The sequence below is a fragment of the Urocitellus parryii genome, chromosome 8, assembly GCF_045843805.1.
Source record: "Urocitellus parryii isolate mUroPar1 chromosome 8, mUroPar1.hap1, whole genome shotgun sequence".
NCBI classification, from domain to species: Eukaryota; Metazoa; Chordata; class Mammalia; order Rodentia; family Sciuridae; genus Urocitellus; species Urocitellus parryii.
The window spans coordinates 48,819,657-48,891,745 of record NC_135538.1 but is presented as its reverse complement, the minus strand read 5'-3'; the positions used below and the strand labels follow the sequence as shown (position 1 = coordinate 48,891,745).

General features: G+C 38.3%; 1 protein-coding gene across 1 annotated transcript; it reads left to right on the top strand.

Annotated features, from left to right (window-relative positions):
* The first annotated feature begins 29,483 nt into the window (after positions 1 to 29,483).
* Marcks (myristoylated alanine rich protein kinase C substrate) lies at positions 29,484 to 35,567 on the top strand. Its single transcript, XM_026395075.2, has 2 exons — positions 29,484 to 29,972; positions 31,810 to 35,567. The coding sequence occupies exons 1-2, from the start codon at positions 29,871 to 29,873 to the stop codon at positions 32,707 to 32,709; spliced, it is 1,002 nt and encodes a 333-aa protein (XP_026250860.2). The 5' UTR covers positions 29,484 to 29,870; the 3' UTR covers positions 32,710 to 35,567.
* The last annotated feature ends 36,522 nt before the right edge of the window (positions 35,568 to 72,089 follow it).

Genomic DNA, 72,089 nt, shown 5'->3' with positions numbered 1-72,089 from the left:
CACAACAGGGATCAGAGTAGAGTGTGGATCCAGATACAGTAATCACACTCCAAACCGATACCCCATGCAGTAGCAAGTTTGACAAAGAAGCAGGCACAGTATATTCCTGACCGGTGGAGAAGCTGTGCCAAGTGTGTTCGGAAGTCAGTCTGCAGGAGGAATGTGGCTGGCAATGGGCAAGGCTTTAAAGGAAAGGTCCAAGGAGGGGGAAAAAATGAAGAAACTTAAGTTTTGGAGGCTGGGAGATCTGTCCTCAAAATTATCTGTGGGTAAATTACAGGTAAAGCTAAAGTTGAGAAAAATCTAATGAAAGAATTTGAAGCAAAGTAGGTTAAAAACCAGAAAGCAAAGACATTCTTGCTCTGAAATATTTTTTTAGTGATCAAAGTTGAGATACTCAGGGAAATGAAGTAAAAATACACCAGCTCAAAATAATAAAGAATTGGAGGGTGAGCCTGCAGGGGTACAGAAATGTCAGGGGTTCTCTAACTAAGTTGATGGAAATAAAGGGCAGGGCTTCAAGGAAGAGGACTCATGTGGGAGCTCAGTGACAAGAAGATCTGTATGTACCGAATGACTCAGCTCTGTGTAGATTGACCTATGGACAGTTATTGTGCAGCAAGAAGAGCAGAAGTCTGTCAAAGAAAGGGCTTGGAGCAATGGATATACTTGGTTTGTGCAGAGATCATTAGCCCAATATGAAAACTGGACAGGGAAGCAACTATACAACAGAAGAGAGGTCCATGTTCTGAGTGGACCCCTGAGACAAGCGGGGAAATCTCCAAAAGAGGAGTCAGGAGATTTGAAGGGAGAAAGAAAGGAATACAGAAGCAGACAGCATCCATTAAAAGGAAGATTTTAAAGAATTAAATAAATCAATGCTTAATATTTGTTTTCACATATCTTCCATAAAAACCTGAAATGTGTCAAGTTTCAGAAGTTTATAAGTTTAAGAACTAGCCATGTTAAAAATGAGAAAAAATAGAATTCTAAAGTAAAATGAGATCAAACCCAGGCCTTTGCACATGCCAAGCAGTCTATCACTGAGGTACCTCCCTTGCAGGTAAATTGATCTTTCTGAGAAAATAACTACAGGTACAGTTATGTTAATCCCAAAACAAAAACATGACACAATTTTTCTTGGAGATTTCTGAAGTCAAAGCATGCAAATCACATGTCAATTGTGGCTGCTCTTTAGGATTTCCTACTGATCTGTTTAGGTAACTGAGCCCCACAGCTCAAAGATCTTTAACATGAAGGCCCACAATTTTTTCTCTGTGTAGTAAGATTATTCCTCCAGCTCTCACTGGACAGACCAGGCTCACTATGCAAATGGCTTCCTCAAGACTGAATGTGACTGGGGAGGAAACAGCTATTCAAAAGCAACCCTGTACTGCTTCAGAACACAAAAGGCTACCACATTCAGGAAAAAATAAAAGAGAATTCTTTTGCAGCAGAGATCCCAGAGTCTGGCGTCAGAAAATCAGTTACTTAAGAATTTTTAAAGACACGCATTGGTGTGAATATACTTTGTATACAACCAGAGATATGAAAAATTGTGCTTTTTATGTGTAATAAGAATTGTAATGCATTCTGCTGTCATATATATATATATATATATATATATATATATATATATATATATATGTTTAAAATAAGGACTTTAAAAAAAGAATCTTTTTATTCTTTTAATCCTTACCTAATAAGAATAGGGAGCAGGAAAGAAATCCTTTCAAATATACAAACTTCTCTGACAACCAATAGACGAAGACTCTTTAGGATTATCACAGACTTATATAAAAGGTATCAAATTTTCAGTTGTTCCAAAGAATGATCATGTCTTCCCTAATCATTTACTTCCTATCATCTAGAAATCGGTTAGTAAAAGCTTTTCTAGAAGAATATTATGGGGTGACCCCCTGGCTCAGAGTTTCATTTCATAAGATGTTACTGATGGAGTGGATATGATTAACCCCTCCTTCAACACCCCTGCCAGACAGACACCATGCCCATTCTCTCCTAACAGACCGTACTCTTTATAGACTCTGTTTTGTACCATTTTTGGTGTCTGCTAAATTGTTATTTGTTACAAAGAATGCTTTTGCTATGACAGATGCCCCCAACTCCTTCTCCTCGCTGAGCTCATGGAATCACAGCTGTGTTGTACCACAAGTACAGTGTTGTCAAATCTTTGCTTTGTTTAATTATTCAAGTTGGTTCCACCACAGAATTAAACTGCCTGGAGATATTATGGGATTTCAGTACCAACAACACACATGACCATATAGATGCCAACCCTCGCCTGGCATCTCCGTGGACTTCACTTCTCCTCACAGTAGCAACTGGCAGCACACCCCCAGCAGCCAGGAGCAGGGTGGGATGGCACTGATGAAATCAGCAGCCCAGTTTGCCTCCAGACTGTGCCTCAGTCCCTCAGGCTGGGAGCCCCTGCCTGTTCAAAAAGAAGCTCAGCCTAGAAGTCACCTTCTGAGAACTCGGGCTCTCGACAGTCTACAAACCCTCGTTCAAGGATGTAGTTACCTGAATTTCACAGAAATGTCAGGATCGGTTTTATTCTCTGAAGTTTACTTTTTCTTTATTTCCTCCAAAATACTCTAAAAGGCATGGAGAAGTGTTTGTTTATTTCTGAGCTCAGTAGTGCCCAGGACCCCTGCAGGACTATGACATCAATAACTGTATATAGAGACTTCAGAGTTCACCTGGTTAGAACCCCTCATTCTGCAAAGAGGAAATGGAGGCCCAGAGTGACAGAGAAACTCCTACTTTCTCCCAGTTCAGGGTTCTCTCACCGTGCCAAATCTCCTCCAGCCACTCAGGGGAAACAAAGGAGGCATGTTTTCTATTATTCCACCTTTCTTTCTCTGCACCTCAGCAGGAGTGAGGGTCTCCTCCTCCCAGAGAGAAAAGATTCAACTGTGCAGTCTACTGTGTTCCACACAGACCGTGGGCTAGGCTAGAGCAAGGAGGAGGAGCAGGCAACTAGGTCATATTTATAGGGCAGAGTGCCTCCAAATCCCTTACAACACTCCTGGTGCCTCAGTGTCTATGGGCTAAAAGACTAGCGCATAGAAAAGGACTTTTCTTGGCCACCGTGTAAGGAGGAGCGCAGCTGCGCTGGCGACTGCACAATTCCCAGGAGCAACCAGGCATGGGTCCAGCTCCTCTGAGAATGGCTGGGCTGGGGAGCTGACTTTTCCCTCCACACTTGGAAAGATACACTGCTCGAGCTCTCCCAGGCTGGGAGGGGAGAAGCAGATTAAGAAGCTACAGAAAGTACTCTTTCCTAAAGCTCAGCAATTATTTCTCAATGCTGGATTAATGCATAGAGCAATGTGGGGGGAAAAAAAGAGAGAGAGGTTTGGTGTGGTGTATACTTCTAATATGTCAAGGGTTAGTAGCTTTATCTAGTTCCCTTTTGCCTGAAAGAAACAGATCTCTTGGAATTTTAAGGAGCCTAAGAAATCAGCAAGTACAAAATACCAATTAACTATGGTATTCTATCTGTAACAGGCGTGAAGATGTTCATCAGAAAATGAACAGAAAATATAAATTCTAATTTGTACCAATAAAATATTACCTAGGAGAGAGAAGATTGAGACTGTTACCTAAAAATTTTACTGGTCTTTGAATTTCACATTAAGGAGCTCTCTTTGTACCACATTAGCACAGGTAGCATAGCTTTTGGTTCTAGGTAGCTTTCAGGAAAAATGATTCATAAAATGTCCATTGTGTGCCAGATACTTTACATGCAAGGCAGATAGCAACAACAGCAGCAGCAACAGAAAATAGAACTTGACCCTGCCTTCAAGGAGCTCATGAGAGGGAAATGATTCCGAGGCACATAACTGAGCAATGTTGTCTTATCAATTTTGACTTAGTAACCTCCAATCTCCCTCCTAAGCTACTGTCCTAAACTTATAACAAACTGGATAGCACCTTCCTTCTCTGTGTCAACACTCCATTGCATTCTCAACCTGAAAAATATCTAAAACTGTATGCATTCACTCCCCTCCAAAATTGAGTTTCCAATTGTCACTAATGCTATCACTACTTCCAACATCATCCAAACAGGAACTTGAATGCAGTTTTTATTCCATGCTATTTCTTATCCTCAAACTTAGTCACATTGTCTGGTTGGTCCTTCCTTCAAAATCTGAGGATTTCATTTTTCTGGTCTAGGCTCTTGGCCTCATACCTGTGTATCCATGAGGGAATGTTCACATGATCCTGCAAAATCTTCTAATTCCCCTGCCGCCAGGCTGTCTTGATACGTTGCACATATGAGAAATCTTCCTAAAAAAAATCTCTTCAACCTTGAAACTCAATTGTTCAAACCTTTTGAGTAGATAATCTTTGCTTGGAGAAGGGCCTGATTGTATTAGCTTTGCACATGCAATGTCCCATCCTTCGGTGGCAGTCACATCATCATCACCCCTGCCTCCCCAAAGGTGTATTCTCCTTTCCCATCTGAGCCAATGCCAATTCTTTCCTCCTGTAATGCCTCCATTCCATCTCCACCTATTAGCACCTTGCCTACTTCCAAGTGCCTCTCCCTGCTCAATTCATCTTCTCTCCATCCTTAGAGCACTTTTGAATGTATACCCTCCATGGGCCCAGATGACATTATGTGTTGTCTTATTGTGGCTTTTGTTACTTTATAATATATATTCATTGAATACCTGTTAAGTACCAGGGGATATGTTAGGCAGTTAGGGATTTAAAAATAAATAAGACTTACTTATAGCATAGGAAGTTAAATATATACGCAAATGCCATTATAATGTATTAGCCCGTAAGTTCTAAAAGAAAATTAGAAAGTAGGGAAGCCAAGGAAAGAAAGATTACCTGCACTGAGAGTATCAGAGAAAGAAAAAAAAAAAAAACTTGGAAAAGGCAGTTTTAGACCTAAAGCCCAAAGTTTGGAGAACATTCTAGGATGTCTGAAACATGATTGGCTAAATCACAATGAATGGATTAATATCCACAGGCATTCCAGCCTTTTCCTTTTCCTTTTCCTTTAATCTTCAAGTCTACCCAGATCTCACACCATGAGGTGTGCAACAGTGTTGTGTTTTCCAGGTGGGCAGTGTCTGAGAGCATGATGGGAACGATCCTGCCTTTTTAATGCCCATAACTCTGAGCAGCTCCTGGAAATCTCTTCCTTCCAGGGGGGGAATTAAATGCCTAGTTCTAACCACTCTGAGAGCAGAATGATGTCTTGAAGGCAGCTGTACAGATGTGTCATTTGTCCCAGTTGTTTATAACAAGCCAATGTAGACAACCGTCAGTCCATATTACAGTGGGGGAAATAAAAGTACCAATCTTCAGGGAGTGGCCCAAAGTCATAGGACAAACTTGCAGCAAAGGACCCTAAAATGAGACCTTCTGCCCCACATCCAGTGAGTCATGCTGCCTCCAATTAGGACTGGCTTGAGCCTGGAGAGCACCATCCCTCCTGATGTGCAGCCAGGATGAGTCCCAGGACTTCCTCTGACAATTGGACCTTTAGATGACCCTGGTCTCTGTGTTCTAACAGACTGAATCCTCTCTCCTGCCTGCCATGTACTGAGCCTCCCACAGGCACTGACATTACAGGTGCCTAAAGAGGAGTCTATAAATATTAATCAAGGCATGAAGTTCATGCCTGAGAATGTTATGACAGTCGAAGTAACACACAAGACAGAAATTGCTTCCACTGAATCAGGAGACATCTTTTCTCTGCATGATGCCTCTGCCTGCAATGGTAATTTCCTGTAGAGGTGGCAGAGAAGGAAAGGGTAGGAAAGCAAATGGATAAGGTTCTCTGTAATGAATACATTGATGAAGTCTTATGAAAGCAAATAAATTCCCTGTAAAACACTAGGAAATTTCTTTGAAAATAGCCCATAAATTGACCATAAAGGTTACCTCAGCCTGAAAGCCAAGGCCATGAATGCTATGACTCACTAAAAGAATCCAGAGCAAAGATGAGGTTAGGTCCACCTACTGTGCAGTGAGGGGAGCAACCAGAGAATGGACAATTGGGAATGTTAATTCCCCTTGAAAAGACCCATAAGGTCATTCTGCAGACCCTCTCTATTCATTTTCGGGTGGGGCTTCTCAATGGGGACCAAAAGTTAACCATAAAAAATTCAGTATTTTTTATGGCTTTGTGCAATCAGAAGCAGACTTGGAATACTTCTCGAGTATTGCTAAGCTTAAAGTTACAGAAAAAAGGCACAAAGAATGCTTCCAAAACCATTGACTATTAATGAGCCTAGTAATTAAGAATTTGAAATAATTACATTGGCCCCTTCTATTGGTACTTAATTAGGGTGTGTTTATATTAACAGCTCATGTTTCTATAACTTTTAATGACTTACAAATGGTTTTTACCTAGATTATCCCATTTAAACCTGCTACCATGTACCTCAGGTGAGTTAGCAGTGGAAATTAAGCAGCCAGCCCAGAGTCAGCTAATGCTCCAGACTACTCAGGGGAATCCTGTCAGATGATCCAGTCAGAGCTTCTTTGGATCATTCTGCCAAGGTGAGCTAGTATGCCAAGGAACACCTTAGAGGCTGGATGCACACTGCATCTGTGCACAGGACTGCATACCTCACTAGTCTGTGTATGAGACCATCTCAGTGAAACCAGATGAGAAAGGACCAGTATTATGCATTAAGGAATATTGATCTCTCATTAAAGATGTCCCTGGGAGTCTACTACTCTCTGGTGCTATTTATCAAATTAACCCTAGGGTACATAGAAAATGCAAGTGCTATTGAACAACCATGCCTGTGCAGTATAAAATAAAAGATGTAAAGTGATAAAACACACACACACACACACATATATAATTAATGAAAGATGTAAGATAAACTTATTTCTTGATGGATGCAAGCAATAATTGTTAATATTTAGGGTGTTATTATAATATTCAGTGTTTCTTGTAAAATTCAGTAAACATGTAAGTACAGTGTGAAAACAATTGAATATAGGTATTAGCAAATACCAGAAATGGAAGAGATAGGAAAAGAGAATTTGCTGAGTCTTTGATGAGGGTTTCATTTATATGGACATTTTTTCTTTAAAAACACTTTAGATAATCAGACTTTCCACTGAATGAGAACATGATGTACAATAAGTGGCATGGCTAAGGAATTATAGGCATTTTTAATAACTACCTGCCTTTGTTTATTACTGCATCAAATGGCTAGTGGGGCAACCCAGACACTCTTATGTGCAGCAGGAAAGCAAGTCTACAATTTTTACCATCAAAAGAACTGAATTCATATTCCACTTCTCTTACTGGGTCAGTCTTAACATGTGTGTGCATCAATTTATGCATCTGCAAAATGAGGATAGTGATCATAACACTTTCCTTATAAAGAGTCTTAAAAGATTTTTAAAGCTGTATACATGAAAATGTTTTGCAAAATATAAAGTACTAGAGAGATTTTAATGTATTTTCTTATTTATTTTCTTAAAAACAGCCTTTAAATTAATTATTTGTGCAAGTTTTATAGACATGGCTTATAACAAATATTGTATGTAGATATAAGCTACTATGGTAAGTGTGGTATTTTCTGAAGCTATAGACAGCTGGAATAGGTAAAAATTTCCACAGTGACTGGCTAGGATCAATTTCAAAATGACCACAAATTTCTCTGAGCCCTGTATGCAAACCCCTTTTTTGCTCTTCCCAGCAGGAGATTGCATCTATATTTAACCCTTGAAGTTGGACTTTTCTGTGTGATCTGCATCTACCAGAGTGATATTAGAAAATATGACATATGCAGAAACTTGAAAAAAGGCTTGCACATCAGGACTTGCTCTCTCTTGCTGCTGTGAACCCTTATGAACAAGCCCAAACATGGAGAGAGACCATAACCATCTCAATCATCCAAGTCTCACAGATGAGGCCCTACACATTTCAGTGTGTAAAGCTATCCTTGGCAATCCAGTAACAATAAAGACAATCTATAGAAACATTAAGACATAATAAATGTTTTTTTTAAGCCATTGAGGTTTGAGTTGCTTTTTTGCAGTGAAGGCTTACTTATACATTAACTTAAAGAGGTTGCCATAGCTACAGAAATTTCTAGAAAGATTTCTTCAATGTATTGTTTAGGGAATAGCTATGTCTATGTTCAAAAGATCTCTAACACATCAAAACACCCTATGGTTATTCCAGTGTATCTGTGGAGAATTGGTTCCAGAACACTGCGGGTACCAAAATTCACAGGTGCTCAAGTCTCTTACATGAAATATTGTAGTATGTGCATATAACCTATACACACAACCTCTTATACACTTTAAATCATCTCTCGATTACTTATAATACTTAATACAATGTAAATAGTTGTTAAAATGTATTTTTAAGAGAATAACAATTTTTAAAAACCATTTGTACATATGATCAGAAGAGATGACAATATCTTTTTTTTCTTTTTTTTTTCTTTTTTTTTTTTTTTTTTTGCAATTGGTTGAATCCATGGCAGCAGAACCCCACAGATGCAGAGGACTGACTGTATTTTTGTGCAATTATTTTATCTGAAAAGGTTACTCCACTGCTGGAGTCAAGAAACCATGCATATATATTATTAAGTTCAGTGTTTTTAAAGATGACCTAGGAAGTAAATGACATTTTTTAAGTTATTAAAAAGTAATTGCAGAGTCCCCCTTAGCTCCATTTCATTCAGTCAAACCCTCAAGTGGACACTCACTACTCCACCTCTCTCACCCACTACTCACCTTCTCCTGCCATGGCAGAGTCTAGTCTGGGGTCATTCCCTTCAGCCATCAAGACTTTCTTATTTCTGCATTGTGGGTGGTCTTGAATGACAACATTAGAGAAGGAACATAAAAATCATGTTTTTAACAAAATAAAGATATAACATTCCTTTATCAGATCATATTATTAATCAGAATTGTATCAAAGTTAAAAAAAATCTGAGAAAATTCAATGAAATAAAAAAGACGCCATGGTAACTCCCTGAAAAACTCAAAGAAAAATAATCACTAAATGAACAAAATATGAAGGAATGGGGGAATATGATTATGGTAGTATGTAAGGACTAAAGCAATGAATGGAAAACAGATATTTCTTATGATAAAATCTATCTAAATATTATAAATTATAATTTATATTCAATAAAAAGTCAAGGTGAAGTTTTCAAAATCACACATGCCCAAACATGTTTCTATAAATCCCAATGAAATAAGAAATGAGGAATATTTGTTCACATAAGGACATAAAGGAGGAAAGTATTAAAATATGGAGCATGAGATATACTTTCAATTAGCAATAGAAATATGACATAATTAAATAAGAATGTATAGTGATGATACAACCATAACCCTAGCCCAATTAATAACAATCAAAACCAAACTAACTGGATTAAGTCCCCCCAAAATGAAACAAATAACATTAATCAGATTGTAATGCTGAATTAATAACCAGAAACCTGTAATTGTAATACAGATCAATAAAATTTTATTGTACTTTATGGAATTACATAAATTATCATGTCATAAAGTTTCATATCAAAAGTTACTCAAGAATAACTGAATCACTGTATAAAATATTTAACTAGTAATTATTTAGTGTCAATCATTAGTTTCTTTTCTAATTTGGGTTCTGCTATGGCCTGAATATTTGTGTCCTCCTCACACACACCCAAAATTATACGTTGAAACCTAACTCTCAAGGTGGCAGCATTAAAAGATGAAGCCTTTGGGAGATGATTAGGATCATTATAAAAGATACCCAAACGAGCTTGTTCATCCCTTCAGGCAGGTGAGGACACATAAAGAAAGTCACCATTTATGAGCCACAGGCCATCACCACATATCAAATCTGTAAGCACCTTGGTCTTAGATGTTCCAGTCCCCTAAACTGTGAACAATAAATTTCTGATGCTTGTAAATTACCCAATCTAGCTATTTTGTTATAGCTGTCCTCATAGACTAAGACAGGTTGCAAATGGTTGTTTTGATCATGTTATTTTTAAGTAGGACCACATTTTACTCCTAAATAGGACTATAAATGGCAAGTAGTTTCCCAAATTGGTTTTATATACTTTCATTGCTTATTAGTATTCTAGTATGACAGTGTTTCAGTAGAAAAAGAGGTGCTGGATTCCAGAGCCATTGGCATGGCATCCTCGGTCCTCAGCTCTTCTCACTACCTAAACCACATCAAACTAGCCAAGCTGCTATGAATATGCTATGCTTTTCAGCATCTCCTTAACTTCCCTCAGGGCACTTACATGTAAAATACCACTTGCAAACCCCTGTTCACACATAGGCACGTGCACACATACACACATACATACTCTTAACTGCCTGAAAATCACCAATACATACTTTTAGACTTAAATCAAATATCATAATGCCACTATGAAGCCTTCCTAGTTTCTTAAAGCTGGGTGGATCACTATCTCGACTATTTTTCATAAGCATATATAAAATAATTTCATCCTACCACCTAAGAAACTGAACTATAATTAATATGTTTATGTATTTCCCCGAATGGACTGCAAGTTTGTATTTTATTCATCAAGGCTCAGTACAATACATGGAACTTTATGGATGCATAATTATTAGTGAATAAAGATGGGATGAATGATGCAAAAAAGAATGGAATAAGGTGTCAAAATTATCCTTCATGGTCTGCTGCCAACTACCTGAGTAGCCTAAGAAAAGCAAGCTTTCTGAACCCGATTTTGTTTTCTGCTAATAATAATACTTTCAAAATAGTTTTTAGGGAGTTGGGAATGTAGCTCTATGGCAGAGTGCTTGCCTAGCATATGTGAGGATATGGGTTTAAGCCCTAAGCACTGCAAAATAAAAGGATTTTTGTTTTGTTTTGGAGCCTTCTCTAAATGTGAGATACTGGTTTGGTGCTTTACACAGACATAAACACAAACCTTTACAACAATCCTGCAAAATGGGTACTATTTAGTCCCACTTTGCAGATGATGAAACAAAAACTCAGTTAAAGAAACTTTCCTAAGGCCCCACAGATAATAGAGCTAGGATTCATGCCCAGCTCTATGTTATTTCAAAATACTTATTATCTCCTAAGACCCTAGGAATGAAATATGTTGGCATATTGTAGGCATATCCTAAGTGTTAAGATTGTCTATTTACTTCTGTATACAAATGGAAGATTATCTATCCATTTTTGTATACAAAATTTCCATGTTGTGTAAGAATGGTATTCTGTTTTAGACTGCTAAGTGCATAAATCACACTAGTTATTACAAAATCCACTTGAGATCCTGGCGATATACTCCTCCTCAAATCAAACTGAGGCTGGTTCGCAGAATTTTTTCGATTTTCAGCCAGAAAACCTTCTACTAATAATATGTGTTGTGGATGGTAAACACTATTAAAATGCTGATGTCATTGAGGAAGGTGGATACCTGCTTCTCTGTAGTACAAGGGAAGGATTCAACACCAAGCCTAGGGCACAATGAGTTTCTAAATAATAAAACTGGACAATATACACGTGAAAGTTATTACTTATACTAGATCATTCGCTGCTTACTGGAAACAAAACAAAATGTTAAAAAAACAAAGATCCATTTGCACTGGGAAATATGACTAATCCATATCCTATTATCAGTGTACCATGTATTCCATGCATAATTAGGTATAATACTTAATCATACATTGTTCTTTTAGGTTTAGAAACTTTGTTCTAAAGTCTCTTAAAAACATGTAAAGTATCTTTTTGGTGCATATTTTTTCATTTGTTTTTACAATTACGTGCTGGGGAAGATATTTGGATAAATAAATACCAACATTTTCTCAGAAATTATCTCTGGGAATTGGGATTATAATAAACTTTCACTTTTCATATTATTCATTTTGGCATTATTTTAATCTTCTGCAATGAGCAGGTATTGGTTTTGTAATTAGAAAAGTCAACCATACAATCACAATCTTCAACAATAACTTTAAATTTTAGGTTATATAAATTTTTCTAGAAGCAATATGCATGATACATCAGACATCTTAGATTTTCTTGGCACTGGATGATTTAGCAAGTCAGCATTAGAAGATAAAGTCTCTTCGGATGCTTGACGTATTATCTAATATCTGGCCTTGAATGAGTGTCTGGGGATTGACAACATCTTACCAGAATGCCATGTAGTATTGAGTCACAAAATGCTTTTAATTTAAAATCACCTCCAAAGTATACTCAAATCTTTGGCACAGAGAATGCTATGAGTCCATGAGGGAAATGTTCTAATCCTTCAACACAGAGACTTTAGGTCATGTTCTTCATTTTAGCCCACATCACCTCTTAATCTTGACAGCAAAATCCTCACCAAAATTTTGGCAAGCACACCCAGGAACGATGCTGCCAAACAGGCATCATTCCTGATCTTTCTGGTTTCCTCTCTGCTGAAACATGAGGCTATCAAATGGAAGTTTCTTAATGTAAATCACAAACAGGTTTTCTCAGAATTTGGCTCCTCTGCTTATGAGCAGAAGGGGAAAGCAATTAACCTAGAGTTACCGCTCTGCCTCCTCACTACTAACTCTACATATCAGGCATTGACAAATTATGGCCTGTGGGTTAAATCTGCTTGTCTCCTTGCCTCTTTTGGTATGTCCCCAAAACTAAGATTGGGCTTTTAAATTGTTGGTTAAAAATTAGAAGAAAAATCATGCTTAAGAATATGCAAAATTATACACAATTCAAATTCCGGTGTCCATAAATAAAATTTTATTGGAACATAGCCTATTCACTTATTTATATATTGTCTGTGGATGTCCTAGTGCTACAAAAGATTTGAGTGGTCACAACAGAGACCACAAGGCCTGTTGTAGTGGGTTGAATGGTGTCTACCAAAAATCCATTTTCACCCAGAACTTCATAATGTGACATCATTTAGAAATAAGGTCTTTGCAGATGCAGTTAAAGGAAGGAAGATGGGGGAAGTACTAAGGAATAAGTTGATCAAATTGCATTTTTATTTGTGTATGAATATGCCACAATGAAACCCACAATTTTGTATAATTAATATGTACCAATTTAAAAAAAAAGATTTATGTTTTTTGATGAATCTCTATCATATTTTATTACAAGAATCTCCATCGTCGGAGATTAAGAGATACAGAGAGGGAAGAAAGCCATGTGGAAATCAATGAGATGATTTCTTTCTCAGAGTCCCAGAACTCTGAGAGAATAAATATTTGTTGTTTTAAGCACCTAATTTGTGGTATTTGGTTATAGCAGCATAGGAAACTAAAATATGCAGGAAATCTAAAGTATTTAGCACTTTACACAAAAAATGTTACCAATGCCTGGCATAAAGGACTGTAACCCAGAAGAAAATATGCAGTATCTTTACCCCAGACCAACTCTCTCCAGACAAAGCTGGAATTAATGACATTAAGAAATATATAAGAGTTATCAAAGAGGGCAGTTCTTACAACATATGCTCTTACTTAATTTACAGTTTTACTTAATCTCATGGAAATAAAGAATAATTCATTATCTAGCTAGATGTTGTAGTGCATGTCAATAATCCCAGCTACTAGGGAAACTGAGGCAGGAGGATTGCAAATTTGAGGGCAGCCTGGGCAACTTAGTGAGACCTTGTCTCAAAGTAAAAAATAAAAGGGGGTGAAGGTGTAGCTTGGTGGCAGAGCCCTAGCCTAGCTGCAGGAGGCCCTGGGTTCAATCCCCACTATTGGGGAAAAAAAAAGTTAATGATCTATCATAGTTGTTGATTGATGGCATATCATCATGTTGCACTACATGCATTTTAGTAATGGAACTTCCACTTACAAGATCAGGAACACCTGCCACCTCCCTCTTTTATTTTCCAAAAGACTAATAGAAAGTCAGTGTCACAGCACATCAGCTAAGGATCAAGGGGGGCTCCAGAGGTGAATAATTGATACTCAGTAAGGAATGATATACTTCAACTAAGCCTGAATCTGGAATCATAAGAATGCCACCCCATCCCAGGTTCCAGAAAACGCTCTTGCCAACACTACAGAATCTAATAGTAGTACTTTAAAAAATTTTAAATCTGAAGGCACTCAAGAAATACATAGAGATGGATTGCTTGAACATTCATTGATTATGATTGATTATTGATTATTGATTCATAAGATTTAAGGAAAATTCAAGTTTTCAAATTAAAGTCAGCATGCTTTAGAGAAATATGCAAACCCGAGTTCATCCACAGTATAATTCATCATATCCAAATTATGGAATCAGCTTAGGTGTCCTTCAACGGACAACTGGATAAAGAATATGTGGTATATATACACAATGGGTTTATTTGGCCATAAAGAAGAATGAAGTTATATCATTTAGAAGAAAATGGATGGAACTAGACATCATAATGTTAGACAAAATAAATCAGACTTGAAAAATTACCCTATGTTTTCTCTCATTTTTAAAACTAGAGGGAGAAAAAAAGAGGAAGGGAGATCATTAGGGTAAAGGAAGGAGATAAGGGAGAGAGAAAGGAAGGTGGGGGAAGTACTAAGGAATAAGTTGATCAAATTATGTTTTTATGCATGTATGAATATGCCACAATGAAACTCACCATTCTGTATAATTAATATGCACCAATTTTAAAAAATTCATATTTTTTGATGAATGTCTATCATATCTTATTAAAAGAATCTCCATTGTTGGTGTTCTACAGGACATAAGAGAAATAAAATGCCTCCTTCTTAATAGCTACTTAATTTTTATATAATTTGAATTTATTTGACTCAAAAATAAATTAATATGCTTTTGGCTTACTTATTCAAGTAAAAATGATGAAACATATCAGTAAAAGAAAAACTAAACTTCAAATAGAATTGTGATACAATTGGTATCCTGTGCCCAGGATACCAAACAACTGAAAAGGAAACTTACACTTCAGCTAAGAACCAAATTATAATTTGCTTTGCATGCCAGAAAACTTCAAAGACTTTGCTGATTCCTACATCAACCACTACGACTTTTCAAGTGGAGCTGAAGGTTCAAATTTGGTTTGATGAGCCCCTTGCTTCTTCTTGGCTAAGAAAGAAAGAAGACTGCCAAGCAGGCAAGTTACACTGCAAAGCTCCCTTCCAAATGTTCTTTAATAGAGTAGATATGGGTCAGCCAAAGAAGCGTCAAGTTCTCAGTGAAAAGCTGGGGCACCAGCATCCTGAGATGGCTACTTCCAGCCCCTGTGGCTGAGCACCAGATTCCAGTGGTTGTCATTCCAGATGTTGCTGCCTGGTGCAAGAAGGAAGCTGGGAGCTTGCCTGATTGAGTTCAAGAGCAGCCTAGGGGCAATGTACAAAGAGTAAAGATGCTGACACTTATGTGTAATGGTTTTTAAATGTTTTCATTTTTTAAAAAGAGAGCATTTTCTGGACGGAAACTAGCAAAACAAAGAACAGGAATGATGTTTAAGGCCGATCATCTTCTGCACCACATCTTTCCAAAATTCATTTCAACAGAGAGAGCTATAGATAACAAAACGAGGCAAAGACATTCTATGAGACCCCTGTGAATACTGACATTCAAACGTCACTGATGTAAGACTTACAGGAGTCTCACCTTTCATTTGTGGGAGACCCCTCTCAGATTATGCACACCAAGAAAGGTGAGAGAGGGTTCATACCACCCAGGTCATGAAGGTAAATGTTTACAAGCTTGTCAAAATTCTTGGTTTAAATACTGCTTCAACCAAGGCAGCTAGATGTTCTCAAACACTTGATGACTGACTATCTCTGTAAGTGCTGGAAGTTCAGAGACCTCCTGAGTTAAGAGAAATTGTGCCTTAGTTTTATTTTGTATTCTTGTCTAGTCCAATGGGCCTCCTTATCATGCACATGGACCCCCTCATCTTTGAACCTTTAAATCAGTGCCTTTACTAAATTATTCATATTTAGAACCCACTGTGTACTCATCACTTATTGTTGTGGTTTGGATGTGAGGTGTTCCCCAAAAGCTCAAGTGTGAGACAATGCAAGGTTTGGAGGAGAAATGATTGCATCATAGCCTTAACTGAGTGGTAACTGGAGGCAGGTGAGGTGTGGCTGGAGGAAGTGTTTCATTGGGAATATGGTTATAGGATATCTATTTTGTACCTGGATAGTGGAGTTTTTCTTTTTCTCTGCTTTCTGATCACCATGTGAGCTGCTTCCCTCTGCCACACTCTTGTGATGTTCTGCCTCACCTCGAGCCCAGAGGAATGGAGCTGGCTTTCTGTGGACTAAGCCCTCTGAAACCATGACCCCTCAAATAAAATTTTTCTCCTCTACAATTGTTCTGATTGGGTCCTTTTAGTTACAGCAGCAAAAAAAGCCAAGTAAAAACATTTACAAAATCTATTTTTGGCTGAATGAACATTTAAATGAATTTCATTTTTTTCATTATTACATTTTATGTGTCCTAATAGGCATTAACTAGCATTTCACTTGAGCTACTGTTTATAAGAATAGGGTTTAAAAAAAAAAAAAAAGATGCTGAGGCTGCTAAATCTTTCAGATTTCTTTTTGTGAAATGGAATTAGTAACATACCTACTAACCTTAATAGGAATGGCTGGGAGAGTAGCATTTAAGAAACAGAAGGCCTGGAGCTTCCTCTTGTTGAGTCACTGGGCAAATGGCAGTTGGGTGCATCAAAAACTTGAGTCTAAGCATTTACTGCCCTAAGTTTAAGTTTTGTTAAAATAACTCTGGTTTTACTTACTTCAAAATTTGTTTTCTAAAATTCACAGATTTTTGTCCTGGCATCAAAATACTCTACAACAGAGTCACACTGTACTGATCATTACAGAAACATCTATCATTTTGTCAAGTGTTGACAGCGATGAAACAACTCTGTTTTGCATCTACACTGAGTAAGGCAAATGTTAAGTTTAATTACAATGAAGTTATGTTTCTTGATCTTTAATGACATATAAACTTAAGGAGAACTTTGCTTTGTAGGTGAACGTTGAAATTAACGTTTTCAATTTTTTGCTAGGGTTTCTCTTATGTGAAGATTTTATAGAAAATATTAGAATAAAAATAAAATTCCAAATTTCCATCAACATAAATATTATTATTCATTTTGACCATAAATAGCATTTGAAAAGTTTTAACACCATAAGAATTTACTAAGTTAGGGGGGCTGGGGTTGTGGCTCGGTGGTAGAGCACTTGCCTAGCATGTGTGGAGACACTGGGTTCGATTCTCAGCCCTGCATATAAATAAATAAAATAAAAGTCCACTGACAACTGAAAGATATTTAACGAGAGAGAGAGAGAGAGAGAGAGAGAGAGAGAGAGTTAGTTTATTAAGTCAGGCATGATAGAGTACACACCTGTTAATTCCAAGAAGCTAAGGCAAGAGGATCACAAGTTTTGAGGTCAATCTGAGCAACTAAGGGAGACTGTGTCTCAAAATAAAATGAAAAGGGCTAGGGACCCAGCGGAACACTGATTGAGCTACATCCCCAGTCTTTTTGTGTTTTATTTTGAGACAGGGTCTCACTAAGTTGTCCACACTGACCTGGAATTTGTGATTTTCCTGCCTTTGCCTCCTTGTAGCTGGATTATAGGCATGCACAACTGCACTAGGCCATAACTATAGTTTTTACAAAAGTTCACCTAATACAGGAGCACTGAACAATTTTATGAGTGTTTTTATGAGTCCCATTTTAATATATACAAAATAAACTTTGAAATCTGTTATTAAATATTGGCATGATCTAAAAGTCTGCAACTTTTTCTGGAGGATGCAATGGCTCTAGAAGGCCTACCACTGTGGAAATGATGTGATGGTGCAGGGACACCCTGAGCCAAATCATGTGCAATTAGATATTTACATAGTGAGAATTTGATTTGAATTTGATGTCTGATCTTCTATGAAGTGCTAAGATTCCTGTTTCTTAAAGGAAAGGATGTTTTTAAAGTCAGCTACCAAGCATCACTTTCTGCTACTTATTAGCAGTGCAATCTAGGCCCCAGGTACTATCCCATCATTAAATGATACTTTTACCTTCTGTGTTATAAAGTGAAACAGTGAGTCCAAAAAATGGTTTAGAAGCTGTGAAGTTGCTGGAAGACATGGTTTTCACTAATATATGGACATTTGATCATCCATAAATTCCAAAGGAATTTGGTACTCCCACTCCTTCCCTTTCCATATGGGTGGAAGTCAGATTTGCTATCATTTAATGAGAACTTTCTTTATAGGGAAGTCCTGAGGATAATTCTTAAAATAGTTCTGAAAGGTCCCATCTGATTCAAATGTATGATATGTCAAAATCATTGTACTGTCATGTGTAACTAATTAAAACAAATTTAAAAAAAATAGTTCTAAAAGGAATACTCCTATTATACCCATTTCTGAGATGAGAAAAAAGATGAGGTACCTAGTCCCAAGTTACAAGAAAAAAAAATAGCAGAACCTAGACTCAAAACTAAGTTTATTTGACTCCAAAACCTTACCTTACCTTACCTTTCTTTTCCTTTTCTTTTTTCAGTACTGGGGATTGAACATGAGGGACATGTACTGTACCTCTGAGCTGTACCACAGTCCTTCTGTTCATTTTACTTTGAGCTTCCCTCAACTTGCAATCCTCCTGCCACAGCCTCCTGAGTCACAGGATTACAGGTGTTCACCACCACACCCACTTGATTCCAATACTCTTGTTAACTGTTATTACATTCAGAGCCCTGCCTCCTGATATATTCATGTTTTGAATCTTTTAATATTGATGAGAATAATAATTATAGGGATTACCATTGTTATGTTATCTTTTTTCAACAATTTGATTCAAAATTTGAGGAAAAACAAACCTGCAAAAAATAAAATTTGCGTATATACATCAAAATATTGGCTAAAGAAATTCAGGGTAAACAAATTATTGATAGATGGCTGCTAACAAGATTTTTAATTATCACTTAGGAAAAATGAGAGCAAATACCTTAAGAAAGCTCATTACCTCTTCTATAAGAATAGGTTATTTTTAAAATGTCATGCAAATTTTTCAAATTGTTGTTTATCCTTAATATTTCTCAGCTGGCTTTCCAAGCTAAGCCTCAAATAAGATGTTCAAGGGAGGAGATTAAATAGTTTGGGTTTATACAATATTTGAGGAAAAATATAGATTAAGAAAAGATAGTTATAAGGAAAGCAAAACGTAGGGATATAGCACTTGCTTAATCGTGTAAAAGTCTAAAAGTTAATTATAATTGATATTAATTAAGAAATATAATTCCACCAGAGAGAAACTGCCTCACCAGAAGAAAAAGACAACTATTCACATGAAATCAAGGATTCTACCACAGGTTTTCCAGGGCCTTTGATAATCCCTAGTCAATTTTTCTAAGAATTTCTCTCAGAATTCTACCCAAGGGAAAAGTCAAAAAATTCACTGCAAATCCTTACTTTACAAATAAATGAGTACTTTATAAGAGCCCTGTTGTTATTTACTTTTATATCACTGTGACTTTAAAATCTATTCAGAGGTTTACATCCACCCCCATCCCCTTATTCCAAGATGGTAAGCTGGAAAAGAAAAGCAGCATTTATTTGAGGACCTACTAAATTCTGCCTGGGCTACCCTGAGTCTTATCTCATTTCATCTTATCATCTTGTCTTCTGCCTATTTTCATTCAAATCTCAACCAGGAACTTCTTTCAAGCATGGCTAGCAAAACAAAAACAGCAGCTTACCTTTAGAAATCTTTCTTCTATGAAATCTTAACTCATTTAAGATAAGAACTTCTGGGCTTGGGTGGAGCTCAGTGGCTTGCCTACCATGCAGAGGCCCTGAGGTCAACCCATAGTGCCATAAACAAAAGAACACAAGAAATTTTACCCACACTTCACAAAGGGGGAAACTTTGGCTTAGAAAAACTAAGTCACAACATAGCTATCAAATGTTTCAAACTGAAACTGAACCAATGACTTCAAATGACTATTATACAGCAGCTGCTTTGCTCCAAAGTAGTAAATCTTCTGAAGAAGAATTAATTTTAGAAACAGCAGAAGCACAGTGAATAAAATTACACATATATTTTTTTTCTTTTTTTGCAGTGATGAAGATTGAACCCAGGGCCCAGAATGCTAGGCAAGAACTGTACCTCTGAACTACACCCCCCAGTCATTATATTTTGAGACAACGTCTTACTAAACAGCTCTGGCTGGCCTCAAACTTGTGATCTTCCTGCCTCAGCCTCCTGAGTAGCTAGGATTGAAGACATGTGCCACTGAAACCAACTAAAATTATATTTTGAAAGCAAATTGAACACTGAAATGTTTAATGTACCTGGAAGTTTTTAGTATTATTAAAGAAAGAGATCCAAGTAGGTAATACGATAATAAAAACCATCATAATAAAATATAATTATAGAGTATTGAGACAGATTTCTTTTTCTTTTTTCTTTTCTTTCTTTTTCTTTTTCTTTTTTTTTTTAACAAGAGAAAAACTATATTTAATTACATGAATAAGCTTGGGAGTCCCACAAAAATATGAGACTCAGAGACAGTTTCTTATGTGGCTTGTAAGGCCAGTCCCAAAGTGCTCTGAAAATTAGCATTAGTCTGATGGGTATTCTGATAAAGTGATAATTTCAAAAGATAGTTGTTTGCTTTCATGAATTCTGTTGCAATGACAATGGAAATCAATAATCCCAACTTTACATTCTTAGTCCATTCATAATAGATATTCCCTGTAAGGATTACACACACAAATATATTCATGAAATGATAAAAACTGCATATATTTTTTTCTTTTTTTTTTGGTACTGGGGATTGACCCAGAGGAGCTTAAGTACTGGGCCACATCACCAGCCTGTTTTTGTTTTGTCTTGTTTTGTTTTGTTTTTGAGACAAGCTATTGCTAAATTGCTGAGGCTGGCCTTGAATTTGCAGTCCTCCTGCCTTCACCTCCCCAGCGCCTGGGATTACAGGCATATGCCCTGATAAACGGCATCTTAATATGTTTCATTAAAGACTTATTAATGACATGTCCTTAAAAAAAATTAAATTAAAATGGCACAAACAATAGACATCTACATAAATGTTGTCAAATAATTTTTTACTGTCTCTTCTGCCAATTTGAATGAGGTTTTTTTTAAGCTATATTAATGAAAAAAAAAAAAAAGATAAAGTGAAAGTGCTATTACTTCCAAAAAGCAAGGACAATGTCTAAACTACAACAACTCTTTGTTGTGCTTATTATTAAATGTTCTCAAAACAATTGCAAAAATATGGACTTTGTAAATGAAAAGTTTCAGTTTTTGTTTTTGTTTTCACCATCTGGTGAAAAGAATACAAATTTAGATGCAGAGAAAAATAATACCTATTTTATTCAATTAATGGCCACTATATAGTTTGAGTTCATTCAAAGTACTCAGGGTATTTAAAACCACAGGGGAAAATAAAAACAAAAGCACAGGAGACCAGCTAAGGAAACTAAGTGTTGGGGTGGAAAATGCAATGCTAAGAACATGAAAAAATAGTGTGATGAAGTCAACATAATCAGGAGGGAAGCTCTGCTTACCAGTTGTCCCTGTGTCTTTTCTCCCCTCTTAGGGGACATTTTGATGCAAAATGATGCTGATGCAACTGTTGCTGTGATTGAGTCAGAGAAACATGCAGGACTATGAAAGGGCAGGGAGAAGTTCAAAGTCAGGGCTCTCTCTTCAGCCAAAAAGGAGATGGTCCACAACCCCCTTGAAATCTGCTTTTTTTTTTTTTTTTTTCAGAAAAGAAAAGAGAGATGCTGATGAGGAGCTGGCTTCCTAAATGGTTTTAAATGAGGAAATATCTTGAAAAGTTCTTAAGTCTTCTCCATTCACTCAGTGACCCACACTTGTTACCTGCCTAGAGATTACAGGGACACATCATAAAGAGCCTTGGAAGTTAGGCATGGCAGGTTTGATGCTAGGGAGCTGAAAGTCCATTTTTCACCTGGGGAATATTTGTGTTCTGGAGAGAGGAGGGAGGTTTTTTTTAATCCCTGGGAAGAAAGATAATATGAAAGATGTTTGAAGGAGGGAGGGGGGAACAACTGGACAGGATGATCCATGAGGTCCTCTGAATTGTAACAAATCATAAAATAAAAACTACAGTTCTCTTTTTGCTACTCAATTATTTTTATACCTGATCAAGTCTAATCTGTGGGCTTTTTGGTGGAGAGTAATGGGTATACATACCCATTAGGGTATATATTTTGACCTTGTTGAGCGGAGCTCTCTCTCTGATTCCTGGGGCCATGTTCCCAGCTACTGAGCAAATGAAATTCTGTGTCCTTCCCAGTCATCCCAGCACAAGGCCTAACACAGTGCTGAGGGCCGTGAAAAGTCCACCAAACAGGAGGGAGCCTTGCTGAGGGTCAGGCTTAGCAGTAGCTTATGAAAAACTCATTATTCACTTCACAAATAACTCCCAAAGGTTAATATATCCTTTTTAAAAATTGTGTTATCTTTTGGAATAAAAGAAAATGTTTTATATAATTCTTTTTTTTTTTTTTTAGAGAGAGTGAAAGAGGAGGGGGAGAGAGAGAATTTTTTAATATTTATTTTTTAATTCTCGGCGGACACAACATCTTTGTTGGTATGTGGTGCTGGGGATCGAACCTGGGCCGCACGCATGCCAGGTGAGCGCGCTACCGCTTGAGCCACATCCCCAGCCACTGTTTTATATAATTCTATACTTTAATTTCTAGAGCCACAGAATAGTTCAAATACCTCAATTTAGTCAGACATTTAATTTCCTTTTTAATATCAGAAAGTATTTTTATCTTAAAATAACAATGAAAAATTACCCTTTGCATGGTTCCTATGCCATCGTGCTGGGCTCAGCCTTTCTCCCTGTGAATTTTCTTCTCTCACCTATGGCTGGCCAGTCAAGAACATAATAATTAGACAATGGGAAAAGAGCTGAGGCAACTCTATAAGACCAGGAACCTAATCCCTTTAGTGAAAACTTTGATTGCTTTTCTTTATTCTCCCACCTGTTATCTCTGAGAACAAAGTTAGGAGGGGAATTACACCTGTCTCTCCTCTCCATCCAGTTATCCCAAAAGCTTATATGAGAAATCTGAAGCCTGTCCCTGAGGAAAGCATTACCAATTTTGAGAAATGCTACTGCAGAAAAGGTTTGATTCAGAATTTTTGCAAAAATTTTTTTTACATATTTTCCTGGGTTTTTTTTTGTTTGTTTGTTTACCTTTCTCTAATCCACAGTGTATCCTACTCCTTGATCATCTTTTCAAATATAAAATATGTTGCTAATTTCAATTGGTATGCCTGAAGAGTAGTGACTAATCTATACTTGAGTTTGCAGTGGTTTTGCAATGATTGCCTATATACCTGGAAGAGATCCAATGTTCCAGAAGCTTCACTTTTATTATAGATGTATTAGACTTTGATTATTCAGATCAGATAAGCAATGACTGTGATGTTTTCTAATTATAAAGGCGTCTGCCTAGGTGAGGGCTACTGGATAGCTAAAGTACACTAAAATGGAATCTAAAGTTAAAGTGAGTTAAGTTTTGATACTGTTATGATTTAGATATAAGGTGTCCCCCAAAATCTCTTGTATGAAACAATGCAAGGTTTAGAGGTGAAGTGATTTGATTATGAGAGCCTAAACCTAATCAGTGCATTCATCTACTGAGAGGGATTAACTGGATGGTAACTCTAGGCAGGTAGGATGTGGCTGGAGGAGATGGATCTCTGGGGGCTTGCCACTAGGATATATATTTTTTGTCCTCTGTTTCCTGGTGCCTTGTTCCCAGCTGCTTTCCTCCACCATACCCTTCCGTCATGATGTTTGGCCTCCCCTCCAGCCCAGAGCAGCGGAGTCAGCCATCTATATAGACTGAGAGAGTTCTGAAACCATGAGCCCCCAAATAAACTTTTCCTCCTCTAAAAGTGTTCTTGTCAGGTCTTTTGGTCACAATAGCAAAAAAAAAAAAGCTGACTAAAACCAATTATAAAAATTAATAAAACTCCTACATATATAAGGTTCTTTGCTTATTACAATCATTTGAGCTCTCATTTGGTTCCTAATAAGGAAGTATAAAAGCCAGATAGCCCTCAGTGGACAATGACTAACACCCTGTTGAATTTTACTTTTCTAATGTGTTTGAATATCAATTTCTGAATCTGTAAGATGGGAATGATGAGTAGGAAATCAGTAGCCATCCTCTTCTTCCCCCATTAACAAAAAGGAGTTGGAGCTCTTTCAAAAGCCAATTTCTCATAGCATGTTCTCTATGTCCCCACTTCCCCTGCCTTCTCAGGGACTTCAATCCATTCTCTATTCTTTTTCTCTCTTACATCTGTGTTTTTCTATCTCCTGTATTAATTTCCAAATCAGTCATGCTTGTTCTAACATCTTCCATCTGAGACAATAACACCACCAACAAAAACATGAGATAGCACTAGCCCTCTTTAGCTACTGCTCTCTCTAAACCCTTTACTCTATCAGTCTTCATAAAGAGGAGACTATCCTCATTTACTCCTCAGCAAATTAAATCATAAAGACACTTCCACTCTTGACATACTATTAAAACTTCTCTGTAGCCTGCAACCAGTAATTTCTGTACTGCAACATCTTGTAGAAACTTTTCAGTCTTTATTTGACCACTTGAGATAGCATTTGACAAAACTAACCAGTCCTCCTTGAAGTATTGTCTTCACTGATTTTCCTTTTGTTGCACTCTTCTGGTTTTCTGACTACTGCTTAAGAGTTGAGTGCTGCACGCCTGTAATCCCAACAGCTGGCTGAGACATGAGGATCATGAGTTCAAAGCCAGCCTCAGCAAAAACGAGGCACTAAGCAACTCAGTGAGACCCTGTCTCTAAATAAAATACAAAACAGGGCTGGGGATATGGCTCAATGGTTGAGAACCCCTGAGTTCAATACCTGGTACCACCCCCAACCCCTGCCCCCCAAATAGAAATTACTGGAGCAATTCTAGACCCTACACTTACATGTTCCTACAGCCTGACTTCTGAAAATAATTATATATGGAATGATTGCAAATCTATATTTATACTTTAAACCATTTTTTAATTCCAGATTCTCATATTATCTGTGCACTTGAATATTCTACTAGTATCTTTTCCAGACACATCAAAACACATCCAAACTGATCTCTTGTGCTCTATGCCCATATTAAACTCTTCTTTCCTTAGAGGCTTTGCTAAGGCCTAGCATCCTCCAGGTTTCTACTTAAATGCCACTCTTCAATTTGAAAAGACCTTCTTTAACCCTCCTAATTAAATTAATTACACTACTGTATAGCACACCATGTTTTTTTTTCTTTCAGAGCACATATAACCTATAAACATATTTCTATTTATGATCTTGTTAATTCTGTTGCCTTCCTGTCTTGCTAGGTTAGAAGCATTTGAGTAGTCTACGCTCTTTATTAATTCCCTCATCTTTTAAAAATCTGTTCAAAGTATTTTCTTCTCTGGGAGGTGTTTTCTGACTGACAGAGATTTTCCCCTCACATCACTTATAGCCTTCTAACATTTCACATAATTTACTTATATTTATTACTTGTTTTTCTCTTCATCTTAGAATGTATGCTCCATAAAGATTTCTTGTCTGTTTTGTTCATTGATAAATCCCACTTGCCTATCATATGATAAGAGTCCAATAAATATTTGTTGAACATGAGGGGTGGTGTCTGTTTTGCTTCCCACTACTCTAAGCTTAATCAATGTCTGTAGAATTGAAGGTCAGGTGATATAAAATCTACAATAAAATGAAGGATGGAGTAATAGGAATTGTAATGCATTCTGCTGCCATATATAAATAAAAAAACTTAATTAAAAAATAAAAATTAAAAAAAAAGATGAAGGATGGATCCCAGGTATTGTGAATGCATGAATGCTGCATGAATGTTTGCAGATGAAAAAGGCATAATTAATTTAGAATCTAGAAAGAATTCCTATGAGGTTTTTTTTCCCCCCAGGACCACCTTTTTCTTCACATTTTAAGAAGTTTTAAGAAATAATAATTCATGATGTAAGCTGAAGAGGAAAAACACGTTCCTATCAGTTCCTGGTATAAATTGATGACTAAACCCTCTTCCTGCCACTTATCAGGAGACTAATAAATAGTTTAGGAATGAATGCCTGACCTGTGGAGTAAATCTGTGCTATCAAGGGAAAGACAGTGCAGTGGTGGAAGGAGCCAGGACCTGGAATCATCCAAATGAGGGTGAGCTGTGTTCCCCGCTCTACCATCAGTGAAATCTGGCAACTTTCCTGGGCCTATTTCTTGACCTGGTAAATGAGAAAAAGAAGCCAGAGGATAAAGTTCATCTCAACTAGATGATCTATGTCTAGTTGAGTAAGCTCCCTGAGACTAGGGACTGCCTCTGTCTTGTTCACTGGTATGAAAAGCTCTAGATCCGAGTGTTCAGCACACAGTAGGCCTTCAGGATTTTATGAATTCTTTTCAAGTGGTAGCATTTTACAGAAAAATAAATTGTTTTACCAGAAAAAAAAACATATAGATTATTGGCATTTTAGATATCTTCTAGTTAAGGGTAAAGAGAGAGTAAGACTAAAGAATAAATGCTTGTTTCTTCCTAGTGAGTTGGTTACAGATGCCAATTTTATACTCTGATTTCTTGGGTTCTTTAATCATATTTATACAAACGCCTTTGGCGATTTACTTAAAACCTTTAACTCTGAAAGTGATGACGCCAAACTCCTGAGATTCTTGTACTGTAATACAACTCCCTACCGGTTCAGGTCTCCTTGGCGTTCCTACCCTGCCAGCATGTAGTTCAGAAGAAGAGCGACCTCTTCCCATTTCTCAGCCCTCCTTCCCTCTCCCAGCCTCCGCCTCCGCCTCCGCCTCCTTCCTCATCAGCGGAAGATCCTGGCCTGGCTCTGAGAAAGGTTGGGAGAAGGAGACCCGGCGCTTAGCGCTCTTCCGCAGCACCCCCACACCACTTCTCCAGGCCAGTTGCTGGCACCCATTGGCTTTCCAACTACGCTGCAAATGCACTTTCATATCGAAAGCAAATCATCTTTCCTACAGTAAACAAGGGACCGCTGGTGAATCTGTGTGTTTACGCTTGCTTTCATGTCCCCCACCCCCGGCTGCTGAGGGAATTGATTGGTTCGCTGGCACCCTTGACACTCGGGGAGGCCAAGCCCCCCCACTCGCCCCTCCCGGACCCCGCCCCCTCGCGCGGCCATCTGCTTGGCAGTCTGTCCCCCAGTCTCTCACCCGGCCCCTTTTACCCCTTCATCACTCTGCCACCTCCTCTTCTCCCCACCGCCCCCTTGCCCGGCGCCGGCTCCGCCTCTTCCCCCTCCCCCCGCCCCAGGCTCAAAATCTTCCCCGGCCGTTGCCCGGGAGACGAGCCGATACCAGGCAAATAGGCATTCGAGAAAGAAAAGGGGGGAAAGCTACTCCGCATCCTGGTAACAAAGGAGCAATAAAAGCAGCCCCCAAATGGGGACTGAGGACGCGTCTGGGAGAAAATCCGAAAGCGAGCAAGCAATCACCCCAAATTAAAACGGAGAGGGGGGTGTGGAGAGGCAGGGACACGTTTCGCGTAGTTGGGTGGGGGGGCGGGAGGCATGAGCAACCTAAAATGAGCATTTGGAAATCTCCTGGATGGTGGTGTTGGATCAGCCCAGTTGGCTTTTCAAGTTGGAACTCTGCTAATACACGGGATTCGCGTCCATCCTGGCGGCTGGGGACGTGGGCCAAGCCAGCAGGCTCCCTTAAGGGTGACGATAACACGTTTGTTGGCAAGATGCATTTCTAAGGAAACGTCTCTACATCTGTTCTTTGGAATACGACTTCGTGATTGAATAATACACCTGAAGGAACTGGACAGTGAGAAAATGAAGCTTCACCTAACGATGTTCAGCTTGGTTATTTTTTTAAAGCAACACTCGAACAAAGACTTATTGGCTTGAACCAACTGTCCTTTTCACTCAGAGTGTGACCTATTTCCCTACAATGAGCAGAAAATAAAGCTGTTTGAGAATTCAGAGCCAGCATCCAGAGAAATGAACCATTCCCTCGACTGCTTCTCACTTCCATAAGGGAAAGATGATTCACATTACAGGATCACTAAATGTAAACGAGAATAGATGGTTTGGCTTTTTCCCGAGTAAAAATGTGGGTGGTAGAGGAATACGTATTAGGCTGTATCCTGGAGCCCCACCTCCATCGCCCAGATACGTTAAATCAATGTCTTGTCTTTTACACACTAATAGCCTCTGGTACTTTGGTGGCACTGGGTGAGTGTAGAGGCCAAGGGAGGTATCCTGTTCGTACCAATATGAAGCTTTTCCCTTCGCTCAAGTTAGACCTGAAGCGTCCAAAGGTTTTTCTTAGGGTCTCTCAACATACAGGCAATTTCTTCTTAGAATTGTAATCCGGTTGTTTAGAATTTCATAGCTGCTGCCTGCCTCCATTCCTTTCAGGAGCACACTCGCTATCGTGTACACACACACACACACACACACACACACACACACGTTCCAAAAGGAGAGTCCCTCTGATGTTGGCAGTAGGCTGAAAACGACCCATATTGACACGAGTAACAGCATCCCAACTGTAAATATAGATTCGTCTACTAGAGTCTGTGTCTCATCACAGAGGAAAATTAATTGTATCATTTCATACAATGATCATAATGCAAGCATTTTAGATCTTCTGTAAATGTCCCTTAATTTATATGGTGAGAAACAATCACTAATTGGGAATAGGCAAAGAGACGAATTTGATGAGCTCCGAAGGCCAATCTCAAAATATTTTATTTCATGCCAACGTGGGAGAGGGAAGGGAGTGTGTGGCTTCGGCTCTTTGCTGCTTTTGCATTTTCCACATCTGGCCTACAGACCTAATTCCAACTCGCGATCTCGTTTGGTGAAATTCGATCGTCGTGGTTTAAATACCTTTCAACGTGGGACGATTTAACAATTGCTGCTGTTAAAAAAACAAACCCTGAGCGCTATCTGTGAAACCCATATGGAACGCGGAGAAGGAAAACATGCTGCAAACACACAAACGCTACCCATTGTCTTTAACACTCGCACACACATACATATACATAAACACTCGGGAAAGATGGGGGAGGGGAGCAAGTGGAGAGAGACAGACACGGATATAGACCGACAAGAGTCGGTGCGAGTCAAGTTAACGCTTTCTCCGCCTCCATCCACAAGTACCCCCCTCCCGCGTTAATTAATTCCAAACAAAGCAAGCCAATCAAGGGATGCATTATTATTTTCAAGCAGAGGGAGGCAAGAGGCATGTATTTTTTAATTGATTTATTTATTTGGAGGACATTAATTCTCTGTCTGAAGCTGATTTTCAAACCGTTTGCAAAGCGCGGCTCCATTGTTCGCCGGGCGCGCAGGCCCCGCCCCCTGCTTTGTGTGCGGCGCGCGGATTGGCCGGCGCGCGCGGGGGCCGCGTCAGCGCCCGCGAGCCCATTCATCTGTGCACTTGGGCGTTGGACCCCGCATCTTATTAGCAACCAGGGAGATTTCTCCATTTTCCTCTTGTCTACAGTGCGGCTACAAATCTGGGATTTTTTTTTTATTACTTCTTTAAAAAAAAAGAACTACACTTGGGCTCCTTTTTTTGTGTGCTCGACTTTTCCACCTTTTTCCCTCCCTCCTGCGCTGCTGCTTTTTGATCTCTTCGACTAAATTTTTTTTATCGGAGTGTATTTAATCGGTTCTGTTCTGTCCTCACCACCCCCACCCCCTCCCTCCGGTGTGTGTGCCGCCGCTGCCGTTGCCGCTGCTGCTGCCGCTGTTGCTGCTCGCCCCGTCGTTACACCAACCCAAGGCTCTTTGTTTCCCCTCTTGGATCTGTTGAGTTTCTTTGTTGAAGAAGCCAGCATGGGTGCCCAGTTCTCCAAGACCGCAGCGAAGGGAGAAGCCGCCGCGGAGAGGCCCGGGGAGGCGGCTGTGGCCTCCTCGCCTTCCAAAGCGAATGGGCAGGTAAATTCTACCTGTAGTTCTGGTCATTTCTTTGGTGTCTTTCTCTAGTCTCGAGAGAAGCTTCCTTTCCTTCTGTTCGCGCCCGGGGCGCGTTCGGTGAAGAAGAGCGTGGCCGGATTCTAGTCTGAAAGTTGAATAGAAAAGGATAGCCTAAATAGTCAATTTTTCATGGAGGGCTACCTCCATCCCCCATCCCAAAGAAGTGGTTCCGGAGAATCCTGGCGCATTCTTGAGTAGACGGGAGAAAAAGAGTGATAAATCGTCTAAAATGGCGTGGTTTGGAGGATGGCAGAACGTGACTAGCTAGATGTCCCCCCCCTTAAGCCAGGGTGCATTTGTATTTGGGGGCACAATGGTTTTGGGGTAGCCTTCGTGTTTGTTGTTGAGACTGGGTCGCCTTCGAGATATCTGAACTGGTGGTGGTGGTGGTGGTGGTGGTGGTGGTGGTGGTGGTGTGTGTGTGTGAGTGAGAGAGAGAGAGAGAGAGAGAGAGAGAAGGGGGGAAACGTAAATGGGGATGGCGTTGGGAAAAGGCAAAAAGGCAAGGGCTGTCTTATTGTATGTCGAGGCGGTGTGCCCTGTGTTCTAGGAAAGGTGGCTGGCTGAACTGGACATAAGGCTTTCGGTATATTTCGGTGGGGCTTTCCCACTGTCTGAATCTTATTTGTAGCTGTCTGTGGAATTACACACCCATTTGACTTCTAAAGGCAATCCCTGGGGTGGGAACCTTCGGTGGATCTTTTGAGAAGCTCTCCAGATGGTTTTTGCGTTTCGGTTAGGGTTGTTCGTGTGCGTGGCGCTTCGGCCACCCGCGAGGGGCCGCCCCAGCGCTGCCCGAACCCAAGCAGCTAGCCACGGTTGGGTGGGCGCGAGAGGTCGGCCATGGGTGGCTGCTTCACAAACACTGGGCACCCACCACGCCTCTTTTCCTAGAGCGGAGACCGTGTTGCTTCGCCTGGGCTAATCTACTGGGGTAAGACAGACTCTGCCAGTTGCTTCAAAACCCGTTAAAAATGCAAAATGAACTGCCCGGCTTTGCCGAATCAGGGGCGAAGGTGGTTGTGGAAGCACAAGCAAGACCTCAGAAATAATGGGTTTTCCCCATCCTTGTAGGTTTGAACCCGACCCAGGGGCTGGGAAGCCACCTGAGCTTTGTTTGCGGACTCTTCGGGTAGCACGATCCCAGCTCGGGGGCGCCTTGGCCTGCGGGCAGGGCCCGGCTGGGCAGGGCGGGGTGGCCAGGCGGCCCCGCCCCTCTTCGCTTGCCTGCGCCCAGCTCTGCGAGATGGAAGCGCAGCGCCCTCTACCGGTCTCAAGGCCAAGGGCGCATGCAGTGCCTTAAGTGCGCAGAGCGGGCGCTCCTGGCTGGAGTGCTGTGATCCCCCGGGGTATTCTCAGTGTTTTGACGAGGCCTTTAGGGTTTAGGGAGAAAAGCGGATGTGTGACCTAGGCACAGACCACCAGCTAGGGCTGTGTGCCTTCTTTCAAAGGGCATTTGCTGTATCCAGTATTACTGGCTCCTTTTCCAAAGCCCGTGAGGCAAGGGCTGGAAGAGTTATCCATTGCCTTCCACATTTCGGGTTCGGTCCTTAGGACATCTACTGGATGTGGAGGCTCTTGCTGTGCTTTTTGGGCTTCCCAAACGTCGCTGCCCCATTTGTTCATCCAGGGGGCTCTTGGCTCGGCCCCAACCCTTCCTCCCCATAACTGCGGGACCGAGGGATTCTGGACCCTGAGCTGCCTTAGGGAATCTGGTCTCTCCGGCCCCTGGGGTGGGGAAGGAACAGCGGTTTGCCCGGGCCGCATCTGTGACGCTCCCACTTTCTCTGCCCCGCAGGAGAATGGCCACGTGAAAGTAAACGGGGACGCTTCGCCCGCGGCCGCCGAGCCGGGCGCCAAGGAGGAGCTGCAGGCCAATGGCAGCGCTCCCGCCGCCGACAAGGAGGAGCCCGCGGCCGCCGGGAGCGGGGCTGCGTCCCCTGTCTCGGCCGAGAAAGATGAGCCCGCCGCCGCCGCCGCCGCCTCCGAGCCTGGGGCCGGCCCTGTGGAGAAGGAGGCCTCCGCCGAAGGCGAGGTCGCGGAGCCTGGCTCGCCCACGGCCGCCGAGGGGGAGGCTGCCTCGGCCGCCTCCTCGACGTCTTCGCCCAAGGCCGAGGACGGGGCCACACCCTCGCCCAGCAACGAGACCCCGAAAAAAAAAAAGAAGCGCTTTTCCTTCAAGAAGTCTTTCAAGCTGAGTGGCTTCTCCTTCAAGAAGAACAAGAAGGAGGCGGGAGAGGGCGGTGAGGCCGAGGGCGCTGCCAGTGCCACCGCGGAGGGCGGCAAGGACGAGGCCGCCGGGGGCGCCGCTGCCGCCGCTGAGGCGGGGGCGGCCCCCGGGGAGCAGGCGGAGGCGCCGAGCGAGGAGGCCGCCGCGGGCGAGGAGGGGGCGGCAGGTGGCGACCCGCAGGAGGCCAAGCCCGAGGAGGCCGCCGTCGCGCCAGAGAAGCCAGCCGCCTGCGAGGAGCCCAAGGCCACCGAGGAGCCCAAGGCCGCAGAGAAGGTGGAGGAGGCCGGGGCCAGCGCCGCCGCCTGTGAGGCGCCCTCCGCCGCGGGGTCTGGCGTGCCCCCTGAGCAGGAGGTGGCCTCCGTCGAGGAGCCCGCGGCCGCCTGCGCCTCGTCTGCCTGCGCAGCCCCATCACAGGAGGCGCAGCCCGAGTGCAGTCCAGAAGCGCCCCCAACAGAGGCGGCAGAGTAAAAAGGCCAGAGGTTATGAGATAATCGAAGAACTTTTCTCCCCCGTTTGTTTGTTGGAGTGGTGCCAGGTACTGGTTTTGGAGAACTTGTCTACAACCAGGGATTGATTTTAAAGATGTTTTTTCTTTCTTTTCTTTCTTTTTTCTTTTCGTCTTCTTTTTTTTTTTTTTTTTTTTTACTTTTTTTAAGCAGTAAATTTTTTTTCCCCTTTCCCCACAGATCCCATCTCAAATCATTCTGTTACCACCATTCCAACTGGTCGAGGAGAGCTTAAAACACCTTCCTCTGCCTTGTTTCTTTTTTCTTTTTTTATTTTTTATTTTGCATCAGTATTAATGTTTTTTGCATACTTTGCATCTTTATTCAAAAATGTAAACTTTCTTTGTCAATCTATGGACATGCCCATATATGAAGGAGATGGGTGGGTCAAAAAGGGATATCAAATGAAGTGATTAGGGGCCACAATAGAGAAAATGAAGTGGTGCATGACATTGCCAAGATAATGTGCCACTAGAAATGATGGTGTAAAGGCTTAGTCTTTTTTTTTTTTAAAGAAAAGTTATTACGATGTATTTTGTGAGGCAGGTTTACAACACTACAAGTCTTGAGTAAGAAGGAAAGAAAAAAAAAAAACACCAATACCCAGATTTTAAAAAAAGATCATAGTCTTAGGAGTTCATTTAAACCATAGGAACTTTTCACTTATCTCATGTTAGCTGTACCAGTCAGTGATTAAGTAGAACTACAAGTTGTATAGGCTTTATTGTTTATTGCTGGTTTATGACCTTAATAAAGTGTAATTATGTATTACCAGCAGGGTGTTTTTAACTGTGACTATTGTATAAAAACAAATCTTGATATCCAGAAGCACATGAAGTTTGCAACTTTTCACCCTGCCCATTTTTGTAAAACTGCAGTCATCTTGGACCTTTTAATCACAAATTTTAAACTCAACCAAGCTGTGATAAGTGGAATGGTTACTGTTTATACTGTGGTATGTTTTTGATTACAGCAGACAATGCTTTCTTTTCCAGTTGTCTTTGAGAATAAAGGAAAAAAAAAACTTCAGATGCAATGGTTTTGTGTAGCATCTTGTCTATCATGTTTTGTAAATACTGGAGAAGCTTTGACCAATTTGACTTAGAGATGGAATGTAACTTTGCTTACAAAAATTGCTATTAAACTCCTGCTTAAGGTGTTCTAATTTTCTGTGAGCACACTAAAAGCGAAAAATAAATGTGAATAAAATGTACAAATTTGTTGTGTTTCTTTATGTTCTGATAATACTGAGACTTCTAGGTCTTAGGTTAATTTTTAAAAAGATCTTGCATGCTATCAAGAGTAAATTTGGTTGTGATTTTTAATCTGAAGTTTTTCAAGCTCTGAAATCCATAATCAGCAGTGTCTGATTACATATATAGGAAGATCTTATATAACATTCCATGTTCAATCTGTTACCACTTATCTGCATTTAGTTTTCATTTAAAAATTGAACATAACTTTTTATTGTAGCTATATAGCATGTCAGATTAAGTCACTTAGAACAAAAGTGGTGTGACCCTAAGACTATTAAATGTCTTATGAGAATATTTCATAAAATAATTTTCTTATCATACAGGTCCAGAAACTTAAATTTTATAAAATGAGAATCTATTGAATCTGAACCACAGATGGGTCATGAAAAGTGGCCAAATGTGTTTTAAAAGTTGATGGTGTATTACCTGCCATTGTAATTGCTTAGCAGTTGGCTAATTTCCAAATTATTGCTTAGATTATGTTATACCTTAAGAAAACAGACTTATGTAATGAAGTTATGGTGTCAAATGGACAACCTTGTCAATTTATGGGCCTTTAGCATAGTTGCAACCATTTTTTATTTTAATGAAAGTATATTAGCAGCTTGTTACTCAAAAGAAATGATAAATACTCTATGTATTAATCCTTCCTAGTTTACCTCTCTGCTCTTTAGCACTCCATAACTGGATATTTTTGTTCACTGGATGCTATATCGAATTTTAATATTTATCAAATACCATTGCTTTTAAAATGCATAATTGTTAATGCGCAGCTGTTTTGCTGTTTTTGAGCAACTTGCAATGGTAGGGTTCATGAAAAACCAGTGAACTGCAATTGTAACACCTGAATGCCAAAATCTTACTAGGAAAATAACAAATTAGCTTTTTGATATGCTCTTTTAATTGGAATAATGGGTCAAAAATAATGGTTCATGACTTCTCTGTACTAAACACCCTCCCTACTAATAAAGTCAAGTAACATTTGGAAGGGTGTGTATTTTTAGAATTTCTTGATCTTGGAGGATGTTTGTAAGTTAAAAATCAAATCTGGTAACCAAAGGACTGATTTATGGGTCTTTCCCACCTTAACTAACTTTTTTGCAAATACCTAGTTGGCCAAGTACAGTGCCTGGCATGTAGTAGGGCTCAGTTAAAAAAAAAAAAAAAATAACTCCCAAAGTGAGTTGTGAAAAATACTGTGTAGAAAACTATTATAAATTGCTAGTTTTGTTCTTTTAACCGCTGGGATTTATTAAGATGCATTATTTTGATTTTAATCACTGCCTATACACTTTGGGTGGTATTGAGGGAGTGATGGATTTTCCTCCAAGTTATTAAATGAAATTTGACATATCTTTTCATCCAAAGTTTTGTACATCATGTTGTTTTCTAATGGAAAAATGTTAATAATGGCTTTTTTGTACTACTAAAAATAGCTTTGAGATTAAGGAAAAAATAAATAATTCTTGTACAGTTCAGTATTGTCTATTAAATCTGTATTGGCAGTATGTATAATGGCATTTGCTATGGTTATAAAATACTTCCTCTGGATTATAATAATCATTTGGTCCAATTCCTATTGCTTGTAAAATAAAGTTTTACCAGTTGATATTATCAAGCCTGCTAAAATAGGATTTTTTACAAAGTTTATTTTCAAACATAAGTTTTTAGAGAAAAGTTTAAAACTTTAGGTATTAAAAGGTTTACTATTATTCAGTTGATAGGATTTAGAGGATATGTTTTGATATTGTACTCGAATACAAAATTATTATACATTGAAGATGATCTATTTGCCCACAGGTCAATTTTAACTATAGAACTTGATAACTGACAAATGCTGCAATTCATGTATGTTTTTTCATCATATGAATTAGAAACAAACAATAGAACTTTGCAATTTAGCTTAAGGATTTAAGGGTAAGGTGCTCTTCGAACTCCTAATTTAGATAGATTCTTGAATAGCAAGTGGAAAGGTAGTGTAATTTAATATAGTCCAAGTTTTAACTTTAAAAATCAGTTAAGTAATAGACTATTAGCCTCTGCCTTCCCTTTAATCATTCACTGGGAACACTGAGCATTTTTTTTCCCCTTCCATTTCCCAGTTATATGCAAGTATTTAAAGCAAGGTGTAGCAAACAGAATTTTAAAATGCTTTTCATCATAATTCTCCCAGTCCCTGTTGAGATTATAATTTGAGCACTCCTTTAAATTATGCCCAAGAATGCCATTCTGAAAATGGAAATAAATACTTTAAAAGGCTAGGTGTGAATTTTAATAAATTTGTGTTAAGGTTTTCTTTGTGTTTTTGATGTTTAAAAAAGTATTAAATAGGTTTGTAGTTGACCAAAACTAAAGGGATTGTCTTTTTTTTTCTAGTAATATAGCAATTACAAATGAATTACATATAAGAAACAAACATCAAGGCTACATATTTGTATTTTTTTAAGTTAAATATAGGACAAGGTGAAATTGAGATAATTTTTTGTCTAGAATATATTCAACCAAAGAGGCACTTTGAAATCCCTGTTTCTAAGACACACATGGAAATACATCTTATTGTTTATAATTACGACTTTCATGGAAACGAAATCATAATCATTCCTAGTTTGATCTGCCTAATACATAGAGATAATGATTTTCTAGAAGTCAGACCTTTCCTTCACAGATGAAGATTTGACATCATTTGAAAAAAAAAAACTTTCTATGTAGTAAATATGTTTTTTTCTTTTAATATTTTTTTAGTTGTAGATGGACACAATACCTTTATTTTATTTATTTTTATGTGGTACTGAGGATCAAACTCAGTACCTCACATGTGCTAGGCAAGTGCTCTACCACTGAGTTATAATCCCAGTTCATAGTAAAGATTTCTTTTAAGATTTTCTAAGAATATTTTGAATCTTGGAAGCATCAACTAAGATTTGAGTAGTTTGAATTTATGAGTAAACTTTTCAAGAAAGCTCTCGGGGAAAACTCAATTGGGGTATATAAATTGTGTTTCATCCTAGGGGAAAAAAAAGTACAATACTTTATAAACTTGTAATGGAAATGTGAACAAAACACCTTTTATTCTCATTTGTTGGGATTTGAATTTTAATGTTCAAAAATAAAACGTGTAACACTTTATATAATTGGGGTAATTAAAAGTTTTAACTCCACATCACAAACATAACAACCATCTTCTATCAAAACATGAGCGTTCTATATAATCATCTTGTTTCCTTGGAGCTTTAAATGAAAAATGCAGAACTGAGTGGTATGGTATATCCTTAGAAATACAAGGAGGAAAAAGAAGTAAAATCATTTTTCATAGTTAACTATTTAAATCTGAAGGATTCAGTTTAAAGATAATGTCAAGACAGTTGAATTAGTTTTTGCCTTGAGTCTATATTATGCTTAGTAATGATGTAATAATGTATGGAAAACATATTTAAGTGAGGGGCAAGACCTTTATTTAGCATTACACATTCTTACACTATTTTGCTTTCTCTGTGGTCAGTGACTGACACTTTTTAAATAGGTTATGACACTTTCTTGACTATAAGTCTTTCCCTCCTCTTCCTCACATGTCCTTCCTCCAGCTCAGTGCTCCAAAAAGGAAATCCAACCACCCCAAACTGCCCATGTGGAAACTAAACAAAGATACTGCCTCAGGAATTGTTTGGAAGGATATGTAGAATGTAAAGTTATTGTTCAGAGATTATTTGTTGACTTTTGAAGACAATTTAGCAGGAGCAAAAAAATTTAAGGATGTTAAGAATAAGACTTAATTGCAAGGAGTCTTAAAATTTGACTCCAAAGACAATTTCTTTCCTATTTTACTGGCTTAACTTTGTTTTTGAAACTGGTATTTTTCATTATTTGTTTTCTTAGCAATTCCCAAAGATTATATTGATGATCTTGGAAACTGGCATAGAAGGATGTAGATGATGGACGAAATTGAAAGGTTTAAGGTTTTTAATTCTGCAAGTTTTGAACCACTGACCTGCCAACTAAGAACCATAGATCCTTTGTATTCAAAGGTTCTGCATCTGCAGATTCAACGAATTGTAGATTTAAAATACTCAGAAAAAATTATTTCTGTATGGAATATGTATGGACTTTTTTCCTGCTGTCATTCCCTAAACAATATAGTATAACAACTATTTACATAGGATCTATCCTGTATTAGGCATTATAAGTAACTTATAGATGATTTAATATATATAGGAGTATATGTGTAGGTTACATCAAATACTATTCCATTTTATGTTAGGAATTTCAGCATCCTCAGATTTTGTTATTTGTGTTGGGAGGATCACATATAAGTGTTGGTACATCTCTAAATTTTGGTTGGGATTTTATGCCTAGATATCTTCCATTACAGACAACTTTAATGAAATTAATCTACCTCTACACTGTAGTATAATTATAGTTAAATATCATCAAAATCTATTAGTATAACATCTTACTCCCTGTACTGAGAACAATGTCTGGAATGTATAGGCATGAGGAAACCCAGCAACCACTTGCCACCGAAGACTTATGTGTTAGCACATAGCAAAGCAGCACTCTAAACAGAACATGCTGGTCAACAAACAATACCAATTAACCTATCAAAATATTAAAATTTCTATCATCAAGTGTGCGTCACAGAAATTGGCAATGTTTAAAATAATTGTACTAAAAAAAAATAAGAAAAAAGATTAAAGGAAGATACTCATTATAGAGCCCAGAGTCTTATATGGCAAAATTAACTGTCATTTTTGTATAAAGACATTTTAAGAAAGTTGAATTTAAGTGCTCATAGGATAACATTTCCTTCTAAGTAAATTACCAACTAGAGCAACTTATTTTAGCGTTTTTAGTAAATTTGCAAGTATCATATGAACAATAGTCTAAAATAGCACTTGAGGGCTGGGGTTGTGGCTCAGTGGTATCACGCTTGCCTGGCATGCATGAGGCAATGGGTTCGATTCTCAGCACCATATACAAATAAATAAAATGAAGATCCATCAATAACTTTAAATAAATAAATAAATAAATAAATAAAATAGCATTTGAAAGGAATTGAGGGCAACTGGCAAGATTATAAAGAAAAAGGAGTTTATGGACTTGGTCAGGTCATATAAAATATTAATTATTAACTGGAAAAATCAATTATCTAAGCAGTGTCATTTTCATCTAGTCTCTGTGGCATTATCTAGTTCATTAATTGGACTGAAATAGTACAGTGAATATCTGTCCTTTTCTCTTATGCTACCTGATGTTTTATAAGCATGAGTTACTACCAGGAAGTTGGGAATTTTTAAAATTTGGATAATAACGCTAGCTTTTAAAACGTTTTTGGTGGATAGCTTGTAAATTTAAATTTTTCATGTAGTCTTGAAACAAACAATAGCTTGTTACATACATATATAAATGTACCTAAAAGAATTTCACCTGTATATATGTACACATAAATATAACATATATCAGTACATAACAATAAAAAATAATTAAAGGAGTGAAAGGAAGACGGAGAGAAGAAAAGAGAGCAGGAGAAGGAAAGAAAAAGGGAGGGGGAATGGGGACTGAAATCAAATTCCTTGTATGTATTATTTTGTCAAAAAGAACCCAAATACTATAATGCTCTAAAAATATTTCATATGGTCTAGAAATGAATTTTTTTTGTTCAGATCAAGAAAACTGTTAATAGAATCAATTTTTCAAAAAGCATGCTTCGTCTCTATTTTTTTGGAAGGTGGGGATGGAGGGGGTGGTACCAGGAATCATACCGTCTACCACTGAGCTACATTACCAGTCCTTTTCAATTTTTAGACAGGGTCTGTAAATTACTAAGATTGGTCTTGAAATTGTAATTCTTCTGCTTCACTCAGCCTCCTGAGTGACTGGAATTATAGGTGTGTGCCACAACCAGGTCCAGCTTCCTACCTCTTATTGTCCTGAACTCTAATTTTGTTATCCAAAGTATATTTGTAAGTTATCTATACAAATTGGGAGTTAATAGGCATGTTTGCTTTCCATTATTAATGTTTGAATTTTTAAAAATAAAAATTTTCTCTATTTTCAACTTTATGATTTTCCCCACTGGCTGCATTAATTCTTTGGAAAATATTAACATATTTTCTGAATAACTTTTAAATTATAAAGGACAGTAGTTGAATGAAATTTTAGATTTGGTTACATTTATAACCAAAAGTTGATTCTCTAAAATTCTTTGTGTGAATGTCTTTAATTTTGGGTTTTTTGTTTTTGTTTTTGTTTTAACGACTGATTAATCTTTTATAACAAAATTGTAATAGTAACCATTATGGACATCTGATCTACAATAAAGAAGAAAATTGGCAAAATAAACTTTTTTTTTCTTTTTTTTTTTTGTCCCTCTGCAAGTCTCATTCCTAAGCCTTGTATTTGTAATGTTTTTTTTTTTTTTTCCAAAAAAGGATATGAGAATGAAATAGTAGATTAGATATTCAAGTGCTGGAATCAAAGGGACTTGGCTCTGTCATATGCAAACTTTTGTAATATTAGGTATTTTACTCTATCCACTTGAGCCTCAGCTCTATTGCTTTTAAAATTGGATACAAAAAGAGTACCCAAGCCAGGCACCCTGGCCCATGCATTATTCCCAGTAGCTTGGGAGGCTGAGACAGGAGAATCACAAAGTCAAAGCCAGTGTCAGCAAAAGTGAGGTGCTCAGCAACTCAGTGAGACCCTGTCTCTAAATAAAATACAAAATAGGGCTGGGGATGTGGCTCAGTGGTTGCCTGAATTCAATCCCCAGTACCCCTTCCAAAAAAGAGTACCCAATACTTCTAGTAAATAGGTACCCAAGTAGTACCTGTTACTGAGGTCATTAGAAAGATGCTAGGTCTAGTGTCTGGTATCTGGGAATTATTCAGTGAATGTTTGCTATTATTACTCATTCCATAGCTGCTATAATGTGCATTTTTGGCTGAACATTGAACTAAAGCTTGAATCTACCTTAGATAGATACTTGAAATAATTTGCAATACATTTTAATTAATATGTTCTAGATAAAGATACTAAAACAAAGCCTGTTATGTTTCATCTGTAATCCCAGTGACAAGGGAGGGTTAGTTAGGAAGATCACAAGTTCAAGGACAGCTTGGGTAATTCAATGAGATCTTGTCTCAAAATAAAAAAGGGTTAGTTATAGCTCAGGAGTAGAGTCTCGCTGGATTCAATCCCCAGTACTGCCAAGGGGGTAAAAAGCAAAAAACAATTTTAAACCAAAAACCAGATTTTTTTTAAGAGAGAGAGAGAGAGAGAGACAGAGACAGAGAATATTAAAATATTTTATCTTTTTTTTTTTTTAATTTTTGGCGGACACAACATCCTTCTTTGTATGTGGTGCTGAGGATAAAACCCGGGCCACATGCATGCCAGGCGAGCGCACTACCGCTTGAGCCACATCCCCAGCCACAAAAACCAGATTTATAATTGATATTTTATTTCATACTTCATTTGCTTTTAATTAATTTTTTATTGTTGCATTATAATTATACCGTAACAGTAAGATTCATTGTGGCATATAGGCTATAACTTCATTGTTTTTTAGCAAACACTATGGAATATCTGTTATGTTCTAGGGAATGAACTTGGATCTAGGAACATGAGGGTGAATATGTCCATGCTCAAAATTTGTTTTGGTGGGAAAATCACTCAAGTTAAAAATAATTCCAATATTATCAATGATAAATTTATAATGTCAGTTTTAATAGGCCAACTCATTCAATTGTCTTTATAGTATGGATTATATAGAAGTGATGAAATCAGTTGAATATTATAAAAGTAGTATTTAACATACCTTGTAAAGTTTCATATAGAAAGTTTATTCTTCAATAACATTTAAGAAACAATTATCAGGAAAAAATAAAGAGGGGAATGTTTAGATTATCAGTTGTCATTTTATAAACCACCTGTGCTCTAAAACAAAGATCATTTTCATTAAAAAAAATTAGCAGCCTTATTGATGTGTAATTGACACACAATAAACTGCAATACTAAAATAGAATGTTTGATAAGCACACAAATGTACACACCTATAAACTATTACCAAAATCAAGATAATGACCATATCCACAAAGGTCGTGATTCTGTGGGTCAGGAATCAGAACAGGCATGTCAGGGAGAGCTTATCTCAGATACCATGACCTTAGCCACAGCTGGAGTTGATAGAAAACCTGGGGTGGCCCACATGTCTGGGTTCTTCATTCTTCTGCAAGGGGTATTTTTGGGGATGAGAAATTCCAAAAGTTGCTGGCTGATCATGGTAGCTGGGAGGGGATGGCTGGAACAACAGAGATCTAGCAGATATACTTTGTATATAGTGGTCTCAGGATAGACTTCTTCCATGGCAGCTGACTTCCCCTAGAGCTGGAGTTCCAAAAAAGAGGGTTCCAAGAGGCAGGGAGTAGAAGCTGCCAATATTTTGCAGTGCGGGCCCCAGAAACTGGCACAACTTCACGTCTGCTGTGCTTTATTGATTAAAACAGTCATAGCTCTCACACAGATTCCAGGAAAGAAGGGCACTGACACTTCCTCTTGATGAGAAAACATTGAGGAAGTTTTTTGACCATCTTTAAAGCACTGTAAGATGTGTTGAATACCCTGTATTCCTGAGGGCGGGGAAAGACTTCAATTTGGGGACATGAACAAACAATTCCTGCATACCACAAGAATTAATAGGGAGAGGAGGTGGAAATGATATAAGAATTTCCATTGACTCCTCTGTCTTCATAGCTCTTTATCAAGCAATATTCTTTAAATAACCTGAAGTTGCTATGCTTTGATATAGTACAAATATGTGCATTTTGGATACAAATGGATGTGATCAAAATTATAAGGTAAATACCATTGTGTATTTATCATAGAATATTATATCTGTAATGGTATACTTTAGTCATCTAAATTATTATCAAGGTTCCCAAATCATTATTGAGATGTAATCACTTCAGCTAAACCATTTGAGATGGATATATTGGGTTCTAGTGATGTTATATTTCTACAGTCTTATCTTATTGGAAATCTCCTGTTCTTTACCTTATAAGAATTCCATCTTTTAAAAGTTGGGGAGGGTGTAACTCTATAAATAGACATTTATATCTTAGCAAACTTTATACTAGAGATCACTTCCCATACACGGTTTTGTATTTTCTGCATAAATATAACCTGGATATGTTGGATAGCATATTGAAGAAATGTTATCACACCATGGTGAAAATACATCTCTCATTATCTGTTCAGTCACCATCTGAAATGTGTGAATGTAGCACAGAATGAAATTTAAAAAATGTTAAGTTAGAAAAGTATAGCATGTAAACCTTTCAGGAGAATGTTTTTGCTGTGGTTTTTTTTTGAGAAACACAAGGACAAGGCATTGTATAAGTACAGTTCACACATAGAAGAGGGGTACTTGGCTCATTAAAAGGAAATTAAATTTGTAATCATTATTAGTATTAAATGGAAGTAGTTACTACTTGGAAAGAAAGCACTTCTTCACCACATCCCTTTGGATTCCCCTTAACCACTAGTGAGGGTCATCTCAAGTAGTATCAGTGACCCTTGTTTCTCCAGGGTCTTGGTGGACTGTCATTCCTAAAATGTCTACTCTGACTAACACGAACAAGAAGAAGGAAGATAGAATCTTCTGAGTGTACATGTGTGTATATCTATCAGAGAGATTACAAAGATCCACTAAAATGTTAAGTCACTTGGGATACTATAGTTATAGGAGAGACCAGGTGTAAAGAGTCTTGGTCATCAGGTAAATTTGAAGGTGATTTATAGGAGCGGGAAGTGTATGTCAAGGAACAGAGTGTAAGGGAGTGACATTCCTCGGAAGAATAAGCATAGCATTAAAAACAAGCAACCTAAACAACACAGTTCCTTTATTTTGTGCATCTTAAATGTTTGGTTTTTAATGTTTAAATCATATTGCACATCTGGTTTTGAAAGGATCATATCAGGTCTTTAATTTTAAATCAGGTTCTTCACAATATTATGCTATTTCCATGGAGTTAGGGGATCATGTAACAAGGGTGAAAAGCAATTAAAATTAATTAGTGTGATAGAGGTCAAGCCAGGTCAATGTACCTACTCACCTGTCCACATTCCAGACCTCTAATAGAGGTGTATGTGTGCAGGGTCGTAAATAAGTGTCTGCCACTTAGGGCATTAAGTTAATTAGCATCAGAAGAAAAAGAATTCATACATGACAGTAAGTATAGAAGCAAGGAGAACTCAAAATTATTCTTACATTGCTAAGCCTTACATTCTAGAATTTCAAATATGCTTATTCAAAATGTAGCTTCCTTGCTTTTTTTCAACAATTCCTCCCAGAAAAAGAGGATTTCTTTGTGAAACTTGGTGCAGGACTGATGTTTCTTCTATAAGGTTATCAATGCCCTTTGTAAACATGAAAACAAGTCAGATGTGAAACATAATTTAAACATTCAATAACAAAACATCAACTTATCGAAAGTCTTTTAGATGTGAGCTATTTTGCTAGGTTTTCAGGATACAGCCAAGGAAAAAGTCAAATTTTCTGCTTGAGGAACATATAGGAAACAGGCAAGTCTTGCAAATAGAAAACAAAGTATAACAGAAAACTACCTGGGGAAAAAATAGTATGGATCCATGTCCCAGAGATTTAAATGTTAAAAATAATTAAAATTTGAAAAAGTACTAGAAGAATCCAAGGCACAATTTCTAACTATCAGAGTAGGAAAGACTCCACTAATAACTTCATAAAAATAAAAAATTAACATGATTTCAAATAAAGCAAAAAGAAAATACAAACTGGAGGAAAAATTTCAACTCATAAATAAAAGTTTAAATTTTCAAAAGAGTTTTTATAAATTAATAATACTAACATCCCAATATCATCTGGGCAAAGGGCATGGCTGTTCAGTCAAAATACAATGGCTCTCAAGCACATCAAAATATATAAAAGAAGTAAAAATTTAAAGTATGTCATTTTCTATTTATGATATTAGCAAAAATCAAAACCTCTTGGAACACACAATGTTAGTGAGGATGTGGGAGAACAATCACTTTTTTATTGGTAGAGTGTAAGTCAGAAATCTCCTACAACAATATTGTGACAAAAAAATAAATGCTTATTCTCTTATATCCAGAAAATCTACTTTTAGGAACTCATCCTACAGATATACTTACACATGCCAAATGACATGCACTTTATTATTAATAGTAGCATTGCTTTAATAGAAAAAGAGTAGAAACAACTTGAATGACCATCAGTAAAGGTTGGATTAAGTAGACTAGGATACATTCACATGAGGGGATGCCATAAGTTTTGATTATCTAAGGCTAGTAAACCATCCCCAAACATAGTAAGTTGAAACAATGATTATTTTATTTTCTCTCTCAATTTCATGGGTGACTGAACTTCTCTGGGAAGTTCCATTCTGCATAACATTGGCTAGGATTATTGTCATCTCAACCAGGCTAGAAATGTCCAAGATGGCTCCCTGACATGGCTGGCATTTGGGGCTAGCTGTTGGCTGGAACGTCAGCTAAAATTGTTGACTGTATATTAGCATTAGCTGTCCTCCATGTGACCTCTGTTCATGGTTTGGGCTTCTTCCAGCACTGTAGCTAACTTCCCAGAGAGAGTGTTCCCCAGGTATAAAGCTGTAACTCTCAAGGACCAATCACAGGTAGAAGTTATGAGTTATATACTACTACCTCATTGTATTGAGCAAAACAGATTACAAAGCTAGCCCAAATACAAGGGGAAGAAACTGGAGAAGGACCGATCTTGATTAGAGAAGTGGCAAAGAATCGGACTGTCTTTTAATCTACCAGTCTATGCATCTATAATATAAAAACAGGTAATATTTTATGTACTGATTGGTAAAAATTTCTAGTATCTATTGTTAAGTGATGGTTGTATAACAATATGTATAATATGACAATATCTATATATACAAAGATTGTGCCAGACACGGGGGGCACATGCCTGTAATCCCAGCAGATGGAAGCAGGAGAATTTCGAGTTCAAAGCCAGAATATGGAAGAACAATGACTTTTTTATTGGCAGAGTGTAAGTCAGAAATCTACAACAATTCAGCCAACTAGCGAAGCCCAAAGCAACTTAGCCAGACACTGTCTTAAAAAATAATAATAATTAATAACTAAATAATTTAAAAATGGGTTGGGGTCGTGGCTCAGTGGTTGAGCACCAATGGGTTCAATCCCCAGTACCAAAAAAAAAAAAAAAAAAAAAAACCTCAAAGAAGTGTGGATAAAGGAGAATATGCCTAATTACTTTACACGTGCCAAAAATACCTTAGCAAATACATAGGAAACTGGGTAGCTAGGTACATGTATGGGAGAATGTTCAATGATTTCTCCTTATATCTGTTGAATTTGAACAGCATGATTATTCAAATTGTCCTATTTTAAAATGTTGAACTCTAAAAATTATAATGACAAGCATGATAGGCTCTATTTCCTAAGCTAAAAATTAAGATATATTTGGAAGAGAGCAGGAAATTTGAAATCTATCCCTGAAAAATCTATTATTTTGATAGTGACTATATTAACATGATTGGAGCTCAGACTAGAGGATTGACTACCTGAACTGGGAGAGAATGATTCAGGGTGGCCACATAGAGAGGAAGATGAATTTTGAGCTGGGTCTTGAAGAGTAACAGATGACCTTCACATATTGGTAAGTTGCAGTAAGAAGAAACTGACAGGAGTCAACACTGATGGCTTCTACTTTTATGTGAAAGGGGAGGTAAGTCCATCCCATGAATATGAGTTTTTGAGAAAGAGGAGGACTTGAAGGTAGTGAAAAGAGCTAGCAGCATTTCCATAGGAAATGAGTAGAAGTAAGAACAAGTAGAATAACTATGAGTTCACAACAATATCATCAACACAGCAATGAGATTTTTCTCTACTTACTCAGGTAGAGGAAACAGATAGTGAATGGGACTGAAGATGGAGAGCACAGATATGGGAAAAGGGAAAAAGAATATGGAAAGACACTGATTTGATAGCTGATAAAGCCCTGGGCCATTGGGTCCTGTACAAGAGTCTGGAGGAAAGGGAGGCAGACAATGGAAAAGAAGTAGTGCCCATGAGGACTCAAACAATGGTGATGGGAGTAAAGGTGGTAAAGCTAAATGAGTAGAAAATAATGTGATGATTGGTCTGAAGTTGAAGATTTCAAACATGGAACAATCCTCAATGAAGATATGGATTCTGTTTCTAATATTGGTTGTTAAAAATATATGGACACCATTTTATTTGGGACAATCCTTTTTGACTTTTCAGACAAAAATCGGGTATGTCCTCTTACAACACTAATGCATGATTCCAGAGATCGTATTTTATAAACTGAAATAAAAACACATGGCTTAATAACTATTATTACTTTATGTAATTTGTTAATATATTTCAATGAAAATACAAGCAATACACAGCATACAGTGTGTTAGTATCATATCAGAAAACCCAGAAATCCCAGTTTCTATAGACAGATATGATGATGCAAAATTAAATACTTTCAGTCATGCTTGAAATACAACAGTTTTTAGACTAAACTTGAAAAATGAGGCCATATATGAACTCAGTGATTTGTAATGCTCCTTTCACACCACTACTCCTTCAAGCTTTACCAGTATTGAGGACAGTGTAGTTTAATGGTAAGAGAGAAATAATATCTCTTGTTGGTGATTTTATTTATGTCTTTCGGGGAGAAGCATCCCAGCCAGAATAACTTTCATCCCCCTAGAAGGATGGATGTATTCTTTCTTGTTCTCCTCTAAGTTTAAAGAAAAGGCTGTTTCACTGTTCAGATTCCAAATTCCTTAGGAAAACAGAGGCTACAACAAAACCACACCAGTAACTTCCACTCACATGTCAGTTTTAAAACAACTTGGGAAAGGTCAGCCTATTTGACTTCCTTCTATTGTTGAATTTGCCCAGTTCCTGATTATATTACAGTCTGGTAGTGATTTTTAAAAGAGATCCCTTTATCTGTTTTGGTTTTCTAAGCAACATAAATTAACCAGAGGCTTTCTTTTCACACAGAATACTACTTATCTTGGGAACAGATTAACTTTGATAAAAAACATTCTCTAGGGATCTTTGCAAGAATATTAGTAGCAGTTAAGGGGAAACCTGTTGAAGAGAGAGGGGGTAGAATGGAGTCAAGAAAAGCTCACCAGTGACACAAAGAGGTCACTGATGTGAACTATCCCAGTTCCAGTATCAAGGATGTTCCTTGATAGATTAAGCATTAAATTTAGATTTGTTGAAATTATAATGTTAGCCTCAAACTATGGTTTCAGTTTTTTTTTGATCTCTATTACTTTGAAGTTATTACCTTTGTCCTAATTATCTGAAAATATTCATTTATATCAGGTAGCAGTTAAGGTGAATGTGACATGCCAAAAATTGTTCCTAAGGAACTCTTTTAATCTTATGGAAGATTCAAAAGAATATGCTATTTTTATATCTGTAATTGTATCAATTGTTACTTTACTTTTCAACTTCCAAGTCTAGTCTAAAATTTTCTATAGTTTTCTATATAGCCTCTAGTATAGTCCATTTTTAAATGCTGCACACACAAATCTGGTAGATAAAGTGAAATTCAAGGTATTCAACGTGGGGAAAAAAGGAGATAAATGTGGAAGGTATTCAAAAAAAAAAGAAGAAAAAGAAAAACCTCACACAAAACAGAGGGAGTGGTCTGGAAGGAGAATCTACTGGGTCAGGCATATTTACAATATTTCTTGCTCAGATTACTTAAGTATGTCCCACTCGAAAGCCTTCTTTTTGACTTGCGGTAAGGCTACTTACCAAAAGAATGCTCTGAAGGCCATTAAGTACATGTGTGTCATCAGTACTGAAGAAATGGGCGCCCAAGCAATCTCAACACAGAAATCAGAGGAGCAGAGTAGAGGTTATTATGAGCACAAGTTCTGCTTTCCTGGATTCAGTTTACTCTGGCAATCTGTAAAATGAGGACAACACAACTACTAAGGATTAAATGAAGGAATTATATATGTAAAACACAATATTGTCATCAGTGCCTGGCACATAGAACACTCATGCATTCTGAGGAATCTCTGCTCAGTTTTTAAGTTTGGTGTAGACACTAGATAAACCATTAAAATGGTGGAACTTTTGAAATGTCCTTTTCCAAAGGTAGAAAGAAATAGGAAGACCAAAGCCTCAGACTCCATGAAGGGATTATGAAGGAGGATAGTTATAACTTCAAGTTTGTGGACTTCGAGACACAATGTACTCTAAAATACTGTTGAGCTGGAAATTGCAAAGAAAGGAAAAGGTACTTGATGTCAGTCAAGATGGCATCTGTTGACCCGGACACTTCCCTGCGTCCTTTTGATTGGGGATATGAAGTATAGTGATTTGGCATAAATATACGATTGCCTACAGGAAAAGAGGTGGGTCCTAGCACTATTAGGACTACTTGGAAAATCACCTCACCAAGAGTCTCTTGTTAGCAATGCAGTAGCTAAGCTTCCTTGGTTAGATTCCAAGACTAGTGATTCTCATAGGGAGGTTCATTCCAGAACAAATAGTGTTAATGGTGAAGTTTAAACTCTACATATATTAAATTTGTATTTCAACAGAAAGCAACAGTATGTGACATCTAATAATGCATTTAGATTTGTTAGCAATCTCACTTTAATCACTGTGCATATGGCATACCAGGTGAGTTACAACATTTTGATTTTCATGGGGCATAAAGTTTTAAAACTCATTAGCATTTTTAAATATTTATTATTTCATTTTATTACATAAAGTAGCATATAAATTTAGAGTCAAAACTATTTTTAGACCAAATTTAATCCAGAACATATACTAAAAATAATATATGTAAAAAATGACATTTTAAAAATCAAATGTGAAGAATATATAGAGAAATACTGGAGTATCTCATGGTCATGATGACTAAATTTTAGCTCAAAGAGACTTTGAAGATCACTTAATTCGCCCACCTCTCATCCTGTTATAGACTGGTCATCTCATTGCTCAACCATGCTGTAAATGGGATGCATTGAAGGGATGGCATGGAGATTCTGTATGGCTGGAAACTGTGCCCTGGTGATTGATGGAAAAATGGAAGTAAAGGGTCTTGCCCCAGGTTTCTTGAGAGATTTGCCTTTTTATTGCCTTCTAAAGCTCTTTCTAAACTCCATGGTGTTGAAATAAAAGTTGATCTGCTAAATCTGGACATGTTGTTTGGTTAAAATAAGTAGAGAACACAATACTGATCTAAATCTTAAAAAACTCATGCTTCCCAGGGTCTAGGGCTGGAATTTATACATTAAAAATCCATGTTAAGAGTATTTGGAGGTGGGACATTTTGGAAGTGACTGGGAGATGGTTTGTGCATTAATGGGCATCAAGGAAGTGACTTTGTTATAAAAACAAGCTCTTTGGCATGCTTGCTCTGACCTGCCATGTGATGCCCTCTGCCACATTACCATGAAGCGAGAAGACCCTGACTAAGATGCTGGGCAGATGATGACACCACACCCTTGGACTTCCCAGCCTCCAGAACTGTACACCAAATAAATGTCTTTCCTTTTTAAATTATTTGGTCTCAGGTAGTCCGTTATAGCAATAGAAAATAGACTAAGGAAACAATTTTAAAGTGTATCCAAAAAAAGTACATTGAACAGAATAGAGAAAATAGTGAATAACTGTTTGGACAACAATAGTATTAACCCTCTAAAAAGAATCTAACAATTTCTTCAGGGTGGAGGGTGGGCATGATCACACTCAGTTCTGGTAGCTTTTGGCAGCATAATGCTCCAGAGATTGGACAGCTGCCGTGGTACCCAGTGGTACTAACAATGGTTTCTCATATTATTGTTTTAATTTCATGGTATTATGGTTTAGGTCCCTCACAAAATCAGGGATTCTTAAGAGAATTTATAAAATGTAGATAATAGAGGCCAAAGAGGTACTGGGGAAAACCATGTGTAGAAGTAGCAAGAAGAGTTAGGACTAAAGGTTTACTTTTGCATTGGGAGAAATATATCTAACTTAAATGTTTTGTCACTTTTATCCTTTAGACCTCAGAATAGATAGAAGCATACATGAATAGAGACTTGCAGCTTATTTGATTCCATCCCTGTGAATTATTCATTCCATGGTCATTATGATCCTACTGCTCACATTTGTCCTGAAAGGGCAGAAACTATCACTTACTTCTTTGGCATTCCTCATGACATATAGCATGATGACAGGGGAAAGACGAAGTTGTATTAAATTTGCCTTGGATTATGAAGGTGGAGGTGAAGGTGAAGGTAAGAGGGAAAGGGATCTTTAGTTTTCTAGGTTGGTGTTCATTCTTCCAAATATGCCACTATGAGCCTTCTGATTTTGTTACAGCTTGCCGATTGAGTGTGAACCTATATTTTCATTCGCAGTCCCCAAAGACGTATTCTAAATTGCAACCTATTCCACTGTGAAAACAAAAACAAAAGCAGGCTGTCTGGCATTGAATGTGCTGGCAGCCAGTGCAGTAATCTGTTGTAATTTTGTTAGGTTTCCGTGCTGATTTCCATTTGGGCAGTGCCCACATTACTGATGAGACATTCATATATTCACAGCTATCCAAGGAGCAAGAAAACATCTGCCCCAAAACAGACAAAGATTATCCTGACGATTACAAGAATTGGTTACTGCTAATGCTATTGTGAATTACCTTCTACAAGAAGTCCAATTACAGGAAAATCAAGTGCTGCTCTCAGAAGCCATATGGTATCCTGAAGAAGGGGCCCCATGCCCATGGCTAAGTAGCCGAGATTCCTGCCCTGGCACTGCCAACAGCTAGCTGTGAAAGACAATGATCAGCAGACACATGCTCAGACCTCAGCAGAATCCTTGGTCTCAGAAAGAAAGGACCTGCTGCTTCAGTAATGCAAAAAAAAAAAAATTTCACAAAAATAAGCCACATATTAGATTAAAGAGAGGAGCAGATACACTGAAGAGACAGAAAGGACTGAGCTCCAAGAGTCACTGCTGAGAATGAGTCCCGGCGAGATAATAACAACTCATATTTTTAAATGCCTACAATATGCCAAGAACTTTTTAAAAAGTTATTAAACCCTCCTTTTTGGGAGGAAGAGGTACTAGAGATTGAACCCAGGGAGGTTCTACCACTGAGCTACACCTCAAAATAAATTTTGAGGCAGTTTCTCACTAAGTTGTCCAGGCTCTTCTCCAACTTGTGCCCTCCTGCTTCAGCCTATTTATTTATTTATTTATTTATTTATTTTTATACTGAGAATTGAACCCAAGGGCACTCAACCACTGAGCCACATCCCCAGCCCTATTTTGTATTTTATTTAGAGACAGGGTCTCACTGAGTTGCTTTAGCACCTCGCCATGGCTGAGGATGGCTTTGAACTCGCAATCCTCCTGCCACAACCTCTGGAGCCACTGGGATTACAGATGTGCGCCGCTGTGCCTGGTTGCTTCAGCCTCTTGAGTAGTTGCAATTATGGGAGTGGGCCACCACACCTGTCTTTTATTAACACATTTTCATTGGGATGCATAATGAATTGACCTCCATCCTTCCAGACTCCATTATTGACCTCACTCAGGAGTTGCTGCATGGCAATGCCAAAGAGCCAAGCACTTTTCGTATATTTTATTTATTTACTTATCTATCTATCTATCTATCTATCTATCTATCTATCTATCTATCTATTCTATCTATTTTTGTGGTACTGGGGGTTGAATCCAGGGCCTTGTGCATGCAAGGCAAGCACTCTACCAACTGAGCTATATCCCCAGCCCCAATATATTACTTTTAGTTGATAAAATAAGATTTAACAAGAAAGTGTCATTGTGTTCTATTGAGGAAATAGGTTCAGAAAGGTTGAGCTTCTTGGAAACGCACAGCTAGTGGGTGGTATCACTGCATTGTACTGGAAATTTGGGTAAATCTTTTAGAGGATTCAAACTTTTCAGAGTAAAAGAGGTTTATATTTTGCGAAGATTCTCATTCCATAAAGCCCGAAATATTCCCTTATTAATAATATAAAAAAAGTGTCTCCTGTTCTTTAGGTTGCAGTGAGAAAAGAGTTGAAAAACAGAAGGAAGGAAGAGGGGGAGAAAAGGAGGAATCTTAGACAAAAAAAAAAGGAAGAAGAGGAGGAGGAAAAAATAAGAAAATAAGAAATAAAAGAAAGAGGGCTGGGGTTGTGACTCAGTTGGTAGAGTGCTTACCTAGCATGTGTGAGGCACTGGGTTCAATTTTCAGCACCACATATAAGTAAATAAATAGAGGTCAATCAACAACTAAAAAAAGAAAAAAAAGGAAAGAGATAAGTAGAGTCAATGTAATAAAAAAGAGCCTAGATAAGGATTCTGTTTTCTCTAAAGTAATAAAGTGTCTTTCTCCATGTTCTGACCACCAGACACAGGGGCCTATTTTCACCAGATGTGACACCTGCTTCCAAGGAAACTTTAGAAAGGGAACAAGTGGCTTTGCCAAGTCAAGGAAATGCAAAACAGACACTTCAACACTACAGAAAACATTTTTTGAAGCATTGGATCTATTTTTTTTTCATTTATTTTGATATGTTCAGGCTAGTTATTACCATAACATTATTATAACTTTAATACCAGATGTGCTATAAAATTTTATGTAAACTAAGTGTTTAATAATAGGAGTCCATGGGACAATTCTAGGATCTTAAATTCTTTGCAGAGAAACAGGCTGAGCACAAGCATGGTGTTATGTGTGTGTATGCCAATCTTCCTTGTTTGCCATGAATAATGTCCGATTCTTTCTGTCTCTTCACGAAGACTTGCAAATAGGATGTGTTACAACTCAAAAACTATAACAACTTTCATCGAACCTAATTCTTTCTTGGCACAGCCTTCTTAAATGGATCTACTTCAAATGATACCTCGAACACTCTTTCCACTACCCCCATTATTTTCAATATCATTTAGGACCAGTCCAAAATTTTCACTTGTTTGTCATTGTCTGTCTCCATTGTGAAAATGAACAGGGGTCCGGTTTCTTTTCTTCTTCTTCTTATTATTATTATTATTATTTTAGTTGTGGTTGGACACAATATCTTTATTTTATTTATTTATTTTTATGTGGTGCTAAGGATGGAACCCAGGGCCTCACACGTACTAGGCAAGTGCTCTACCGCTGAGCCACAACCCCAGCCCAAGGGGCCAGGTTTCTCTTGTTTTGTTCACTGCTGTATCTCCAGTGCGTGGTTCAGGGCCTGCCTAAAATGAATGCTGAAGAGCATCAGTTGAATGAATGTAGAAGCATATGAATGCAGTATTTTCAGAAGTGTACTCTTTTTTTTCTTTCCTTTTTAACATTATTTAATGTCTAATTTGTTTATCTTATACTGAGATACACATCTTTTAGAGGAAAAATTTATACCTGTTTCTTATGGAAAATTCAAAAAGTTTCTAACTACGCTTAGTCCATTTCTGTAATACTGTGGCTAAAAAGTTAATACAAATGTATAGATTCTGAATGGTAGTATACTCTTGGTTACATACATGATTTCACTTGTCACCTCATTGTAAGGTAGGAAGTGAGTCTCTAAAAGGGTTGACTTGCTTGTCCAAAGTAGCACAAGCAGTAAGTATCATATCATAGCATCAATCAGGCCTTCTGACATCAAAGTCCTTAAATAACAACTGTATTCTGCAAAACCACCTCCTCTGTGTGTGTGTGTGTACATGTGTGCACATTAATACTTTCAGGTAGATTGTCCTAAGCAGGACTTTCTCATTAAAAATCTGTTATAGTCCAACAAATACAAAATACAAAGTGAAATCATTAAAATATATAAATAAGGGGCTGGGCTAGGGCTTAGCGGTAGTGTACTTGCCTGGCATATGTGAGGCCCTGGGTTAGATTCTCAGCACTGCATAAAAATAAATAAATAAAATAAGGTCTATCAACAACTAAAAATACATATATATTTTTAAAATATATAAATCAATGTTTAGATTTCTCTGGTTTCTACTTTTAAAAAATAATTACTTTGTGGAAGAAGAAAAATGCAATAGTGAAATTCTTTCATCACATTTTTTCATAATATGTTGTACATATAAAAAGGAATTTATTAATTTCCCTAAATATGGAGGTACCATTTCTTTTCAAGGTGCTACACAGTATGTCTTGCTATCTTGCAGTTTTAACATTAGTCTTTCATGTTCCTCAGAGTTTGGTTTTCATTCAGACCAAGTATTTCCAGCTTTCTGTTCTTAACTCTATTCAGCCAGGGAGAGACTCCAAGTATGGCCACTTTGAAGTCTGCAATGGTGTCAGGTTCCTGGGCAACACAGAGGAGATCTAAGAGCAGAGAAAAGGAACCAGTGAAGTGTAAAATACAGTATGTTGGAATTGTGGTGGTGTTGTCAATATGATGCTTATTTAAGATTTACTTCTCTTTTTCCAGTCTCTCAAGCTATATTTAAACAGTTCATGTATAACTTCTACCCCCAAATTAGAGGAAACATCATGGCATGGTTTGGAGCCAGGAGAACTGGACTCAAATTTCAATTCTGCCACTTGCTTGCTTTGTAACCTTGGGCAAGTCAGAATTCATTTCCTCATCGGGGACCTGAAAGAATCCTGCCTGCCCCGGTTGCTCCTGTGGGTAAAAGATTATAATTAGACATAGCATATGAAGGATTGTATAAACTATAAAGCACTTTACAAATCTTAACATTTTATTCAAGAGATTTGTATTACACATTGAATACAATAAAGGAGAAGTAAAATGATAGGTTTTTTTGCCTTATACCATAATTCATTATAGTTCTTATTTATGGCCACTTCAGTGAAAATTTATTTGTCAAAACATCTATATAAAACTACTCTAGTATTTTATGTATGAGAAAGTCAGATTTGATTTGCACAATTTTCTGTATAGATGTATATCTTATTTATTTTTATTATCATATGTTTGATTTATGGGTAATATAGTCATAGGGTTCAAAAGCCGAAAAAAATAAAAAGATACAAAACATAAGGTATCCTTACATCTGTGTCCCACAATGGCCTATCACTATTCCCCTTTCAATATATAACCTCTGCCGCAGGCCAGCTGCAGCAAAATAGCCGGGGGGTGACGAATAACTTCTGTAGATTGATGCAGCAGGAATAGGAGCCATTTATTGTAGGGCAACAGAGCTATTTATACATTTTGCACAGCTTACTTAATTAGCATAAACTAGATACATCAGTCAACCAATAAGGAATCTCCACACTTAATGGCTCACTTTTGTTACTTCTCAAACCACTCCCTCTGACATTTTGCCAGGCACCATCCAGACTTGTTTACGAACTCTAACATTTGTCTGGCAAAATACCAGGTGTTATTTTTGACTTATTTACAGACCTTAACAACCTCTATATGAATGTCATTCTGATGCAAGCTTTAAGTCTTTTTTTTTTTTTTTTTAAGAAACCTGGGATTCTTCTGGTTAGAGGCTAGGGAGGATAGAAAGGAGTAAATTCTCTAGGTAATGACATAATGCACCCAGTGTCACATATTGATTTGGTGGCCGAACCAGATTTGGCTTTAATTTATCCAAGAATTCAAATGCAATATCCAGACCAGTGTGTCACTGGAGAGGACTGAAGTTAGAGCTCACAGAAAACAAAAGTGAGAGTGTAAAAAGGCAAATGATAGGTTGAGCAGGAAAAAGGCAAATATAGTGCATTTTGTCACTAGCTAGAGAAAGGGTCCCAGTCTAGCCACGCTAGGTAGGGAGCCACAAGTGCTATGCGCTCACCTGCAAACAGGTGCCCAGGTTCTCATCCTAAGCTGTGGAACTGTGTGCCTGGGGTGCCTTCCACAACTGAGCTCAGAAGTTCTTCCCAGTGATTCAGCATGGTTCCTCGTGAAGTCTGAGGTGGGTGGGATTATGTGATCACTCGGGGCCACATTCACCAATCTCAGGGGCAGGAGAACAGGAACTATTTCAGTGAGATAATTTCCAGGTAAAACTGAGCAGTTTGTCTCACCCCTTCATGGTCTGATCAGGGGTGAATGTCTTTAAGTGACCCTCAAATGTAAGGCTTCCTCTGCTAAAGATTGCAGTTTTGAAGATCCTGTCACAGGGGGAGGACTCTCAACACTGTCCAAACACCCATTGTCATTACTTTGCAAAGGAAATTTGAAACACTGGAGGATAATCTCTAAGGTCAGCCTTCATATATTTATACTTTGAGATGATGTAAGATGTTTTGTCAGAAAATTCTTGGAACGTAAGTAGATTTGTTTATAAATGGTTGGCCTGATATATTTTCTTGAACACTGTGTTCTTAAACACACACACACACACACACACACACACACACACACACCCATCCATTACCAAAAGTGACAGATTGCTGCATGGGATTTGTTAGTGCCATGTATGCTTATTTCTTCCCACCTGCCTTCAGCTACTTCTAAATAATCCAAGAATTCTAATTTGAATTTCAAAGATGTTTCTAAACTTGTGTTTTTGCTGCATTATTCTATTCTAAATTTTTAAAACTTTTCTTGATATTTTTATTCTGCGGCATTGTTTTCATGTGTTTATATTTTCTTAAATCTGAAAAGTAACACTCAGAAAGCTTCTTGTACTGTGTCTCAGAAGAACCTCTCAACAGGAAACCCTCTGGAGTCACGGAGTCATGGAATTTTGTAATTTATCTTCTTTCAATGATTTTAAGCAGTTTTTCATTGTGTATACTCATCAAAAAAAATTAGATGAATAAAGAGATGCCAGGTATTTTCAACTTGTTTTTATCTGTCATACTATTTTAGATTTTAAAAATTAGTTATATGTGTCAGTCATATGCAAAAGAAGAAAGAAAAAGATAGAATGCTGTATTGTGACAATTTATAAGCTTACAATGTTTCAGTAAAACATAAAACTTGGACAGAATCACAAACGTTACTGTTCCATGTCACTGAACCATCTTTCCAAATCTTAACATGGATTGCTCCAAAGCAGGGTCTGAAATAAAGACTTACATATGGTAGTTTATTTGATGATCTGGTTGGAGGGAGTAGGAATGAGGAATGGGGTAAATGACAAAAGGGAAAGAAGTCAGTAAAAAGATGTGTTATCAGTTGGCTACCACTGTCCGCTGATGCCTAATCCCACAAGACCTTCCCAGAGACCTTGTGTGGAGAAGCATTTATCCACCAGCTTCCTGGGCGGGGGACGGGGGTGGTGTCTATGCTTGTTCACCCTTCTGGCTTGCCTCAGCACAGGGCCTGTTGCTCCCCACGGTCCTCCTTGGTGGCAGCCCTGGGTTTCACAGTTCCTCCCTGAAGTTATTTCCTGGCCTGTTTTTCCAGCTCCCAAACAGTGCCTAAAGTATAGTAAACACCCAATAAATACTTGTTCAGTTCATGCAAATAGAAGTTCAGATATTGAAAGACATCAAAATGGATTAGAATTTAAACTTTCCGCTCAGATACGTGTGATTGTGTAGACACTGTCCATAAGCCACAGTTCTTCATATACTTTGTGTTTTTGGAATCACTTGACATAAATACTTAAACACACCACACACACACACACACACACACACACACAGAGAGAGAGAGAGAGAGAGAGAGAGAGAGAGAGAGAGAGAGACTGTCTGTGAGTACACTAAGTGAGAGCACTTACAAAACATGGAATGTGACATCTCACAGTCCCAATTTTCCATTTGGTAAACGTATTGTTTGTCCTGTATCTACCATCCCCATCCACAGTGTGTTTTCATTTCTTCATGGACACCAAATGTTCACTTTGGCTCATGAAATACTTTTGTTTATTTTCTCCCTGAATGAGTTAAGCATTTGAGATGCTATGGCTTTTTGTTTCTTTCAAAATCTCTTTTTCTTAATTAGTTCTAAAAGAGCCTCCACCCTCAATGCTATCATACACAGAATATTGCTATAAGGATCATCGATTGGATTTTTAGAATCATCTTAGCTTGTTTATTCAGAGGGTTTAAGGTACCTTGAAAGGACCACGCATCAGGGAAGGTTCTTATTCTGTAAACTGAGTTTATCTGTCATTCACATTCTAATTGTAAACATTGAAGAAAGTCATGAAATACACTTTATATTACATGACAGCTTTAAGAGTGTCTACCATGAATATTTTCAAACACATAAAGTTGACAGTACAGGAATGCCATGTGACCTATCATCTAGCTTTATAATTATCAACTTCTCACTAATTCTGCTTCCTCCATTCTGTCACACATTTTCTCTGAAATTATTTTGAACAAAATTCAAGACACAAATTATTTCATCTATAATATTTCACTCTGTTTATTTATTTTGTGGAACTAAGGATTGAACCCAGAGTGCTTTATTATTAAGGCATATTCCTATCCCATTATTATTATTATTATTATTAAGATGGGATATCTCTAAGTTGCTGAGGCTGGCCTTGAACTTGTGATCCTCCTGCCTCATTGAGATTATAGGTGTGTGTTACCTCACCAAACTCAATCTACATATTTAAAAATTAAGGTTTTTTTTTTCTAAAAGTAATTAAACACACTTAATAAATTTCATTCCTGAAGGGCAAAGGGAAATTATTGATGGCTAAATTTCCTAGCATTACTGTGAATTTATTTGCTATCTAAATGCTATGATTTGGACCTTGAATATCCCACAAAAACTCTTGTGTTGAAAGCTTGGTCCCAGCCAATTGGGCTAGTAGGAAGTAGTGGAACGTTTAGTAGGTGGGACCTAGTGGAAGGAAGTTATGTAACTGGGGATGTGCCTTTGAAGGAGATTTTGGGATCTGGCCCCATCCTATTTCTCTCTTTTACTACCCTGCTCCTCTAATATGAGCAGCTTCCTCTGTCATGTGTTCCCACTATGCTGGCTTTTTCACATGCCCCAAAAGCAACTGACCCCATGTTCAACCAGAACTGTTGAAATATAGATAAAATAAACATTTCCTTTTTATAAGTTGATTACCTCTGGTATTTTGTCACAATGGAAGAAAGCTGAATAATACAATATATTTAAGATTTTAATTTTTTTGGACAAGTATCAGGTTAGTCAAATCATATAATGTCTGACTAGAGATGTCTGGGAAGAACCAATGACCATAACTTCCTCCTATTAAAATAAAAATACAGACTAGGAACATCAAGAAAATAGGATTTTGTGTGTGTGTGTGTGCATGTGTGTGTGTGTGTGTGTGTGTGTGCTCTCTTTAGTCCATGTTTTAATTCTTCTCTAAGAAACCAAAATATCTCAAACTTCAAATCTATATTTCTACCTAGATTATGCACAGGCTTGAGAAAGACAAAGTAGAAGAATCAAGCACATAAGATCTTCTCTGGTCCCATAGCCCTAGGATAGTGCCTGGCACATAGTGAAAACTCAGTAAATGCAAGCTGAATGAATGAATTACTTCAGAAATTTCAGTGAAGGACTATTTATCATATTTCCAATTTCTTAATAAAAAGTCCAATTTAAGGCTAGCAACACAGCCAGCTCTAATTGGGTGGCTGCTGTATTAGATTTTATCCTAGCTGCTTTCCCCTTCTCCTTTCTCTTTCTTCTCTCCTTTCTTTCAACAATCTCACAATCTTTTTACAGTCTCTTAGTCTTTTGAGATCTTTAATACGTTGCCTGGTCTGGTATTATACACTCATTCATAATGCTTCTTCCCACCAAATCTGGAGGCAACAGTGATTTATATATAAACTGTCCTAAGTTTGATGGAAAAAAATATATATATATACATATATATAATTTATATATATATACACACACACACACACACACACACATATACATATGTATATATGCAACTTTTTTTCTAAGAATCAGGTTTTTAATTTGTTTTCACTAAAACCTGTTCTGGGGACTTGTCCCAAGAAGATGGTGATAATCATAACCTTTAATTAAAAGCCTCTTAGGAAAAAGAAAAATTTATTGATGTTAATCAAAATGTCAGCTGTGAAGTTTCTTTCAAGTATCTTCTTTCTTTCTAGGAGAATGATGTTGACTAATTTATATGATATCTTGAAGCAAACAGAACTAGGACATAGTAATGCAGAATAAACATTCTTCAGGTCTGGTTGTGAAGCAATGATCTGATCTGTGACATACAGTAGTTTAGAACTTAGGGAAAGCCACAGTGTGCTCCTCTTATTCTGGAAGTCTTATATGTAGCCACATACAATGCATAAGGACTCAGCTCAATCTTAATACAGAGAGTCCACTGCAGTTCAAGTCTCAACACTGAAGGCAGAAGTATTCTGAAACTGTCCTAAGTTTGATAGATCAAAGATAAAACAAATTTTTTAGAAAGTCACGAACATTAAATTAAATTAAATTAAAAAGTGTCACTAATTTCATGTGAGATAATGGATTATTTGAATGAATTTGTATGCAAGTATCTTAATCAATAATGTCAAATACACACTTTTAAAGAAGTGATTTGCAATTTGTTTTATGAATGTTGTCAATAGACTTCTAGCTCTTGAAAGGCCTAGAGGGCATCTAGCCAGACACCTCCTATAACTCATGGGAAAACTGAGAATGAGGCTACAAACCTGGCCAAGGTGACAGCTCATTGACAGCTCATGACTTAATTTCATGATTAAAACAGAGATTTTACGACTTTTCCTTGGAAAATTAAGTGTCCTGACTTTAACTTTGGTCCTACAATATGAATATCCCTTTTTGGAATTACAAATATTTATTCTACTTTATTAAACTAAATTTGAATATTGGTTAATAGAAAAGAAAATGTATCTAAAATGTAAATAGTTTCTGCAGTGAGACATTCACATTTCTTGGTAGTGTAGCCCTGCAACAGTTCATGAAGCAAGTCAAATCTTTTGACTACTAAAACCAGAGAGAATACAATTTGTTTTTCCTAACTTTCAGAGTTTTAAGAATTATGTCCTTCACCTGAAAAGTTGCCTTTGAATGGCAGTGTGACATCTTGATGATATGCTGGCTTGCCTCATCTGAACTGCCTTCTGCAGAATTCTCCTTCTCCTGTGCTCCTGGACAGGGTAGATTGCAAGGATATTCTCTCTGGAGTAGGAGGATGGAAGGAGGCAGTAGCCATTGTGTGGAATACACATACTTTATCCTAATTATTGGGTGAAATACTAATCAAGCTGCTTGGAGGGATTCTGAAGTCCAACTAAATGGATTCTGAATTAACCCAAAAGGGGCATCATTTTTGTTGGGTCTGATTTGTTAGGTAAAAGGCCTCTTGAAGAGCCACCAGGCTTCAAGTTCACCTCCAGCTCATGGGGTTCCAGCTGGCTGTTTTGTGAGCCTTGGTATTCTCCCTTTTACAACAGATGCCATGGCTTTAAGTCTAAAGGTCATGGGGTCTGAGCCCATGATATTCATGTCTCAGTTTTGGCATTTTCATGACTCATGCTTTCTAGTAAACCAAATATCTCATTGCTTTAAATATTCCCTTCTCACCTGTAGGATGTCCTCTCCTCCATCTGCCATCCCTATTGCTGCTGCTTGGATTTTTCTAACATGTTCATGTGACTATGTCATTCAATCCCGGGACTGACAAAGCATCAACCATTCTCCATCACTCGTTAAGAAATCCTGAGCCTCATGGCTTGACATATTCCCTCTGCTTTTATCTGCCTGCTTTCCTAGTTTCCTCTACTTTTTTAGATATGCTCCATGGATTCCTTTCAAACCCCCAAGTGTGCCTCCCCAAGGCCAAGAAATTGATGCTTTGGAAGAAATCACCAACTGCTAAAAGGTATGTTTGTGAGCCAAACAGCCATCAGTAGGGCGAACACCAAAATAAGCATCCTTCTGAAAAGTCTTTCAGGTAACCCACATCAATCTTGAACATGATCTTTAGACATCTGAAAAAGGTTTACACACTGCTTTGTACTATACCTTTCAAGAAGCCGCTACCCACATTTCTACAAGCAGCAATGGTTCTTTCCACTGCAATAATCCTTCCACTTTCTCCACTGTCACCAATGGCAATACTTTCCCCTTTCCCTTCAACCAAGATCTTTCTTTCACCTCATATGTAACCCTAGAGTTGCTTTTCATAGTACTCCGTTCCCTGCATTCAACTCTTTAAATACTTCCCTTACTAGTGGTTTGTTGTTGTTGTTGTTTGTTTATTTTTTGGTCCTGGGGATTGAACCCAGAGGCCCTTAACTACTGAGCCACATTCCCAGACCTTTTTAAAATATATCTTATTTAGAGACAGGGTACTTACTCTGAATTGCTTATGGCCTTGCTAAGTTGCTGAGGTTGGCTTTGAACTCGCGATCCTCCTGCTTCAGCCTCCCAAGCCACTGGTGCACCATCATGCCCAGCTCTTTCTAGTGTTTGGACTCAACTCCTGTCTCTTTGGCCCGGATTGTAGATTCCTCCACCTTATATAGACTCCTTTCCACCAGGTTCACATATAGAGACCAAGGGGCTTTCTCATGTCTTTTTTAATGACCGCCATTTCCTACATAGGAATATGTATCCACACTCAGAAATGCACCAATAGTTTCCACTCAGTCATTCATTCAATAGATTCAATTTGGCAGTGTTCTACTGCTTTAAATTAGAGGTCTTAATCACAGGTTTAAGGCTAGTTACCAACTGCTACTTCCATAGCATCCCTTTACTTAACTACACAGAATGAATGTCTCCATTCTAGCCAGTAAATTCTACTTCCCACCACATCACTTAACACGATTCTGACAATTCCAGTCCTTCTCCTTCCCTCTAAACTTTTCCCTGGTCTCTCCTTTCCTGTCTGTCCCTTTCCTTCTTCAAACTTTTCTCATAAAGCATCTATCTTATAAAGCTTTCTTGGGGTACAACTACCTAAGCAACCTCCTGAGCCCTTTCATAAATATGACCCACGTGCAGTCATCAGAAATTTGTCCTGCTCAATTTCAGAAAACCTTATATACCCATGCAAGTTTAGTAGGGGAAATGAGCCAGAATTTAAGTTCCCAAAAACCTTTCACAGAATCAAACATGCAAGCCAGAACGATATTTCAGAACCTTGTTTTAAGACTCAGATGCTATTATAATAATAAATATGCCACCAAATAGTAGTCAAATTGACTATTTATAGCAGATAACAAAAACATCTGTTCTTTTGGGTGTTATATTTTGCTATATAAGCTAAAAAGTTTATACACTTTCCTTTAGCCAATGTTCAACTCCCTTCTGTTTTGGTCTGAAGTGAGATCAGCTGTAGAAGAGCTTAATTTCATGGGGGTGGAAGAGTGTATTGCCAAGGGGTATTGCAAGGGGAGAAATGGTATGTCACTGCTTATGCCGGTGCAAGCCTGTAACTGCAGCAGCTACTGGGAGTTTGAGGCAGCAGGATTAAAAGTCTAAGGCTAACTTGGGCAACTTAATTAGACTGTCTCAAAATAAAAATAAAAAGGGCTGTAGCTCAGTGGTAGAGCATCCTTGGATTTCATCCCCAGAACCAGAAAAAGAGAGAGAGAGAGAGAGAGAGAGAGAGAGAGAGAGAGAGAGAGAAGAAAGAGAAAGAAAGAGAGAGAGAAAGAAAGAAAGAAGGAAAGAAAGAAAGAGAAAGAGAGAAAAAGAAAGAAAGAGAGAAAGAGAAAGAGAGAAAGAAAGAAAGAGAACGAACAAGAGAGGTTTCAGATTTATCAGTATAGGCGTTTTTCATTATCCACAAGAAATTGGTTCTAGGAAAACCTTGCATATATAAAAATCATCAAATGCTCAAGTCCCTTATATAAAATGGAATAATATTTGTATATAACCTACACACATTTTCTTTCATTGTTTTCCCATTTCCTTCCTTCCTTCCCTCTCTCTTTCTTTTTCCCACTCCCATATGCTTATTATCATCTCTAGATTGCTAGAGATGCTTTAAATGCCACGCAAATGCCATGTAAATAGTTGTTATACTGTTTTTTTTTGGGGGGGGGTGACAATCAAAAGGATATGCAGTCAATGCAGTCATAACTTTTCTTTTCAAATATTTTTGATCTACAGTGATTGACTCCATGAACGTGGGACCTGGAGATTTTAAATTTGTGCATGAGACCAGATAGCCAAGAGGATATTCTACAAAACTGCTTCTTCCAGCTTTTAGGTCTCTAGGCTTAAAACTCCGTGGATCACTTCTCTCTCCAACATATGGAACGTCTTGGATACTGCAGGGTTTGGTTACACTTGCTAGAGTTCTTAACCCAAAGAATATTTTCATTTTCCTGCATTTTAGGCCTTGGTTGTCATCCAAATTGACTAGAAGTTAGAGTCATTGTTGCCTCTCTGCACAGCTTTTCTTTATTTTTTTATTACCACCATAGATTCAATCAAAAGAGAATAAGGAAGTGTATTATTTTAAATAGTTTCTTTAAATCTGAGAAACCAGGAAATAAGCCTGCGGTCATAAAAATATATAAATCCAATCATAGTACCTCAGTCAGGAAATATATCAGACCTCACAAGCAAAGCAGGCTGAGCCCCAGTCACTACTCAGACATAACCCCTGCAGAAGTACCTGATAGTATCTACAGACAATTTAAAGCCAAACTGAGCTGAGTCACTTACTCAGCTTTTGGAGAGCAGTAGTGAAGAGGACATATTGGTGGACTGTGGAGTGTTTACACTGCAGGGAAAACCCCTTTGCAGATACGAATCCCTGTGAGATGGCTACAGAGGATCTTAGTTTTCAGACAGATTTTCTACTTGAAATAAACGCAGAAAAACATTTTGGCTTCTAATAAAATTGATTGATTTTCATAATAAAGCTCTTTATGTTTTTCTACAAGAATATGAGACTCTCAGGGTAACAGATTTTAATTTCCCTAATGTTAAACACTTAAAATTGTCTATGTCATAGCATCAAGAAGGAGATAACCTGCCAGGCACAACTGTAATCCCAGCCACTCAGGAGGCTGAGGCAGAGAATCGAAAGTTCAAGGCCAGCCTGGGCAATTTAGCAAGACCCTGTCTCAAAATAAAAAATTAAAAAAGGGGTGGGAATATAGCTCAGTGAAAGAGCATCCCTAGATTCATTCCTCAGTTACTGAAAGAGGGGGCGGGGGAAGGAGACCACTGGGAGGTGAATGGAAAGGTGGAAGCTATCTGTGGATTGCTGTCCCTATCAGTCATTCCTGGCCCAGGCCAACCTATCTTTCTCATCACCTGGCCCATTAGCCAGGTCCCAGCATCTGGCACCCATTCTCCATGAGGCCTCCTGATTCCTGCTGCTGCTGCTGCTGCTACTATGCAAATATTAATTTCTGACCTCTGCTCTCCTGTTTTATGGTAAAATTGCTGTTGTCATACTGTTGCCTTTGACCTGTCCTTGAGATTTGTCAATGCCACACTGACATCACTTTCCAGGGAACGTTTTTTTTCATAAACTCTTTGTAAACTCATAAATTAAAATATAATTGGTGTACTTCAACTCATTGTAGTTTTATTTTTCATTGGTATTCAAATGGAAGCACTTTCAAGTGTGTTCCCAACTCCTGATACAACCACAGTAGTCTTTAATAATATTCTTGTTTTCAGGGAGGATCACATATTGAAAGTTCCTCTTGAAAATTTTTGCACTCAGACCTGAAGTCAGGTATCTCTCTAATAAGCCCTGGATCTTAGGAGATCATCATCTCTGTGTTAGGGATTCTCGTTGCTAAAAGTTTGCTCACTGTTTCTAGGTTCCTTTAGGGAAAAATGCTAGATTAAAGATGCGTGGTTGGATGGATGCATGGATGCATGGAAGGAAGGAAGGAAAGAAAGAAGAAAGGGAGGAAGGAAGAAAGAATGGACAAATAGAGACATAAATAAAACATCATATTTATAGTAAAGTTTCTGATTCAAATTCTAATTCTGGAGTACAGCACTTTTTAAAAATCTTACTTATGTCTACATATGTTTTACAACCCCAAATCCTAGTTCCCAACAGTGCCTACATAATAGTTCATTTGTTTTATCCCATGAAACATGAAATATCCTCAAAATAATAATAGCAAACTTTCAACAATATAATTACTGAAAACATTTGAAGTTTGTTTTGTTTTGTTTCTGTTTTGTGGGTTTCTTCTGCAGTTCCTTTTGTTTTAAGGGTTTATCCTATTTGGGATCATTAGTCTACTCTTGGATTTTAAAGACACTTGAAATATTTCCCTTCTGAAGAAGTGTACCATCAACTCAATATATAATTCAGTTATATTTTTCATTTTTTGTTCTGAGTTTTTGTGATCTCGTATTAACATTTAATTTATTAACAACATATACTAGAAATATTCCATGGTGGTATATTGAGATATTATTCATTTCTTTTTACAGCTGTATAATAATACTCCACTCTGGAGATATATTATAATTAAGGATTCCTTATTAATGGACATTTGAGTTGTTGCTGATGAACAAATAAAGCTTCAACAAACAATCTTGGGCATACATTTTTCCGATTTTCTAGTCCACTTTGCAGTAGGTTAGAAAAATGGAATGCTGAACCAAAAATAGGCAATAAAATATCCTTTAGCCGAATAGTTGCTAATGACACTCTTATTTTCAAATGGTAGAATCATGTTACCTCTCCCTCAAGCTCAGGAAATGGAGGGATGAGCCTTTGACTCCTGATATGTCAACAATTATCTCTCCTGGAAAATTAATTGAGCCTTCATACCAATGGACTTTCTGGAAGCTTATCCAAACATGTCCTGATGCAAATAAATTCCTATTACTAACATTCAGACAGACCTGGAATATTACTATGTACCCATGTGGAATCATGTCTTATGTATGTGTAATAGAAACCATGCAGAGCTGAAATTTATATTAAATTCTTTTAGAAGGCACTATACTGGAGACTGCCACACAGTTTCTAAGTAAATCAAGAGTAGCTGTGTTTTCCTTCAACATTAGAACATAACACTGTTGGATGAGCACCAAATAAAGAGTTACTCTTCTGGAAGCTCTCAGTACAGATCATTAACCACTGAGTGGACTAGAAGCATCTAGTTCAGCTTGCCTCTCTAGTGGTTGAAACTCGGCAGCTTAAATCTATAATATGAGTCTCCAATGAAAGCAAATATAGAAATATAGTTTTTCTTTTAAGGTAATGGGGATTGGCCAGAAGGCCTCGCACATGGTAAGCAATTACTCAATAGTGAGCTACATCCCCATCCCTTTCTATTTTTTATTTTGAGACAGAGTCTCATTAAATAGCCCAGGCTTCACTAGAATTTATAATCCCCATGCCTCAGCTTCCAGAGTAGATGGGATAAAGGAGGGAAATAAAGTCATTTGACACATTTTGTTAAGTGATCTTCAATCGTCATAAATTTCTATTGCAGCTTCTATCACTTTGATGAAGCACTGCCTTGACCAACAGCTGTGCAAAAAGGATTGTTCCACAGTCAGCTGAATTCCCACCAATCATTGCAGGGGATCCCTTTAAAAAAGATAATTCTACCCATGTAAGAAACCAACTGTGTCTAGTAACTCCCCAGTGCTATCTAAGATTAATCCTTGCCAGGTGATTGTTTCCAAAAAAGAAGTTCAAGTTAGATTATCAAACAGGAACAAAAAAAAAAAGTGTAAGGAAAATGTCAAAACAGGTCATCCCAAATCCAGGCCCTCTCTGTGGAATGTGCAGGAAGCATGCAAAGAAATCATTGTGCTGTATCTTGTAGTATCATTGTGCTGCGGAAGCAGCCTGTAAATTCCCTGGGATAAAAACTTGCCCATGTTGAACTTGGAAAGCTGCCATTCCCTTTGCTCCTTGACCCCAACCCCATTGTTGTATAAAGGTGTTCCCATCACCCCTTCTAGGGGCACACAAGAGAGCAATGTAGCTTATCAGAGTACTCAGAGCAGAGAAAGCCAGAGAAGGTAGTAGCTATCTGGTGAGCACAAGCGGAAGCCACTCAAAAAGTCCTTAGAAGAAGGGTTTTATTTTAATTTTTAAAATTTTGTTTGTTTTTAATCAGTGTGTTTGATTTTTCCCCTCATTTTTTTAGTTGATGAATTCTGTTTACACTGGAGATCTGGAAAACAGAAATGGGATGAGTTAAGTCAAATGAAAGGCACCAACTTTTGTGGAACAGTGGGAAGTGTTACCTAAGAAAGAAGTCCTCTTTGTGTGTGTGTGTGTGTGGCAGGGAGGGGGGGGGCATTAGGAATTGAACCCAGGGGCGTTTTACCACTGAGTTACATCCCCAGCCCTTTTTATTTTTTTGTTTTGAGATAGTGTCCAAGTTGCTTAGGGCTTTGCTAAATTTCTAAGGCTGATCTCAAGCTTATGATCCTCCTGCCTCAGCCTCCCCAGTCGCTAGAATTACAGGCAGGTGCCGCTGCACCAGGCACAAATCCCCATTTTTTAAAACTGGGAGCGAGGGGCCTTTTTTGACGTCTTAACCTATGTTATTTTTCTTCTTTCTTTTTAATACCTAAATTCAGTAATCTACTGGTACTGAATACCAAGTGATAAAGCCCCGGTGGGTATTTCTTCACATCTTAACGCCTAAAACCATCCAGAAGAAAGTTCTGGTTATCCACTGTTCAGCTAAAATGGAAGGATGAGCCTTCCGCCAGCAGGCTCAGGCTGGTTATTACATTTCACATACTGGAGAAGTTACTCGAAAAAAACACTGAAGCATCATCAATTCAGGCAATGGCATTTTCATAAAATAGGAAAACAACAGATCACGTTTAAAACCGAGCAAAAATATTCTACACATATCACAGAAGTTCCCGTAGGAAATCACACCCGCTAGGCAGCTCCCAAGGAAGGTAACTGACATTGGGATCAGAAATTCCGCGGATAGAAATTCCGTGAGGGCTGAGCCGCCCCAGGGCTGGTGCTCAGCGGGGCTTTGCACAGCGGCGGGGGCGCTGGGGGGCGCTGCGGGTCACTGCGGGGCGCTGCGGGGCGCTGGGGGGCGCTGCGGGGCGCTGCGGGGCGCTGGGGGGCGCTGAGGGGCGCTGACGCCGCAGCCCTCCAGCACCGCTGCCCCGCCCTGGTCTCCTGGATTCCCCAACAAGCGACCTCGCTCAGATCCTGTTTGTGCTTCACTTACTTCCTGCGCGAAGCAGTTCGCTGGTGAACTGTGCAGCGGATCCCTGCAGGACTAGGGTTTCCTAGCTGGCACTTCCTCCTTATGGTCCTTCTCTACTGTGCGTTTGTTTTCTCAGAATGCGCACTCTCCCTCCTCCTGAGCCAGGGCTCCACTGATGGCAGGAAACAGAACCGAGGCATTCTCCTCATTCCTAGAGAGTCAGAAAGCCTGGGAAAGGACTTGGCAAGAAGGTCTCTGGTACCCTTCATCTGCACTGCTTTCAGCACCTCCGATTTTCCCCCCAGTTACAAGTGCAAAACCTGCCCTCGCTGCTACCTGTAAAGTTCCAGAGGCATCCAAGTCACTCAGGCCAGAGAGTGGCCTCTGGAACCTTGCTTCATAAAAAGGGACCAAGGGTTGTTGGAGAAGAGAACCAGGGGTCCCTGGGCCCAGGCCTTCATCTTGCGACTGTCCGTGCTCTGCTGCAGTCTACCAGCCCTCTGCTGATTCCTACCAGAACCTTTGTTTATTGAAGGCGCCTAGATCCCACTGGGGAGTCTGAAAGTGACTTTTAGCTCTGGCACTTTTCTCTAAATGTAGTGTCTCTTCCCAGTGTCATCTTCTTTCCTCTTAAAGACAACTGGATGTTGTTACTGGTTTTCTTGGAATGAGGTCAGCGGACATTATTTTCCCTTAAGAATGTTCTACTGTGCCTCAGAGACAATATTTAGCAAGGGAGAAGGATAAAAGGAATCCATCCGGGCCTGGGCACTGGCATCCCTCCAATCTTGGCTTCCCCCCACCATGCCAACATTATTTCCTCCCAGGCTTTTCTGTTACAGGACCCATTTCAAGTCTTTAACCTTTAAGTGAGTTTAATAAAAAGAAAAGAAAGAAAGAAAAGCATCAAAGGCTGAAGAAACCAGTCACTCCATACTCAGCCTAAGACAGGGGTGAAGAAGACCTATCTGGGGCCGGGGTTGTGACTCAGTAGTGTAGTACTTGCCTAGCATGTGTGAAGCATTGGGTTCGATCCCCAGCACCACATAAAAATAAATAAATAAAATAAAGGTATTGTATCCATCTACAACTAAAAACATTAAAAAAAAAAAAAACCTTATCTGAAGTTATTTCTCCATCCTACCTGCTCACCCTAAATCTTAATACAGCCTTCAATTTCATCCAAGAAGGACCATTAGGGATACATAGAGCTGGTTCTCTAGTGCCCCCATTCGACTCCTTCTACCTGCTGAAAACCACCGGAGAAAATCTAAACATCTTTCTAGAGCAAATAGACCAAGAATTCCCAGTCCCCATCCCATATCGAATCCAAATGATGATGATAAATGAATAACAGAGTATATTCAATATTTCTGTCCCTTCACCCATTCCTTTACAGGGGATGACCACAGTTACATCTCACCTCATTGGACCACATCTAGAGCTCCTGGTCTCATTGCACATGCCAGTGTCTTGTCTCCTGACCCTTGCCTTCTTTCCTTTGTCTTCCCTTCCCTTGGTCTTTTATTATTAGTATTATTATTTTTTATTTATATATGGACACCAGAATGCATTACAATTCTTATTACACATATATAGCACAATTTTTCATATCTTTGGTTGTATACATAGTATATTCACATCAATTCATGTCTCTATACATGTACTTTAGATAATAATGTCCATCACATTCCACCATCATTTCTAACCCCATAACCCCCACCCCCTCTACCTTATCTAGGGTTGTCTATTGCTCCCATGTTCCCCTTCCCTACCCCACTATGAGTCAGACTCCTTATAAATAGAGGGTAAAAAGAAAATGGCTTTAATTTGCTTCAGTGTGGATAGAATGGGATGAATGGAGACCTACTGATGGAAGGCTGAGAAATTCTGCTTGGATGAGTGGGTTGTGGGGACAACAGGCTGGCCCTGGCCCTGGCAAGTCATCATGAGCTGAGGAAAATGGCCACACCACAGTGTTTTGGATGACTCTATCTACTTGGCTTCTAGGAGTTATAATAGTCTTTCTTCCTT

Excerpts from the sequence above, each read along its gene's own strand:
- Marcks (XM_026395075.2), top strand. The coding sequence starts at position 29,871 with ATGGGTGCCCAGTTCTCCAAGACCGCAGCGAAGGGAGAAGCCGCCGCG. Across the intron at positions 29,973-31,809 it reads CTTCCAAAGCGAATGGGCAG|GAGAATGGCCACGTGAAAGT; the intron begins GTAAATTCTACC and ends TCTGCCCCGCAG.